Here is a 72,089-nt window from a genome sequence, read left to right on the forward strand (position 1 = left end):
TTCTTTAATTAACTAGATAGACGCGCACAATTCTCTGATATACTAATACTACATACTTCGTAATTTCAGGCTACATATGCTGAGATTACATTACATTGTCTTGTACATGTATATAGGCTTGCATTGTGTTCTTCTGTACATAGACTGTAATTACTAATTAGCATTGTTTGACTAGCCCCTTTCTTAACTCAAATTGTACAATAGTGTTATTGTTAGAGATATGAAACATCGGAAAATATATGTGTGATATATTCTCGGTATTGATCTTATTAGTAGAATAATATTTTTAGGTTTATTTATGTTAAGATATTATTTAGTGAATATATCTTTAGGATATATAGTTATGATAGTATATCTTTTAGGAAGATTGTTTACTATCTTATATTCGTAGGTTTTGTATAAATACTCTACCTATTGATGAATAATAATCGAGCAAAACAAAAGCCATTCTATTAACTCTTTCACCCAAATTTGACATGGAGTAGGGATAGATTATGATGAGACATTTGCTCCAATAGCCAAAATGACAGCGATCCGTACTTTTCTTGCTATTGCAGCTTCGAAGAATTGGGAGCTCCATCAAATGGATGTTCACAACGCATTTTTACATGGTGATCTTGATGAGGAAGTTTACATGAAGTTTCTTCCTGAGTGTGAGAGTTCGGACCCAAATTTGGTGTGCAGATTACGCAAGTCATTGTATGGTCTGAAACAAGCTCCCAGATGTTGGTTCGCAAAACTAGTTACGGCTTTGAAAAAGTATGGTTTTCTTCAATCCTACTTTGATTTTTCGTTATTTACATATACCGAGGCTAATGTTCAAATCAATGTTTTGGTTTATGTTGACGATCTCATTATTTCTGGGAATGATTGCGCTGCACTTACTGTTTTTAAATCAGGGTTATTAGGCGCAAAGCCAAGTGGGTTTCCGATAGAGCAAAACCACAAACTTGGCCTTGCCAATGGTGATCTTCTTTCGGATCCGGAGTCGTATCGTAGACTTGTGGGACGTTTGATCTATTTAGCGGTAACCCATCCTGATTTGGCCTATTCGGTTCATATCTTATCTCAGTTTATGCACGAACCCCGAAGTGAGCATTAGGATGCGGCTTTGCGAGTGGTTCGGTATTTAAAAGGACTCCAGGTCTGGAAATTTTGTTGAGTGCAGATTGTGACTTGACTTTGTAGGGTTGGTGTGACTCCGATTGGGCAGCTTGTCCTCTCACTTGTCGATCTTTGTTCGGTTGGCTCGTATGTTTGGGCAAGTCTCCTATCTCGTGGAAGACAAAGAAGCAACATATAGTGTCAAAATCTTCTGCAGAGGCCGAATACAGGTACATGGTTGCGATAACTTGTGAACTAAAGTGGCTTAAGGCTTTATTGTTAAGTTTGGGTGTACAACATCTGAAGGCGATCAAGTTGTTTTGTGATAGTAAGTCTGCATTACACATTTTCAGGAATCCAGTTTTTCATGAACGAACAAAGCACATTGAGGTTGATTGTCACTTTTTTCATGATGCGATTAATAAAGGCTTGATCTTTCCCTCTCATGTCTCGACCTCGTCTCAACTTGCAGATATTTTTACAAAAGCTCTCGGCAAGTCGTAGTTTGATTATTTGCTTTCCAAGTTGGACATTTTCGAACCTGATGCCCCAACTTGGGGGGGGGGGGGGGTATTGAGATAATATCGTATAATATATTTTTGGGAATTATCTTATGGAATATTTGTTAGGAGATATTATCTTGTATTTTAGTCAATTTCTGTCTTCCTAGAATATTATTAATTCTAGGGTTAGGAAGTTTGTAACACTATATATTCCTTTGCAAGTTAATGAGAAAGTTAAGTCGTGATTATAAGAACTCTTCAATTATTCCTCATGTTAATTAAAATATCAAGAATGACCTCTAGCAAGTAGCACACATTGTTTTTTCGGTGTTTAGAGAGCCGCAAGGGCGGGTGGTGAGAATTTGTTAGTTGAGATGAACTATTACAAGAGGGGGGTGAATTGTAGTGAGTTCCTAAGTGACTACTTTTCGCAGAATTATAAAACAGATTAAAATAGAAACTTGCACACAATATTTACAAGGAAACCTTCCAGGGCCCAACTGGAAGTAAAACCTCGACCCTCCAAGAGATTTCAAACTAAACCAATCCACTATAATAGGGAAACACACCTAGTTACAACCTATTGATTACTGACCTTTACTCACAAGTTCTAGACTGAACTTGCTACCCATAGAACCCTATTCTACCCAACTTAAGTCCCAAACCTAAGTTCACTTGGTACTCCCAGAGCACTCAAACTCATCTTCTCACTAAAAGACTACAAACTGTATGCAATGATAAATCACTCACCCAAATCCCAAAACAATACAAACGCTTGACTCTAATATGAGATTGGAGGCACTCATATGTGAAGTAGGGTTTTCGAAAAAGATAAATATTGGTATTAAAACTGCCGTTTAATTAAAACCCAATATGAAATGAATCTTTTTATGAAAATCTTTAGGAAAAACGAACACAAATAATTTTTTTAAAAAAATTATTATTTTGCAAACCAAATTTTCAAGATAAAATCACTCAAATATCTTTTCCATAAATCAAAACTTATATTTTATAAACTTTTCGATTTTACTTAGCTTGTCAAGCTTTGTCACGTTTCTAATAGATCTCATGCACAATTAACCAACGCATATTTACAGCAATCCTAATAAAAATAAACTTAACAAAAACCTTATTAAAAGTCTTTCAAGTCGATTACTGAATTGCCTCTTCAAGCTTTGCTGAGTGTATTGGAAATTGGGAACCTGGCTCTTCACAGACCAAGTTCTTTTGGAACTTACTGTCTTCAACGCAATCCAATCTAGTCTTCTTAATTAGCTTGCAGTCCAGCTCCTGTTAGGGAACTTTTCTCTGTGTTCCCGTTAAGGATCACTTATAGTTCCAATGAGGAACTCTTCTTATATTCTCTTTATCTTTCCTTTATTTCTCTTTGGATCTTCATAATCAGATTACTTTTCCACTCCCTGAGTCAACTTCACCTGTACTAATTCAACACTTAGAGAAATCGCATTAGTTGAAGTTTGTTTTTCCATCATCATCAAAACTCCTTAAGGTTCAACAAAATCGATCCCAAGATCTCTTGGAATCGGGAGGGGGGCTCTAAGCCTTTAACCACTTGAGCTATCCCTCACTCTCAAGTTGCACACATTGTGACGTTGTGTGTATATGTAATTCTTCTCTCTGTATTGTATCAGAGATTCAGGGAGCTCCAAAATTGTGGTAACAAAATGGGAGTCCCGTTATTACCCTTCCACCCAAAATTAAATTAAAAAAAAAGATCTTTGGAAAAAAAATTCTATTTTCTATTTCCTATTGTAGAAAATTAGAAATTATACACTTATATGTATAAGCTATTTTGTTCATTTGCAAACTTTAAAGGATTTTGTTTCAAATACAAAGTACTCCGTACCAGACAATCACTTTTCAAGGCATAACACTTAACAAAATTTGGTCCAGTGAAGAGATTTACGTATATTTTCTCTATTTCTTTTTAGTTTACTCAATTTTCTTTCAAAGTTTGATAGTGACAATGTGACATGCAAAAAGTATTGTTTGTGAGAATAAAAGTGGTAGTGGTTTTTTTTTTTTTTTGGTATATTTTTTTTTATCTAAAAGTAATACTCATAAGTTAAAATCGTGTTGTTGACACCTGATCGTGTCTCCCCAAACACCAAACCCAATGATGAGTGTCTTTCACGTTTTGATTGACGAGTTCGGCAAAGAGTTGAAAGGTTGCGCAAAGTTTCCCTGAATCTAGACCGTCTTTCTAATCTTACCAAATATGTTTTTAATCCAAAATACATTCATTTCATGTCCTTTAATCCAAAAACATTCATTTCGTGTCCTTAAAAACATGCATTTCGTGCCCAAATTATAAAAACACGTCCAATAATATGGTTTTGATCCATTTTTCCAGTCCAATTATTGTTTAGTTGGATGGGGTTTGAAAAGATCTTTTCAATGATATATTATAAGCCCAAATCCAACTTAAAACGAATGAGATATGGCCAAACTACTAAACCGAGCCCAAGCCAAGCCTATGCCCCCCCTTTAGTACGATCCAATGATTATATGGAGTCCAAATATTTTATTTAGGCCCCATATGATCATATTCCTAATCCTAAACCAACTAGGAACTTTTAGAATCTTCTAGAAGACTCTAATCTATCCTCCCCGAAAAGATAAAGATAAAAAATTTGAGATTAAGTAGAACTCTTATGATAATCTTAATTTTTAGAAGACGTTCGGATATGTTTTGCAAAGATAAACCATCAGAAAACAAACTCCTTTTGAACTTTTATAACTTCACAACCGTCGCGTCAATGCTGTTACGACGCGACAAACCTGTCGCGACGCGACAGAGAGTTCTGTCACAGTTCAAACTTCTTATCTTTTTTCGATCGTTCAACTCTCTTTTTTCCTTATAAATAGAGGTTGTTTTCCCCGATTCCAAATCATCAACAAACATCAACAATCATCAACGACAATCATCAATACACAACCCGAAATTCCTAAATTCCCATGTTCTTAGCCTAAACACATCCAAGATACATCCCTATCATTCACCATACTTTTTTTGCGTGATTCGAATACTCCAAACCATATTTGACATTGTCTTCGACCCCGGCATGAAAGGTTGATATTTCTGAGGGTTTGGACACAAATCTATATTTCAATTCTTAATTAATTTAGTTTATTATTTAGTTTATTGATTTTTACTTTCTTGAAATTTACTAACATGTATATTGTTTTAATAGCAAGAAGGTCGAGAGATCAAAGTAAGTAATTTAATTACTCTTTGTTAGAAATCATGTTTAGGATAACGTAATTGGTTTTATTATTAGTAACATGCTAGAATTGCTATTAATCTGTTTAGTATCATGCCTAGGATCTTACTACTAACAATATTTTCATGATGATGATTATGATGTTAATTATATGTTGCTTGATTATCCATGATTTGTTGTTATTGCTTGATCACGCCCCTTCTTGCAGGTTTAAAGCAAATTTGTAATTGAAATCACGCCTAATAAGATAATTAATAATTGGATTTAGGTTAAATATGATTTTAATTCAAGTGATCACCAATATTAGATTTAATTGTGCATTAAAAATCAACCAACATAGATTAAATAGGTTTAGGATTAATTTGATGGATGTATGTTAATCGAGAAGCGCACATGAATGTCAATAAAAATCAAGTAGAGGCCTATTTTAGGGCGGGTTTGACCTCTTTCTGGTTAAGTTCGTACCATTATCCCTGAACATCCAGTCATGGTTCCAGACCACTATGGAGTTAGCAATCTCTGTGATTGTGAATGGGGTGTAACCTTCACAATCGTGAACGGTTTACAATTTTCTAAAACTTGTTGGCGACTCTTTTTCTCTAGCTTCTTTTCCTTGGAGTGCTGGCATGTCTAAAAACATGACCCACAGTAGGGCAGAAATGAAAAATTCCCTACACGTGTAAATTAAAAAGAAACATTCAACTAAGAGAATCGAGTAAGTTTTTTTTTTGACAAAGAGAATCGAGTAAGTTAAAGAAGGGAGTAGAAGTGAGATCAAACTCAAAACATGAAAACACCAACTTTTATATGTGAATGGTTATAATATACCAACTTTTATATGCGGTGTGGCCAGTCATGATAGGGTTACCTCGTTTGTGTTGTAGATGCTCGATTAGTGTTATAGGTTACTTTTTCAGTGTTATAGGTGGAGCTAACCACACACAAAACCTTGCTCCTTATTCTTACAATCTCGGTTTAGTCAGTTAGATCATATGCCAAACTTCATTCAATTTCTGCAATGTACTACTGTACAATGAAATTGGTAACCGGTAAGATACAGAGTATATATGTTATTTGATGGAGTACATTATTGTATGCATTCCAAGTTTCCAACGTATTTTGGAATTTGATGCCAAGTTTGAAGCATGTCCAACCAATTTTATCATGATCAATTGATCATCTTGTCATCTTTTCTTAGGTAATTATTCTTTATTATTTTACTGTGAATTTTGCTTAAATTCTTGTTTCCACAAATTTAAATTTTAAATGATTAATACTACCTCCGTTAATATTTATGTGCAACTTTTATTATGTTTGTCCGCTAAACATTATGTGCAACTTTCTATTTTCTTTCTATTTTTAGTAAACAAAAACCCTGAAAATTACATATTACCCTCACTTAAAAATTCAGATTTTCATAATTTTACCCTTATCTTATCTTAATCAAATTAATCTAAAATTAATCAGATTTAGCTAATCTAATAACTCCCTCCATTTATTATCTCATTTTCCCCCAACTGCTCTCATTACTCACATTCCCAACCCCCAAAATTTAATTTCTGATAGTTGGGCTTCCTTTTATTTTCTGGAGACTTGCTCAGATGAACCCTAGTTCATCTTCTTCGTCTTTCTCTCTCCTGTTCGTCCCTAATTTTCTCCGATCTTACTCCCTAAATCTTACCTTGATACCTCAGATCTTGAAAAAAACGAGTCCCCCAAGAACATGGTTAACCTTGATCCACTTCACGAGGCTTTCATGGCCACCGACGACGTTGGTGAGGGTACTTTGATTGTGTCCCTGGTTCAATCATTCGACACCGGATCTCCTTTTCCTCGCCAATTCTACGAGTCTGGTGAGGCTGGTCGTTACTGTTCATCGACCACCTACAAGGCTTTGGGTTAAAGTTCTTGAAAGTGTTAAGGAGGAGGAGCGTCTCAAGAGGGATGAGGGTGAGGGGGACTCCCGTGGCAAGAAATTGCTTGATTTTAGTGTTGTATCTGTAGATCCAGTCTGTGATAGTGGTGATGGGAGTTCTGTGCCCACCAATAAGCCCAGATCTAAGAGGGCTAGGCTACCCACGAAGATTCGGGCTAGAAGGAAGGCGGCATTGGTGGCTCTAAGGCGGATGCGTTGGTTGCCAAATCAGGCGTTGATCGTTCTGTATTCTGATGATGAGCCTGACAATGAGGTGGTTTCATCGTCTCTTTCAAAGAAGGCTGCCCCTCCAGTTGAAGATGGTGAAGTGCAAGGCCCTCCTTTGAAGCACACTGCGAGGCGGATGAACCAAAGGTTCAACTCTCTAAGGGATTGCTTACGTAATGATTCCTAACCCTACATTATTTAATTTTTGATTTAAGTCCCTGTCCATTGATTTTTGTCGATAGTATGTTGATTTGATCTGGCTGCTTGTTGGCTTCGTTGCTCATTTCTTATTTATCTGGTTGCATGTTAGCTTCGTTGCTTATTTCTGATTGTGTTGGGTTGTGGTACCTGTTGGCTGTTTGGTTGTGTTGAGTTCAGTTGTCTGATCTTTTGGACTGTTGGTTATGTTTGCTGTTTTTGACTATGTTGGCTTCATGTATGTGTTGGTGATATTTTCTGATATGTTGGCTTGTTAGAATATGCTGGCTTGTTGGACATGATTTGCTGGCCTGGTAATTGTTGCTGAATGCTGCATGTTTTGGTTTCATTGGCTTCTATGGTTGGGTTGGTGTTGACAAAATGACATATGGTGCCTATGGGGGTTTGATTGATGAATGATGAGGCTGCTGTGTCATTTATTTTTTAAAGTTGGCATGGTTATACCTTACAGTGTTCTCAATGATCATTTGGGTAGAGAACACATGTCAGTCCCTTACTGTTTTTACACATTTTTTAAAGGAGTCCCCTTTGAATATTTGTTGTAGCCTGATTTGTATTGAGTCCCCCATTTTACTGTGTTGTTTTCCTTATCCAAATCCAAATGATGAAGGGACTCCATTGAATTTCACTACACACAAGTGTTTTGCTCCAACAATTTGTTTAATGTTGTTGTTGTTGAGGTAACCTTGTGACTTAGTGTTGTATTCTACAATGACATACAAAGCTTCTGACAGATTGAGTGCCCACATAACATCTGATTCTTTTCCATTTCTATTCCATTCAAAATGTGGGTACAAAAGGACTATACCTTCAGCAAAAGCCTTTACATAAGACTGCCTAACATGTTTGCATCAATGTACTCAACAAAATACACCTAACCACCTAATAAGTGAATAAAAAAAACAAAAAAACCCTAACAGAGCTAAGTGGTTATGTGTGGCAGTCCATGTGTTTCTCCATTGTTGTGATGAGTCCCCTAGTCTGCATCTACCTCCATATCTTCTGTTGCTTGTTCAGTCCCTTGATTTGCTGGCCTATACATAGTGTTTAGGTACTCCACAGCCTCCATAACTACTTCCTTCTGCACTTCTACTTGATTTGGCAAAATGCCAAGATTTTTAAGTTTTTTATTGTTCATGTGGGGTATTTTGTACTTGTTCCCACCTTCTGAGGATCTTTATCATGCAATTTTGCAAAGTCAGCCAAATGCACTTGTTCACTTGAGGATTGAATGTGCCATAAGAGTCCATCACTTTTGTAACTAGCTCATCTAGGTTGCTAGGAAAAGACTGATATTGCAAAGATTAAATAGACCTAAATAACCCTAAATCAAGCACATTCAAATCTGGTGACTGTGCTGGCTGAAAAACAAATTGAATGTTGAACTCATTTGCTGTTGTTGCTACCATAAACTCTGCATCCTTAGAAACTTGGTGAGGCCTTGCATCGTCCCATTGGATGACAACATTTTTGGCCAGATTCTCAGGCCACTTTGAGATAATTGTTGGTATGACATTTGTCAGCAACATATCTGTAATCACTTATCTATTTACATTCTGGATTGCCTTGGTTTCCCAAGTTCCTGCTACTCTGTTTTTGCTGGATTTCTTTGCTAGTTGTTTGACAGTGAATGGAAATATGCCATACTTCCCATCATGGAGTAGTTCCCCATTTGTGTCATACAATAGGTTCCCAATTAAGGCCATAAACATTGCCTTGAGCTTGAATCTTTTGGACTGTATATGCCCTGTATGGATCTTCCTCACTTGGTAGGAGATAAAACCTCCTCTTATCAGGGTTCAGATGGAACCATTTCTCATCCATGTGTATGACATGGTTCATATCAACAAATGTGGGGTCCTCATTACCTGTAATTGGATTAATATGTGACAAAACCCATTTGAGTCTGGCTACCTTGTGGTCTGATGACAATGTTGGCTTGTTGCTGCTTGTGTGTGTTCTTAGCCTTCCCTTTTTCTTCAAATGGTGAAGATCAGAGTAACATGAGGGATCTTCAATGCTGCTGCATAACTCCTTTCCGTCTGCCTTAAATGCAAAGGGACTGACTGTGGAATTCATCAGAAAATTCCATTGGCTTTCGACCTGCTCTGCCATACTTCTTAGTCCTGACATCAATCAAATTCCCTTGTGCCATCTGTTTTTTTTTGTGTCTGTGAATATTCTTGTGATGGTTGATTTATGAACATTGAATTGAACTGACAAAAATTTCATGTGACCCCTTGGTAAGTTCCCCTCACGCATTTTGACCAACATTGCATCAATAATTTCTCTTTTCTTTTGTATGGTGAGCTGCTTTCTTTGTGTAAGTTGAGTCCCATGTTCAATTGGTTGTTCCATTTCTGGGGAATCAACCTCAGCTTGTGTGTTTTGTTGGCCATGTTCTTCTCCTTGTGTGTCTTGCGTGTTCTCATCTTCAGATCTGTACTCCTCCAAGCCTAGATCTTGCATATCTTCTTCATGGTCATAGTACAATTCTGCAAGCTCTTCTTCTGTTAGTATTTGATCAAAATCGAAAAACAAAGCTTCAACAAATTCTGCCATGTGTTGTCTGAGCTCGATGATGTAGGGGTGGGTGCTGTTTTTTTTTGGAGGAGATGAAGGATGCAAGGAGATGCAACTTATGAACATTTATGATGTGCAACACTAATTTCAGTTTAGGGTTTTTTTTTGGGTATTTAGTGGGCTAATCATGTGTAATTAGTGCTAACTTTTGGATGAACAAATTCTTTTTTTGAGGAAACTCTAACTTTGTAACTATTGAATGTGTATGAATGGTGGAGGCTGGTATTTAAATGCCTCTTAAATGCTGAATGGAGGCTTTAAATGTATGCCTCAAAAAAATTTGAAGTTGTGCTAAATTTTTTTTTAAAAATAGGAGGGAACCCAAATTTTCACCAAAATTCAACTAATTCGATTTTTTGGTGAAAATTTGGAGGGAAATCAAATCCCTCCAAAAACTGCCAGAATTTCCTCACCAACTTTGCAAGTGGGCGGGCCTACTTTCTCTCTCCTATCACTTTAATTAACTTCGTTTACTTCCTCTAATATTTGCCCCTCAAGTTTTGCCTCGTGAACCGTAAAGCTTACCAAAGTTGCACATAAATATTAACGGAGGTATTATTTGGAATAAAATATTTCTGGGGATTAAAATATTACCAAATCATGCATATAAGATGATTATTAGGGTTTTTGTTTTTTTTATTGGAAAACTAAAACTTGTGTTAAGGTTTAAGCTTACTTCAAGGTTGGTCTAAAAAATTAATCTAATTAAATTTATGATTTTCATAGTTGGCTGCGTTGTTAAATTTTAATTTCTAAACACAATTCAACTATTGAATTAAGCAATTATCTAGAAATAAAGGTTAATTTTGACTAAATGCGGATTGGTGTGAAATTGACACAATGTTTGTTGAATTTGTTATGTGTTTAGAGAATGTAGGTTTCAGTATACAAGTAATCATTTATGGATGGATGCTCTAATTGAACCTGCTTATACCATACATGGATGCAATACCCGAGTCAAGCTCGAATTTTCCATTTGTTTTTGGTCGAGTTTGTGTGCAAATTCCTTATTAGATTACTTTTTTCGATTTATACCTTACGTTTCCGAGTATTAAAAACAGCACCTTGATTATATCTTCCGACGAAAAAAGTCAGTTTTCCGATCATAGGATCCATTTTCCCGTTAGTATTTTGCCCTTGTTATATACACTATACCAGGATACACAAAATCTCAAGAGTGTTCTCCTATCTTGCTTGTTCTTGGTTATTAGGTGCCAAATGCTAAAGTTTGCGGGAGATTTTGCTGCCATTTGACTAGGGCCGTGTATGTGAGAAAAATCAAGTTTATAAGTCCGATATACAAAAAAGGGGATAGTATGGTCATTTCTAGTAATAAACGAGGGGTAGCTCAGATTACCTATAAATGAAGAGTAGCTTTGTAATTGCATCTATTTTTTTTATTTAAAAGGTTGCATCAGCCTGATTAATTGGATGCTCTTTGTTTTTTTTTTTTTTTTTTTTTTTCTTTGACGTCAAACAACTAAAATGCATATGTTTGGTTAATAACTTTTTGTTTGAATTTAAGCCAAAATGAAAAAGCTAGTCCCGCTTAAGAGAAAAAAAAAAAAGGATATTGTTGTTCCAATGTTCGTAACTACCTCCGGTTGTCTTGTTTATTTGGGTAGTCTTTCTCTTTCTTTACCTGTTGAAATTCTTAAAGAATGTATAGTACATATAAACTAAATATGCTTTTTATAATCATCCTTTTATTTTATGGGAGAAGATTTGCAATATTTTTTTTTTTTTTTTTTTTTGAAGCAATTTGCAATATTTTATCTTTATCAAAACAATTTTACTTATTGACATGTTGTCTGATCAACTAATTCTTGATTGTTAAGTCAAAAGCAATAAAAGGGGTCATAAATGCAAGTACCTATTTTCTCTTGTATTCTTGTGTATTTATGGAGTGCAACACAATCAAACTATCCTTACTGTACTAAAAATATAAGACTAGTACACAATGGTTGACTGGCCAAATAAAATATACATTTCAACATGTGCTTTGAATCCCACTTGACAGAATCATAGCATGATAATTAATTTTCATTTATAGCCCATCCTTTTCCTCAACTACATGATCAAATCGTTTTTTTTTTTTTTTTCTGCCCCATACTTCCTCTATCTACTATTCTACTCCCATTTAAGCAGAACTTTTGAACATTCTACTGAGGATTAATTGTCATTTTCGGTGTTTAACCTCGCACTAAATTTTAACTAGTAGAGCTTCATTGGAAGTTTCACAGTAGAAAAAATGGGTCCTACACTAAGGTTGTTGGGTGACAAGTTATTTCACCTCTTTGGCTCATTCTTAATTGGCAAAATTTTCAATAATTACAAGTTCATAATGGAGTGTCAAAGTTTCTTATTAGTTTTAATTTGACTTACAAATTTTGGAATGTTGAATAAGTTAATAGAATTGACCAAATCATGGCATGTGTTTGGCATTATATCCTCTGCCTCGAAGAAGAGGCCCACATCTTACAACGATGCAAAATTGTGAAATTCTGTACAAAAATATCTGTTAAAAGGTGGCCAGCAGTGGGTCTAACATGGTTGAAAAATCTGAATTATTTGCATTTGTTATGCTGGATTTGGTAGTTGATTCACTTGATTGTGGTGGTTCATATGCGAAAATTGGGCTACAAGTTTTCATGAGTTTTACGTGCTATTTGAGTAAATATCCCCCTTTTCTTCTGAATGAATTAATTCCATTGTCTCCTGCAAACAACAGTGTGCAAGATGACAGCCCCCTCATATGGCTTTTTTCTTCTTTTCTGGCTACTCCTGAATTTGATCGTAACTGCCTCCACTGCTCAGGACACTATTACAGCAAAGCAGCCTCTCCATGATGGTAAGACCTTAGTTTCTGCAAATGGGAACTTCGAGTTAGGATTCTTCAGTCCTGGTAGTAGCACAAGCAGATATGTAGGAATCTGGTTTAAGAAAATCCCAGTTCCATCTGTTGTTTGGGTTGCAAATCGAAACTTTGCTCTTCCTGATTCCTCTGGTGTTCTTCAGTTCAACAATAAATCTGTTTTGGTACTTGTGAATGGCACGGGAGGATTTGTCTGGTCTACTAATTCATCGAGATCAGTGTTGAATCCAGTTGCACAACTTTTGGATTCAGGAAACCTTGTTGTCAGAGACCAGAAAGATGGGAATCTTGAGAATGTGTTGTGGCAAAGTTTTGATTATCCCTGCGATTCCCAGTTACCAGGAATGAAGTTGGGAAGAGACCTTGCTACTGGGTTTGACAGGTTCCTTACTTCCTGGAAAAGCAGTGATGATCCTTCCCCAGGTAGCTATACATATCGGATTGATCCTCAAGGATACCCACAACCGTTCCTTCTGAAAGACGGCGTTGTGCAGTTTCGTGATGGTCCGTGGAATGGTGTTTGGTTTTCTGGTACTGCCAGGTTGCCTACTGATTCGACTCAGGTATATAAATTTGTGTTCAATAACAGGGAGGTGTCGTATGTCTACGAGCTCATCAACATCTCAATCATCACTAACAGAATTGTAAATCCCTATGGAAATATTCAACGTCAAGAGTGGAATAATCATACACAAGGGTGGGCAACATTCTACTCAAAACCAATTGATAATTGTGATACTTATGGGGTGTGTGGTGTGTTTAGTAGTTGTAACCTTGTAAGATCTCCTCAATGTCAATGCATGAAAGGATTTGTGCCCAATTCCTCCACAGAGTGGAATGCAGGGAATTGGATTGATGGGTGTGTTCGTGGTGCTTCGTTGAATTGCAGTGTCAGTGACGGGTTCGTCAAGTATGCCAATGTTAAGCTGCCTGATACAAGATACTCCTGGCATAACCAGACAATGACTCTTGATGAGTGCAGGGTCAAATGCTTGCAAAACTGCTCTTGTGTGGCTTATGCTAATATAGATGTAACCAATGGAGGAAGTGGCTGCTTCTTGTGGATTGATACCGTGATTGACGTGAAAGTTATACCTGGTTCAGGTCAAGATCTTTATGTCAAGGTGCCATCTTCTGAGTTGGGTAAGAACCTTTTTGTGGTTTTTTATTATTAGCATACTATCATCATTTGACTGCTACTTTACTATCTCTAAGCCGACAAAATCTGTTCAATTCCTAAATGTACTAACCTTTACAAGATTAATATGGGTTTCATGAATATGAATTTTTTTGTTATTTTTCTGTGCTGACTTGAGCTGTTGAAGACTTAACTCAAACCTTTTATCATTTTATGTATGTGTAGGAGGTAATAGGAAAAAACGGGTATGGATTGCTATAATTTCCAGTTTTTTTGCTGTTATGTCTCTCTGTGGAGTTGCACTTTTTATTGTGTGGAGAAGGAGGCGGAAGAGAGCAGGTATGCTAATTTCTGTTTCATGTTTCTACTGCTATTATTCCCTTCTAAACTATGGTTTAATCATTGTTTTGGGGGTTAGAAGATAACTCTTTCTGTCTTCTGGATTGTAGTTCATTGCACCCTAAGATTAGGAGCTACTCTGTCTCTATCTTATGAACCTAAATCACGTGTTTTTTGTTTATTGATATGCTATGTTCTTGCAGAAAAATACATTGCTAGTAGAAGATTCACCATCAATAACAACCGTGAAGGAGATTCTGAGCTGCCAATATATGCTTTTGATGTGATTGCCAAAGCTACAAACCATTTTTCCTTTTCTAACAAACTTGGAGAGGGTGGCTTTGGACCGGTATACAAGGTTAATTTAATCTCTACTTATTTATTTTCTTTCAAGGCTTCCATTAACTTTCATTGATGGTGTTGTTACCATCTTTCAGAATCACATTAAAGATGCATTGGGTAAAACTTTTTGAACAGTGATGCAGATGATGTAGTAAAGAGGAAAATTCATGTGATTCTTGCTCATAGTACTTTTTTTCTTTTCTTGGAGTTAGTTGGAGGTGAATAGTTTAAAATCTGAATGTAGTTTAATATGTTGATTGGAGTTTGACTTAATACTTACAACGAGCAGTAATTTACCTGCATGTCCAGCAAGAGTAGAGGATTGGCCATCCTGTTCTTGCTTCTGGGTTTTGGCCATAAGAAAACTGATTCTGAAAGTATTTTATGGCTAGTAATTCACAGTTCCATTGTTTGAGAGAATGCTCAAGTCTAGAGACGAAGTCAATATGCTCTGACAATTTGAAAGCTGTAGTAGGGCTTTCTGTGTCTCAATTAAAGGCATACTGTCACATCATTAGCATTATAACAACAGGAACAATCACGTTCACTCTAGGAGTTTTTTTTTTTAATTGTCTCTTAATAATTGTTAGGGAGTGCTGAGCGATGGACAAGAAATAGCTGTGAAAAGGCTCTCTAAGGATTCAAGACAAGGACTGGACGAATTCAAAAATGAGGTTATATTCATTGCAAAGCTTCAGCATCGAAATCTTGTGAAACTTATGGGATGTTGCATTGAAGCAGATGAGCGGTTGCTTATCTATGAATATATGCCCAAGAAAAGTTTGGATTGCTATGTCTATGGTATGGCTTACTTTAATTATTGACCATATTTTTGAGTTTAATTTGTTTTGAGGATAATGTAATTAGTTTTGCAACAGTGATGTAAATTACTTGTATAAAAAAAATTCAAAATTTTATGCCTTGTCTAGAGTGGAGTTCTTCAATGAAAAATTTAATCCAAGTAAAATATAGTTTGGCTAGTTACACACTTGCATATCCTTAGCAACAGAAGCTTACAGTCATACTTTATGGGCAGATCCAACAAGCATTGACTTACTAGATTGGCCAAAGCGCTTAGAGATCATCATGGGAATTGCTCGTGGACTTCTATATCTTCATCAAGATTCTAGACTGAGAATTGTTCATCGAGACCTCAAAGCGAGCAATATTTTACTAGATTTTCAGATGAATCCCAAAATTTCTGATTTTGGCCTGGCTAGATCTTTCATTGGAAACGAAGATGAGGCAAAAACAAAGCGAGTAGTTGGAACATAGTAATATTCTAATCTCATTTGCTCTTTTGCCTCTCTCCTTGACAGTTTCCTGATAATTTGCTAATTTTTTTTCAGTGGTTACATGCCTCCTGAATACACTATCGACGGTTATTTTCAGTGAAGTCTGATGTCTACAGCTTTGGAGTATTAGTACTTGAGATAGTGAGTGGCAAGAAAAATAGAGGGTTTAATCATCCAGACCACCATCACAATCTCCTTGGACATGTAAGACTAATCTTCTTTCTTTCGCAAAGCTAAGTTGTATCATGATGTCATTGATATATAGGCTAATAGGGGGGTTACTTGGAAATGATTATCATTTATTGAAGGGGTCTGTTAATTACCTGACCAGTGTGTGTAAATTGTATAGGCATGGATGCTTTTCAAAGAAGATACAGCTTTGGATGTAGTTGATCCGTTGATTAGGAACTCGAGTTATGCACCCCAATTGCAGAGAATGATTCACATTGGCTTGCTATGTGCTCAGCAACACCCAGATGATAGGCCAAGCATGTCACTCGTTACTGTCATGCTAAGCGGTGACTCTATATTACCCGAACCTAAAGAACCTGGCTTCTTTGTTGGAAGGAATTTGCCACAGGAATCAGTTTCAGGCAACACCCAATCAAGCTCCAATTATGAATCTGTATCATTGCTAGTTGGGCGGTAGAGTGGTGTACTTCAATATAAAATCAAACATAGAATTGCATTTCAATCTTCAACCATGGATATTAAGAAACTACTGGCTTACTGAGATTCCAACGGCTGAAGTAAGTTCTCCGTTTCTTGAAAAAAAAATTAGAAAAACAAAAAAAAAAAAAAAAACAGAAAACCTATGTTATCATGCATTTTTTATTTTGTTGTTCTATTCGGGATAGATAGCTGTATGGAGGACTTGTTCTGAAATCATTTTTATGGAGAACGATGGCTTTTTATAAAATTCCTTTTGCATGTCTTGCAGAGAGGATGAGCTGGAGAAGAATGTGCTTACAGTTAGCTGTTTCAAGGAGAGGAAATAGGTCTTTCTGAGTTTCATTGCACAGGAATCAGGAAAGCTCTTACCCATTAGAAATTTAAGCCAATTTTGTTTATGTACAGCTAGTTTTGGTTTACGTTACTTTCACTGCTTCACTGTACAAATATCAGTTTAGTCTTCGCTAGATGTAAAAGTGATGTGATCAATGATGATGTTTAATTGTAAATAACAAGATTATTTGATCTGATGGCCCTAATTTCTCTGTCATTTATCTGTATCTGAATGAAGTTTTAATGTTTTTTCTACTATTTTTTTTCTTTTCATTTAGACCAAGCTCTAATCCAAGCTGTTTTTTTGCATATAAATATTAAAAAATAGTCCTGTAACTTTAATAATGCTTGCTTATATCAGCTTGAAATTTTGATTGTAGTGAAATAAGTCATCTATAAACATTACATGCTCTGATGAACCATCATGTTTTCACAACGCATTTCAATCGTTTTATTTTATTCAGTCATATAAATGAGGTAAAGTCTACTTGTTTTGTTACCATTTCATATTTTCGTGCACCTGTAGGATTTCATATTTTCAGTCTCATATATCTGTCATAAGTTTTGGTGTACTTTTTTCTTTGCTATTTTTATGATGATGTTGACAATCTTGACTTAGTATACATAAGAAAACTTAATGTTGGATAGGTTTATGAAGCTTATTCAAAAGAAGCGGCTCTGAAAATCTAGTCAATATTGACGCTCTGATGAATATGATATATAACGTTGGGTCAAACCGTTTTACTCATACCTAAAACCTTGTTGCCATCTACATGTATGGGAAATGTTTGGATAACCCTTTTAATTGGCAATCCTCATAGCCATAGGAAAGTTCCTCACAAATGCAGTAAACTTTATTCTGTTGCATTTTTGAAGATTTTTTATTCTCTTTATCTTTCTCACGATGCTTGACAGGTCATTTTCCAAAAACCTCTTGTCCTTTCTTCCGGGAGGGGTGGAGGGACTACTAGTGTAAACATCTAAGGGTTTGTTTGTTGGAAAATCTTGATTATGTCAAATTGTCATAATAGACTAATCTTCTTCAGAGGATTACATTATTAGCTTTAGTTCATTTGCACACTAGGATAATAGTTTCTAACAAATATGCATGTCTGATGTTCTTGAGTTAAGTGGGTTGTGCTAGCCTTCTCTGCTTGCATTAACCATTATGAAAGCAACTGCATACTTTCTTTTGTCATTACTTGTATTTGTAGTTACTACCTCTGTAGCTCGAGACACGTTAACCACAACTCAATCCATTCGGGATGGGGAGACCTTGGTGTCTTCTGGTGGTACCTTTGAGTTGGGATTTTTCACCCCAGGAAGTACTGAGAGAAAATATATTGGAATCTGGTTTAAAAATGTTCCAGATCAGACTGTTGTCTGGGTTGCAAATCGAGAAAGTCCACTTCTTAATTCTTCTGGTGTTTTCCGGGTCACCAACAATTCTCTTCTTGTAGTTGTGAACAATACTGGAAGTGTAATATGGTCTACCAATTCCTCAAGATCAGTGCTGAATCCAATTGCACAACTTCTTGACTCAGGAAACTTTGTTGTCAGAGATGAGAATGACAACAATCCAGATAACTTCTTGTGGCAAAGTTTTGATTATCCTTGTGATTCCCAGCTGCCTGGAATGAAGATAGGAAGGGACCTTGTTACTGGTTTAGATAGGTATTTAACATCCTGGAAAAGCAGTGACGATCCTTCCCCAGGGAGCTATGCCTATCGGTTTGATCCCCAAGGATATCCACAACCATTCCTGTACAGAGATTCTGTTAAGCAATTCCGAGATGGTCCATGGAATGGCTACTGGTTTTCTGGGAATAACTTGTTAGACTCAAATCCTTCAGAGTTATACCAGTTTGTTTTTAATGACAAGGAATTTTACTATGTCTATAACCTTGTCAATTTTTCATTTGTCACCAATAGACTTCTAAACCCGTATGGGACTCTGCAGCGAGTTGAGTGGAACAATCGTACACAAGGATGGGCCACATATTTATCGAAACCCATAGATGGTTGTGACACATATGCAGTTTGTGGCTCATTTGGTATTTGTAATCTAATGGATTCTCCTCAATGTCAGTATGTAAAAGGATTTGTGCCTAAATCTCCAAAAGATTGGGATGGGAGGTTTTGGTCAGATGGGTGTGTTCTGAATACCCCTTTAAATTGTAGCATCAACAATGCTTTCGTAAAGTATTCCAATGTCAAATTGCCTGACACAAGATCCTCTTGGTACAATACAACCATTAGTCTTGAGGAATGCAAGAAATAAGTGCTTGAGAAATTGCTCTTGTGTTGCTTATGCAAATTTGGATGTCACTGATGGAGGAAAGGGCTGCTTGCTTTGGTTTGATGATTTGATTGACGTGCGAGTTCTCTCGGGTGCTGGGCAAGATCTTTATGTAAGGGTGGCATCGTCTGGGTCAGGTGAGAACCTAATTACTGGTTCTTGTTAATATTTCAGTTGGAGAATGTGCTTATACTTGATTTAATTCTTCTTGTTGAAAGAAATCAACGGATAATATCTGTAATGGAGGATATTATGATATTATCTGGTTTTAATAGGAACAAAATCACCTCTTTGCAACATATTGTTATGGAGGATATTCCCTGAGAAATTGTTTGTTTTTTGCATGATAGTAGCATTCCTTTTTTTTTTTTTTTTTTTCTTTTGGGATTCAGCAATTATCCTGATAAAGTTGCTGTTATATAAGTATAAATTTTTTTTTTGTTCTTTTCACTTATGAGATGGATCTAGATGCTAATAATATATAATCTATATATTAGTAAGTGATAAGAAAAATTGTGCTAATCCAGTTGGTGTTATCTTACTCATATTGCTATGAAAGATGTCTTACAATTTCTGTTTTTTCGTTTGATGAAATTCATTTGTTTCCTAGTCAATTTGGAACTGAAGAACTTAGTTTGGTGTATCTGTGTATTGTAGGTGGTGATAAGAAATTATGGATCTGGATTGCAGTAGGCTCCAGTTTGCTCTTGATTCTGATCTTATGTTGCGCTGTGATCTTTATTCGTTGGAGGAGACAGAGGCTCAACAGTGACGGTAACTGATAGGAGTTTGAACTCTTTTCTTGTTCTGTTTTTAATCCATAGTCCCACTACCATAGTGATTATAGAGCTCAATATTTTGTGGTCTTGTAACCATTTTATCATAACTTGGGGTATTCTCCATCTCAATAGGCAGTAGAGAGTTATAAAAGAAAATGGCAGCATATGCCTTAATCGGTTTACCCCCTATGACCCAAAACAGTGGACTGTTATTTTGCGCCAGGGTCTGTTTATGCCTCTTTTCGGAGACTATGTAGTTTCTGTTTTAGGAGTTATGCTTTTAACTTCCAGCGTATATTCTGTAATTTGTATGCCTACTTCCTATTATCAAAAATCTATCTTTCCTACATGATACTCGTACATTGTTAGTGTACCAGGCCACATAAATTTGCGTTGTTCTTTCTTACTGTTCTTCTTTAACAATTCTCACATCCATTACAATTATAACTCACCCCAAAATGGATGGAGTAATATATAAGGGCTAATCAAGGCTGATCTGGTCCAACCAGGTGTAAACATAAGATAAAAAGACTAATCAGGTCTAAAGGACGCACCCTTTAATCTACTTTCGATATACTAATCATTCCTAATTCAGATTTTGGATTCCGCAACTAATTTTTTCACTAGAGGTATTACAGTTAACAAGATTTTGCATGATGTACAAGCAACTACTCATCTACAGTACTTTCAACGTTATTAAAATAAAAAATAAATAAATTAAACAGAATTAAGAAATGTGGGGTAAAATTAAAAAAAAAAAAAAAAAAAAAAAAAAAAAAAAAAAGTACTCCCTCGGTTTCATATAATTCTTTCAACATTCTTATTTCATCCGCTCTTTAAAGTTCTTCCAGCTTTTGAGCATACATATTACGGATTACAATTTCTTATTATTCAGTCTATGTTTTGAGGCTACTTTTCTTATTTAAATTTCCTTTGTCATTGAAAGATAATGACGAATACTTATGAATATACTTCGTAAGACTTTGTCTAGCTTGGTCAGTAGATGACCAGACTGAAGGTGTGAAGTGTTAAAAGGAATTTGAAAACGAAAAAAATTAAGAGAATAAAATCTCCATGCCAGATTTACACTCTCCTATAGAGATGACCAGGTTGTGCTATTTGGACTTCACATGAGCTGCTTATGCATGGTAATGTGACAGATAACTATTATTTATTTATATACTTATTTATTATATATATTATTGACTATTATTAATATTATTTTTATTATATTCATGTATTATTATTAAAACTGGTCTTACAAAGCATAAAGAATGACATAATCTAAAACATATGTGGGTCCTACTAATATGATAGTTTTGGGTCAACGATCATCCAATGACTATGCTCTATAATACTGTGTAAAAGAAGAAACTGTTGACTTTTATATGTTATGTATCTGTTGTGATGAGCATTTAAGCAATTGTGTAAAAAAAAATATTTCATGACTTATCCACAATTTAATTAGTGAATTTTAATATGTATGAGCTTATAGATAAATGTATTCAGTCAAAATCCTTTTTTTCATGAAGGGTTGAACTAAGTGGATCAATAAATTTATTGTTCTATAATGTTGTATTAGCTTTTACATAGTTGCACACCATTAAATTTTAAAAGGAGATGATAACAATATGGTATAGTTCTTATTTGGTTTCTTGTGTCTTTGATCATTACTTGTGTAGCTGTAGATACAATTACTCTTGGTCAATCCATTCGAGATGGAAATATCTCGGAAACATTAGTGTCTGCTGGTGGAAATTTCGAGCTGGGATTTATTTCAGGTACTAATGGAAGGAGATATCTCGGAATTTGGTTCAAAAAAATTCCAATTTCGAATGTTGTTTGGATTGCCAATCGAAAGGCTCCAATATCGGATTCATCTGATGTTCTTCGGCTCACCAACAACTCTGTTCTCATACTTGCCAATGGTTCAGGAGGAGGAGTCTTGTGGTCTACCAATACAACAAGATCAGTAAAGAATCCAATTGCGCAGATTTTGGATGATGGAAACTTTGTTGTAAGAGATCAAAATGATGACAACCCTGATAATTTCTTATGGCAAAGTTTTGACTATCCTTGTGATACTATGCTGCCTGGAATGAAGTTGGGAAGGGATGTTGTTACCGGGTTTGATCGGTTTCTAACAGCGTGGAAAAGTAGTGTGGATCCTTCTCCGGGTAGCTATACATATCAAATGGATCCCCATGGATACCCACAGCCATTTGTTTTTAAAGATTCTTCTATTGAGCTGTTCCGAGATGGTCCATGGAATGGTTACTGGTTCTCTGGGACTCCTTTGTTACCAGATGATACCAGGGCTGAGTTTGTCTTGAATGACAAAGAGATGTACTATACCTATGAGATGGGTGACGTCCCTAGTAGGAGGACTTTGGATATAAATGGCAATATTCTGCGTCTTAATTGGAATAATGTTACTCAAACTTGGGAAACATATCATACAAAACCAAATGATAAGTGTGACCATTATGCAGTCTGTGGCGCATTTGGTATGTGTAGTCTTGTAACTTCTGTTCAATGTCAGTGTCTAAAAGGGTTTGTGCCAAAGTCCCACACTGATTGGTATGAAAGGGAGCAGTTTAGGGATGGGTGCGTTCGCAGTGGCCCATTAAACTGCAGCATTAACAATGGGTTTGTAAAGTATTCTAATGTCAAACTGCCTGATACAAGATCGGCTTGGTATAATATAACCATGACCCTGAAGGAATGCAAGAACAAGTGCTTGCAGAACTGCTCCTGTACAGCTTATGCATCTTTAAACCTCAAAGATCAAGGAAGTGGCTGCTTGCTTTGGTTTGGTTCTTTGATGGATGTAAAAGATCTCAATGGCCCTGGACAAGATCTTTACGTAAGGGCAGCCACTGACTCTGGTAAGAACCTGTTACTAATGCTGTTTCTTAAACCTGTTTTTCTTTCTTTTTCAATTGAAACAAAACAGTACGGATTATATTTATTTTGTTTCTGATAAGAATTTTGCCTATGTTCCTGATGCCGTTTCCCTTTGCAAACATGTCATTTGGTATCATTTTGTGAATTTCATTAGTTAATCTCTTGTAAGTTTTAGAATTTTCTAAAGTGACTATGTTGTTCTTTTTGTAGGTGATGGGAAAAAAGTTATCTGGATAGCAATAGGCTCCAGTTTGTTGGCTGTCCTGCTTATATGTGGCTCAATGATCTTTGTTCTACGGAAGAAAAGGATGAAGGAGAGGAAAAGAAGTCAGTGTGAAATTTTTTCTGTTTCTTTGTATATAAACCACAACCGATTTTAGAAAGTTCATCCAATACTGCAATTTTGAACTGACAATTAATTCTTTGTCACATAACAAGCAAGCTCTGACATATTCTCTAAAAATAAGTAGATGCCACTGTAGAATATAAAAAATAAAAAACTTTTCACCCTGAAGGCTTGAACCCTTGATTATTTTTCCCTTTTATAGTTTTATTGATTTCTTATCTTTTGGTCACAGGATTCTTTAAAACAAAAAAAGTTAAATTAGACAGAAACAACAACAAAGACAAAGAGAAGTCTGAGCTGCCAATATTTGCCTTCAGTGTGGTAGAGCAAGCTACCAATTCCTTCTCACAAAAAAGCAAGCTTGGAGAAGGCGGCTTTGGGCCTGTCTACAAGGTATCAAGTTCAGTAATTTACATTGCACCATAATTCTTTAAGAAGGTGCAGGCACATACAAGTGTACAGAAAAAAATAATGTCAGACACCAATACTAACATGAGGAAAATGGATGATCAATATCTGTTTGGCAAACATCTTTATTGACTGGAATACAAATCTTCTACTAGTATAATTATTTTGTTTTCTTGAGATAGTGTGAATTAGACAGGTTTTACTTTTAATTTGGTGTACAGATTTTGATTGCCCCGTCTTGTACTTCCCAGGGATTGTTGGATACTGGAGAAGAAATAGCAGTGAAAAGGCTTTCAAAAAAATCAAGACAAGGATTGAATGAATTTAAGAATGAGGCTTTATTTATTGCTAGGCTTCAGCATCGCAATCTAGTGAGACTTATTGGATGCTGTGTTGAAGCAGAAGAAAGGATTTTAATCTATGAATACATGCCCAATAGAAGCTTGGACCACTTCATATTTGGTTTGATATTCTCTAGACTTTACATCAATGCTTTTCTTGTTACTTTCATTACAAGTTTTCATCTACTACATGTTGAATAATTTAGTTTTTTCACTAAAAACTTGCAGTGTTTTCCTGGAACTGAAGGCTTTAGATTTAAGCATTGACTTGTATTAGTAAAGAAATCTAGGCATGTTTGAAATCATCTTAGTTTACTGCAGCCATCAATGGCAACACACGATAAATAGAAAAGCTTACAGTTCTGGTATATTTGCAGGTGAAACAAGCAAATCCATATTGGATTGGACAAAGCGTTTTGAGATAATCAAGGGGATTGCTCGTGGTCTACTTTATCTTCATGAAGACTCTAGATTGAGAATTGTTCATCGAGATCTTAAGGCAAGCAATGTATTACTTGATTTTGAGATTAACCTCAAAATTTCAGATTTTGGCCTTGCTAGAAGTTTTGACGGAAATGATTGTGAGGCAATGACTACAAGTGTAGTCGGAACATAGTAATATTCTTAACTCATTTTACACTATTTCACTTTAAGCTTGTTGTGGTTTCTTGTTCATCTGTTAATACCTCCATTTGTTTGTGACAGCGGCTATATGCCTCCTGAATACGTTATAGATGGGGTATTTTCAGTGAAATCTGATGTTTACAGCTTTGGAGTTTTGGTGCTGGAGATTCTTTCTGGCAAGAGAAATAGAGGTTTTAATCATTCAGATCACCAACACAATCTTGTTGGACATGTAAGATCAGTCAACCTTTCGCTTCTATTTTCCTTGACGTTTATAATGAAAATACAGAGCACAGTCTTTCAAGCTTTTTGTCATACAAAATGTGCATTCTTTCTCAGTTGCATTTTCAGGATCAAGACGGGACTGTAGACTTTATGCAACTTTTTTGAAATATTATTTTACACAGGCATCTATTAAAACAAGTTTATCATATGCATCATGCATGTACATTCAATTATAACAAGTCTTTGAAGCTCTTCACAATGAAATTTTATTTATTTCTATAACAATCAGTACTGAACTTTATTCATGGTTTTACAGCCTAAAAAAAATCTGCTTAAATTTTCATCTTCTTCACTGTGGTCCAGCCTTAGCAAAACAATGTTGTTTTTACTGAATTAAACTGGTTTTTACTTAAATGAACTGATTGATGGAACATTTTTTTGTAAGTTCAGAACCACTCTTAACTTGATTTTGCCTATGTTATGTAGACTTGGATGCTTTCCAGAGACATCAAGACTTTGGACATTGTGGAACCATTAATTCGGAACCCAAAATACGAATATGAAATGCAACGATCAATACACTTAGGCTTGTTGTGCGTTCAACAGCATCCAGAAGACAGGCCGAGCATGTCTTTCGTGACAGCCATGTTAAGTGGAGATGGCAAATTGCCAGAACCTAAAGAACCTGGCTTTTACTTTGAAAGGAATATGCCGCAATATTCTGTTTCAAGCACCCCCCATCCAAGCACCCATAATGAAATTACTGTGACTTTGTTTTCTGGAAGGTAGAGTTAATCTTAATCATAATCATATTGTTAAGCTGGAGTGACCCTGCTAAATACTTGGTTTTTTACTGGTTATTTAAGCTTCGAGAAATTAATTATGTATAAATGTGGTGATACTAATGACTAATGATTAATGATTACAGTTGATTGCTCAAGAGCTAAGACAGGACATAAAATGTAAAGATTTCTACCATAATACTTAGAATTACAAGATGGCTCATGCACAACCTCCAATCGACAAAAGGCTTGTTGCGACCATAGTGGTAAGATAGGAAGGAGAGAATAATCATTGTTTTATCAACACAAACTTCATGAAAGACATTTGAAGGGTGGTTTGGTATGTAAATTGGAATTGAAATCGAAAACCCCTAAAACCCTAATTGGTTCCTTCTAACAAAGAATTTCAATCAAACCTTTATGGGGTCAAGACTTCAAGTCAGTCCCAGTAGATTCAAACACTTCCAAATATATTAGAATAAAAGAAATTTTAAAAGAGAACAAAGGATAAAAATACATTTTTTTTTCCTAAAAGGAAACACAATGGAATTAGAGCAGACTTCTCCCGATACTATACCCTAGTATAATGTATACATGACAAGCACTGCAGCAAATTTATCATGTTCTCTCTGTATTTTACAGCTTTTTGTCAATAGCTAAAAATTTTAATTCAACACAAATAGAAGTAATTCTCCTGTAACAGCTGTGGTCGCTATGATTCCTCAGTAATATGCTTTGCGCGGGTTATTCTACAAAGATGAAAACGGACAACATGAGCTACAATATTAACAAAAATAATCTTCGACACAGTAATACTATAATAAAAGACATTGTTAAAAGGAAATGGATAAATGAAGTGTCGCCAGAACATAAGAGAGGGCTATACCAGGGGATTTGGTCTGTGACGATATCCCAGCATCATGCGCTTCTTGTACTGCTCGTATATATCATCTTCAGGAGTCACCTCACCAGGTTGCTGGGCACCAACACCTAGATGGTCTTTCTTTACATTACCTGCTGAAATAGGATCAGCAATGCCTTTCCTTGAACTGCCCAGGCCCTCACCTGCAAAATAAAAATCAAGGTAAGAACACTAATTACCAAATTATTTAATAGTTTTCTGTTGGTAAACCAAGTCCAAAACCAATCGTCAGGTATCTACAACAGCAAGACAGCTTTTAAGGAAAATAACAGTCGGTTAGGATCTTGTTAGATTCGTCTCTATTACTTAGAGGCATAGGGCGCACCTTTCACAAGGAGAGAGTGTCTACTTTACAAATCCAAATAGGTTTTATCCCAAAACCATACGGCGATAAGAAGAGTAACCCCTGAGTCTTATAAAGATCAACTATCTCATCTTTTAACAATGTGGGACACATGGTTGGAAAGGCTATACATCAACATTTCCCCTCACATATAAGGTATAAGGTCCATTTATTTCCGTAATTCCGTCACATGTGATGCTTCATGGGCCACTAGCTGCCCAGGATTTATAATTCAAGAAAACTCTACTACTACTGGAAAAAAGTCCAACTTTTGAATAACATGCACGAATGTTAGTTATGCTTCAGCAACAAAATGCACAGAAAAAAGACGTTCAGCATAAGTGAAATTACGACATGCATATGACCATATAAGCTTCAAGCTGGTCAGCACAACAGATGAATCATGTCCAGACAATAAATACCACTCAGAGTGAATTCAAGTGTAAGGCAAAAGCTCTGGAATGGTCCAGATGTACACTGACTCGCCCATAACCACTAACCAGTCACTTTAATTTGGCCATATGAGACATTCCATTTCAAATCAATACATTAATCAAATTATGTAAATCAATACATTAATCAAATTATATACAATATAAATGTAAGCAAAATAATCCTCAGGACTTCATATTGCAAGTGAGAGTAGAAAACACACCTTCTTTCCATCCCATTTTTGACAAAAGCTTATGCCCAACATTATCTGCTTGAATTTTTGCCTTGTCAGCAGCCTCCTTGGCTGCTTTTTGTGCAGCTGCATCATTACATTTAGCCAAAAATCCCTCTAGCTCTTCTGGTGGTATGTAGTCTCCCATGTGATGCCCTCTCTTTCCAGCAGCTGCCATGGCAAATTCAAAGGTAAGCAACAGAATTTAACTGAACCTGTTGGAAGTGTTGCTGCTATTGATTCTTCAAATCCTCGATTTCATTGCAGGTTCTAACATGCATCCTAAAATTGCTTAAGCCTAACATATCACAGAAACAATTTTGCAAGTTTCCACACCCCAAACCAGGCTGAAGCTAGAAAGGAGGGAGAGATTTCAAGCATCAAACTATCAAAGTGAAACTTAAGATTAAGAACAGCCCCACCCACAAAAACAAGTATTGAAGCTACCATAAGCAAGTCTAGAAAAACACCAATATGATCATCGTTGAGACTTGAGATTGAGGCTATTTCAAAAAAATTTAAAAAAAAAAAAAAAACCCAAAAATAATTTCTAGAAGATTAGTGAAAGAAAAAAGTAGTAATCAGACTAATTTTCTAAACCCATATATATATTATATTTTTTTTGGTTAAAAATCCATATTATATTTACTCCCTCTATTTTATTTTATTCATTTTTTGGGAAGGGAGGGGAGGATCTGTCCACTTACTTAAGGTAAGTGGGTGTAAGAAAAGTTGGATATATAGGGCGGAGTATAGAAAGTATGTAAAAATAATAAAATATGTAGTATATATTAAAAATAAATATTTAAATAAAAAATAAAAAAGGCGAATGCTTATTTTCTTCAAGACAGCCAAAAATTTACCTTGAACTTGAAGGGAAGCTGGAGGAGGCATCTCATCTCGTGATTGTTTAGGTGGTCTTTTCTTCTCTTCAGCTGCTGCTTTCTTCATGTAATACTCCATCATAGCTATAGGATCTGATCCAGAAAATGATGAGCTTGATTCCCCTGCATAATAGAATCTTATAAATACTATAATCCTCAACCAAGAAGAAGCAGAAATGAAGAATTCATAGACATAAGCAAATTGCATTCATTCCATGTATAAAAATTCACACATCAGGATACAGCAGAAGACAAGGCACATAACAATGCCAATTTCTAACACTGAGAAAAATCATATCATAGGAATTGCTAGGATACAAGCCCTTGTACATCCTAGGACCCTTCACTAGTTGCATGCTTCAAGAAACAAGGAAGAAAAATCAGCACTATCAGCAAATTGATGGAAGATAGGCCAACAGAGTTTGATCAATACATCCATAAAAAGACATTACTTAACGGGAATATTAATTGGCACTAAAAAAACCACAACACAAGAAAAAGGCATGATGATTAGAAAAATTAAATGCCACAAAAAGGAGGGTATATTGGAAAGATAAATTCCAGAAAAAGCATCACAGAAAGGCTAGTATATCATGTAGCTCCATGTAAAGTAGTTTGCTATTGCTTGATATTGCAACGAACCAAGGAGTTGGCATGCCACGTAGGCTGATCACATATACAAGGAGGGGAAGAATGAACCAAACAGCAGTAGCACATCACAGCCCACCAAATTACCACACATAGGACAGGGGAGTTGTTGGGATCCTCTGTCAGCTTTGTACATATAAAAAGGGGAGAAGGGGCAATGGGATAGGTAGCTAATTTCTTGTGTAATTCAGTAATCCTTGAAGTTTGTGACCTAAAGTCACAGCCCTAGAGACTGGTGGCCTGAAGTCTAAGAGCCATTTTTGCTTGAATGAAACCCATCCCTTCTTCCTCAGTTTTCTTGTGTCTTTAAAGTTTGCATCTTTATTGATTGCTGTCTTATTTTCCGGTGAGTAAGAATCCAGTTCATTACAGATATAAAGTAAATTTCCACAATTGGAGACAATATACTGCAATAATCATTCAAACTTTCTATAAAGACATAGTAAACATAGAGAAAAACATGATGGACCAAGTATTTTCTCACCGCTTCTTGCAGATGTAGCCTCAAATGAACTGGCTTCATTTACGTCATACAAAGCAGAAGCAGGTGTATGATAATTTAACTGCGGATTACTTTCCATTCGAGGAACAATGCTTGCTGAAGCAGTCTTATCACCTGTAGATGCAATTTTCATGGGATAAATACTAGCTCCATGGAGAATTCAAAATCTTCTCATAATTACAAATAATGCAACATCATGGCAAAAAACCTTCCATAGGTAGTGAACAAAGAAATGATTTGGTCATTAAATTAGCAAAGAAAAACAAAATATTTTTTTTTACTGGATGTTACAGCCAGGAAAGCTGGGAGAAAAAAAAAAAAAAAAAAAAAAAAAAAAAAAAAAAAAAAAAACCCACCTATTTCAATATAATAGAGAAGCTTAGATAAGAATGTAACATAAATCTACAGTGACCCCATGGAGCATTTTAATTTTATATCCAAGTCCAAAATTCCACACAATAGTGGCAATCACACATACCCAACATTAAATTAAAGCATACCTATCATCAAATGTCTAAGAATGAAATTCTTCAATGTAATATAAGGTTCTCAAATTCATCTCCTTCAGTTATGAGTTCTTCAAGGTGTAGTTCAAACAATAAAGAGAAAAAGAATAGCAGGTGTGTGACAATAAAAGTAGAAGTACTAAAAGCTTTCACAATAGTCAATGAGAAGATTAGAGGAAAAGCATACTACGCACATGCCACCTTATAACCTACACTGAAATTGTAGAGGATATTTATTTTAAATATTGTAAATATAAAGTAAATAGGACACTACAGGGATGTGAAAATTGGACCCACATCACGATCCCTCTCCCCAGCAAAACCACAAGCATTCGTTATGAAATCATACCTAATCTTATCCAGGAAAACTAGATTTAAAAAATAAAAAAAAATCATATTCAAGTTAGTGCTGCTTTGCATGACTAAGCTTTCCCTTCAAAATATATCATACCCTATCCCTCCATCAGGCCAACCCACCAAACAGCCTGAAGAACTAGCTTCCATATTTTCAGTATGCACTTCTCTTTCCAACTCCTCTTCTAGACTACCAGATCATACTTCGAGTTACTCTGTTGACTAAGCTTATTCCAAACAAATATACTCAAGTGCCCCAAAGAAAGTACTGAAAGTTCCAAAGTCAGACTAACATAAGAGCATAGGCTGAAGAAAACATCTATGCAACACAGACAGAAATGGAGTACTGGAGCCTATTATTCCCTCACCAAACTGTGCAGCTCACATTCACATATCACTAGTTAAGGTAAAGGCCTTCAAGTTCATAACAGTACAGAACGATCATAGGAAATTAGGTACAGATGACTAGATGAAAACTAAAATGAAAACAATAGTAATTTATCCTACTTGATCAGAAAGAGAAATGTTATGTTTCCAATTCCAAATAGTATTTAGTTTAAACACTCAACAAAACATTCTAGGATGATGTTAATTATCCAAAAAAAAGAATTGGGAACCAACCACTATGTGTAGTCTGTAATTCCTTGCTCAGAGCTAGTGCTTTCTCCTCTTCCTGAATACGATACTCATAGTACTTGAATTCAGTACAGGCTTCATCAAAGAGAAATCTGAAGAACAAACATGATTAGGGATGGTATGAGCCAGACAACCAATAACTCACATATCTCAATGCAGGAAAGTATACACAGCTTCCCATAAAAGATCTAAATCCAGCAAAAGAAACTAACATTCGGAAATTAGACATCAACAGGCCCCATAATGCAAATCAAGAAAGCAAAAATCTTAACAAGTTATGCAAAACATCAAAAATAAATCAAAGGCCTAAAAATATCCTTCCTAATGTATAAAGGTAACTATATTATCCTTTATAAAACTTCTCTTATAATTACCACTTAATGTACACTAAAAATTATAACAGGTTAGAAGTTACCCTTCAGAAGCTAAAAAGTTACTAAAAATGGCCGATGAAAAGTAAATTCCAGGTGTACCTAAAAGTGGCTTATAGTTATATTGCCATACTGATTATAGAAAAAATCCAATATAAAATATTTAAGCACCCAGGAGGCAAATTATAGCTAATATAGTGGTAATAGCTTTTATTTAATAAGATTACTCATGAATCACGATCCTTCTCCTTTTAAAAAAATACCAATATGCATACATAACATGTACACATACCCGTAATGCCTTAAAACATAAATGTTACTATGGCAAGATAAATGTCTCAAAAATTGTGTTTACATCTACTAAAATTAATATTGTACCTGATTTTACAATATCATCCATTACCCAAGGAGAACAGCCCAGATTTAATACTTATTTTGAGAGGAGTGTGCAATCAACTGCCTAGGTCCACTACACATAAATGGGCCCAGTGTAGCATAACTTTCTAGTGTCTAAGATGGGAAACAGTAAGAAAGACTACACTCAAGAAGGGTTCCCTTAAGTTCGTTATATTAAAGACTTGAATGGCTTGAGTGGCTTCAACCAGATAGGAGTTGACAGACTACGTACCTAAAAGGAGTATTTCCGGGATTTTTCTGACGAGTGATATCCTCAATTTGCCTTCCTTTCTTAGCCACAAAACTTGCTAGCCTGTCTGCAGCTTTCTTCACTGCAGGATCACTTGGGGAAGGAGGTGCTGCATGTCACTTAAAGAACTGATTAATACCAAGGGCATGAACAACGCAATGCAAATTACTCTTGTAGCAGGCCTGCCACATTTCCAAATCGTTCATTGAACATCTCTTTCCCCATGGTTGAAAGAGACATAAGAGGTAAGCTGCATTCATGAGACAACACACTTGATAATGAATAGTCCTATGTATTGGCTATACAAACAGAGAAGCTTGTCCACGACTTCCTTAGGAACAACACATCAAAAAAAAAGGGGGGAAAAGTCATAGACCTGAAAGCAATATTAAAGTTGGAAAAAATGGTTGAAACAATATATTTATCTGAATGCACCCTCTCAATTCCTATACCTTCCACCAGTCATGTTAAAGCATGAAAACCTTTGAACTTCTAAGTTAAATTAGTTCCCAAAACAAAACATGGCGAACCTTACGTCACCTCTTCTTTCAAACCAATAATAGATAAGTATTTATTTGGTAACAATACATAGATGTTAACTAACTCTTGTACAACCTGAACCCTATGAGGAAAACCACAAAAATATTGAAAAAAATCTCAACTGGACAGTACTATAATATAATGTTTTTAATGGATGAGAACTATTACCATCAAGGACAAACATTCCCCAAGGTATTATGTGCATATATAATAGTACATAGACAACTTGCCAGAAATTATTGGTTCTCCTTTAATGCCAACTGCTGATTATATGTCATGCCAACTACAGAAGATTAAAAGAATGCCCATGCAGCAATGCAAACAATATAAGGAACTACACTTACTTGGCATGTAAGGGTCGATAAAGCCATAAGAGTAAATACTAGCAAAGACACACATAAACATCACATACAGAAATGAAAAATAATATAGAAGAAAGGCACCCACTTATTGAATCAAGTATAAACTAAAATTGAGATATGTGTATACAGACAGGCATTACCAACATCAAATTTTCTGGATGACACAACAGAAGCTTCTGATTGACCCAATTTCTGCCGTTTTGCATAAACTCCATCTGATCCATTATCTGTCCCAGCATCATCTTCATCATCATCTTCACTTAACTTTACAGAAGGAACCACAAGTTTTGATTTTTGTTTCAAGCTAAACGCAAGCTTGCCACCTGAAGCAGCTGAAGTAGTTTTCCTCTGATTATTATGCTTAGTTTCCGATCCAATTTTAATACTACCGGTATTTGGAGTTGAGTCCCTAGGTAAATTTGTTTTTGGTCCACGGTCCTCAACTACAGCACCCTTTTCCTTGTCTTGATGAAGCTGTTTAAACTTCTCCATAAATGAGCCATCATTAACAAATAAGGTAGGAGGCACACCTTTATCCATTAGAAAACCCACTTCCTCTTGATCTGATAAAAGGACTACAACCATTCGTTAAGTTCACTCAGCTCAATCAACACTTAAGCCGATTCAGGGATATATACTTAGAAATGTACAGAGAGCATCAATTTTTAACTAAATAAAATAAATTTGTGCTACTACGATTTGCCTGTCATTCTGTCAATAACCAAACAAGCCGATTCAAGAACATTCATATCAAAATAAAAATATATCGCCCTTCTCACTTCCTCAATAAAAATATAACCATGTAATCATAAAGATTACAAAAAGCAGCCAAAGTCGGGGCAAAAGCTTAAACAGTCAGCCAAACACAATCATGATTATAAAGTAGTACCAAGTATATACGAACAAATCAATTGCTTTTATAATCATCAATCCTTTGATCTTTTCAATGAAACCATTATTTCATTAAGATAACTACTTCCCAGAACATAATTGTTCGCAAATCTCACCACACAAGATTGAAAGCACGAAATGGGCAAAAATAAAATTAAAAAACAATCCAAAAACTTGAATTACTAATAAAAATCAATCAATCAATTATTGCTAAAAAAGACAAAACCCTAGAATTAAACTCCCCCCCCCCCCAACAAAAACGAAAAGTAAAATCAAATACATAATCAAACAATAAGGAATAACATCAAATCGATCCAAAAATAATGATTCAATTGAGCTGTTTGAAGAATTGAATCGCAAAATAAAAAGTGGTTCGATTTTAGCCCCAATCTTAACCGCCGTGATATGAAGAATTCATCGTCAAAATCGAAAATTGAAGCGAATTTAAATCTGATTAGAATCGAAAAGAAATACCTAATTGTTTGATAAGGGGATGATCGCCAAAATTGCAGGTAGCGAGCGATTAGAGAGCAGGACTCCGAGAGGGAGAATGAATGAGGATCAGTGAAATCCAAGGTGGGTCGTTTTTATTTTTCTTTGCTGTTAGAATACGGAGTAATGGAGTATAAAAAGTACTCTCTCCGTAATAAAAAATTATAAAAAAGAAAAATAGTTGAAAGAATTAGAGGAGAGTAAATATGAAATTAATAAAATATAATTTATATTGGGTCAATTAGTTGAGAGAAATTAATTAAATATTGTAAAAGCTTTTTAAATAAGGAAATGGAGCAAGTATTTAAAAACAGCCGGAAATATAAAGTGGAGCAAGTATTTAAGGAGGGAGTAATAGAGTATAAAAATACAAAGTGAAAAATATACGTAGTATTCGGTAGTTAAGTTTAATTAACAAGAAATATAGGAAAAAATTGACACTAGCCGTCCCGATTATGATCGGTGTTAAAAGGTTTTACATATCGATTTACTCATGGTGGTCCAAAATTTAGGAGATTCATTTTCAAAATGGTGTCTTACATATTTTTTACTGAATGGCTAAACGCCCTGTTTGTTGGACTGTTTTAAGAGGAACCTCCGAAGTTGAAACTGCTATGAGCTTGGACCTTTTAAAGAAGAATGTCCATAATTAAGACTGGTAGCGTCAATTTTTCCAAAATATAACAAGTATTATTTAAATTGGGTCTCATTAGAACTGACTCGATTTATATTTTCCTAATCAATCTTTTTAAAAAAATTTCAATCACACTACTATTAAATATATTTTATAATTGTGCGTAGCAAACATGTACAACTTGTTAAACAACTAAAAAGCAAAGGAAGTAATATCATTTTGCATTTGCTTTTGGAGCTATTAAAACGTTGCCCAAATTTTGCGTACATAATGCCCACATCTATTAACTATTACTAAAATAAAACATTGCTGACATCATTAACTCTCAAATTATCCTACGTGACATTCTCACATTAAAAATATTCCCTCCAATTTAATTTCTCTCTTAAATTATAGTTTCACATACCTAATTTGTTTGATCTATGATTGTGGTTTCAATTTTATTTACTTTCCTTAAATGTAAATCATTTATAAATTCTAATTTTCATATACAATAATGTGATGCAACTGAACATACATTAGAACATTACAAGATATATTAATTCTAACCGTGCATCGTACGGGAATAACCTAGTTTTATATTAAAAGGAAAAACCTACCCTCACATATACTACTCCATTATTTTCACCCCTTTAAATCACTGAAAACAATCTTACTCCTCCCAAAAAAACCACCACTAGCTTGTTTGCATATTGGTGGTCTTTAGAGTTATACTAGAATACTCGTAGACTCGTAGTGGAAGCAAGGTGAACAAATACCTTAGCTTAAAAAAAAAAAAAAATCTTAACAGAATCTTGTTATTATTCAACAGCAACCAGATGAAATTAAATAACGTTAACAAGTCCAATGAAGGGAGGAAGCTCGCTAAAGTCTAATGAAAACAAAACTTATACTGATTACTCATAGAATCACCGCATCAACGCCTCCTCGAATTTGCTTGGCAAGCAGCTCCGCCTGTCCTCTCGCATAAGGTATTTTATCAATGTATTCAATGTCATACCATTTATGTATATTCGTCATTGACCAAGGACAATGAGGGTCACAAATAATCTTGTTAAGCATGGTGCATTTTTGATGCATATCCAAGGCATCAATATTATCATTTTATTATTTTTATTTATTTTTATTGAGTCGTCTATTAATCGTGAGGTTGAGTGGCGTCAATCCTAAAGTTACGCGTGATTAATCGAATTAGAGTTGGAGTAGAATTAGGGGCCATTTGGTTGGGGGTATTCAACAAAGGGAATGGGAATCGGCGGAAATCATTCCCTTTGTTGTTGTTTGTTAGGCCACTTTTCCAATCCCCTTTACCCCCTTCATTCCCTCAAATCCCTCTAAGTTCATTTCCCACCCCCCTAGCCTTTTCCATTCCCTTTCCTTAGCCAGCATTACACCACTGTGCCTACACTGCCACCACCCTTCTACCCTACCCCCACCGCTCAACCACCACCCAGCCACCTCACCGCTTTTCCCCCTGCCATCGTCGTCCCTTCTCCGCCACTCGCTGACCTCCGGTAAGCTCACACTTCACTCGAAAATCTTCCCCAACCCCTCGTCGGAACTCACTGCCCGTGTTTGCACCTCCCTCACCCCTTGCCGGAGGTTGTCACACCTCCCCCATCCCTCAAAAATCACCCAACAACACCGGAAATGCCAACTCTTACCCAGAAACCCCACCCAGCCCCTCCTCCGATCACCCATCCGGCCACCTTCCTTGTTCTTGAAACCCCAATTCGAAACCTAGAGAAAGCCCTAACCCAGAAATGAGAGATGAAGATCCATGGAAACCAATTTGGGCTAGATGATTTAGGGTTTGCGAAAACGAATCTCAGGGACTCACAAATCGATTTCAGGGAAAACGATTGAAGAACGAAATTTTCAGGGAGAACGAATCGAAGAACGATTTTCAGATGAATTTAGGGGGAACGAAATTTCAAGGACTAAGAAAATCGATTGAAGAACGACATTTGTGTGTGGTGGTGTTGGTGGTGGTGCTATATTTTTAAAACTAACAACACACTACATGGAATGGTTTTTCATTCCATTCTCTTTCATTCCCTTTGTTCATTCCATTCTGATTCCCCTGCGCGAACCAAACGGCCCCTTAGTAGTTTGATAAGATATTATTTTTTAATATTATTAAAAGATAAATTTTGTTATTAAGGATTAGAATTTAGTATTTATATTTTATATATTTTATTTTATCTTTTAGTTATCCTAACGGCATGTGATGTTTGCCTCTAAATTTCTTTATTTTCATTAATGAAGGCAGAGAAGTTTTGAATTATAATTGATCAATTCGTATGAATTGTTTTAGCAAGAGAATTGTATATGATATTTTGCTGAGAAAGCTACCAATTTAGTTGTTATTTAGTCTTGGTTAGATTAAATAGCTTCATATCCCCGAATTTCCTTAAGTGCCCATAAAAATACGCATCAATTTTCGGTGAGACAAAATGCAAGGTCAGCAAGACGTGCACTTCCATCGAATCCAACAAGCTCCAACACCTTAAGTTGGTTATGTTGTTGCATTGCGTGATTAATCGGAACATCCCTTCGAGCTGCCATTGGCACTGCTTGTCGTCTACAAGGCCACAACTGCAAAACCAGCTTAAATTTGTAAGTATAATTTTAGGGAATTTAAATAAAAAGTGTGCATTAACGAGACCATAACCGTACCTCCAACTTGAAGGTGTGCAACAAGGAGCATGCCTCATTGAAAGAGGTCAAATCGAGAAAGTTGTCTTCAGCAGGGGAATTTGAATATGCACCTGGAGTAATACAACTTATTTCCTGTAAACAAAATTAGAAGACAAACACAAAGATAGTTAAGTTCAATTGTTGCAATATACAAGAAGGATGAAATAATAATGAGAGGCCGTTTGGTTGGGGGTATTCAACAAAGGGAATGGGAATCGACGGGAATCATTCCCTTTTTTGTTGTTTGTTAGGCCATTTTTCCAATCCCCTTTACCCCCTTCATTCCCTCAAATCCCTCTAAGTTCATTCCCCACCCCCCTAGCCTTTTCCATTCCCTTTCCTTAGCGAGAATTACACCACCGTGCCTACACCAGCCACCACCCTTCTACCCTACCCCCACCGCTCAACCACCACCCAGCCACCTCACCGCTTTTCCCCCGGCCATAGCCGTCCCTTTTCCGCCTCTCGCCGACCTCTGGTAAGCTTGCACCACACTCGAAAATATTCCCCAACCCCTCGTCGGAACTCACTGCCCCTGTTTGCACCTCCCTCACCCCCTTGCCGGAGGTTGTCACACCTCCCCCGTCCTTCAAAAACCTTCCCCGACCACTCGTCGGCCATCGGCGCTGTTTCGATTGAGCAAAGTTCGAATAGAAGAAAAACGAGAATTTGTTGGATTTCTTAATTGGGTTTTTCTGGGATTTGGAGGGTATTGATGATGAATAGTTGACGGCAATGGCTGGTTCAGAGGAGAGGGAAGGGTGAAATGGATTAGGGGAAGGTTTTCCGGGGAGGGGGAGATATTTTCGGGGGAGGAGAGGTGCGACGGGCTCCAGGGGATTCCGACAAGGTGATGGCTAGGCGGTGGGGTGGCTGGAGAAGTGAAGGAAAAAGGCGTGTGTGGTGGTGTTGGTGGTGGCGCTGTGGTGAGGGTGATTCCCTTTATATTTTTAAAACAAACAACACACTATACATGGAATGGTTTTTCATTTCATTCTCTTTCATTCCCTTTGTTCATTCCATTCCGATTCCATTGCGCGAACCAAACGGCCCCTGAAAGTAAAATAATTATTAATTAAAGCAAGTAACCCGATTCCAATGAATTGAGAGGTGATTGCAATATGAAACTCCAAAGATGAAATTAACAAGTGATGGAACACTAGTATACTTCACTTCAATGTTCTTCCATCTCGGGAAAAATATAAAAGTAGTAAGTTTCGGAGCAAGTATTTCCAAAGATTCAATGGGTTTGCAATAATGTAACTCCAAGTGTTTCAACTTGAGGGAGGAAATTACAAGTCTTTGATGTGGAGGACTATTATGAAGAGGAGTAAATGTAGACATATTGGAGTAAAACGAGCACGACCTCACTTTGAGGCGCTCAAGGTTGAGACAATAGGCTAGAACATTTTCAATCCACAACTAATTCTTGCTAGTGAAGGGATCTGAGGGTAGTAAGATGATCATTATAAACTGGGTGAATAAGGAGAAAATCCCGACGGATTATGTATTTAGTTCCAAAATGATTATTGCCATAAAAATTTGATAAGTTCAACTCTAAGTCACGAACCTTTTTGTTCAAGGCAAATTTTATCCAATTATCAATTTGAGCAACATATGATCCATAGAGGGACAGTTAATAAATCTGTCTACATGATTATTGATATCTATTCTCTTCGACAAGAATAAATCTGGGTCGAAATTCAAATAAGTTAGGTGAGTCCAAACAAACCTCCACCTTTTCGAAAGAAGGCTACTTCTTCAATTCCTGCTGTTTTCATATCCGCAAAAGATAACAAGTGAACCAAAATGTCATCTGGTAAATTGCTAATTCGATCCACTTTCTTACTCTTTTGGCCGCCTTCACTAACATTGTTTATTCTCTGTCAACAAAATAAAAACCTTAAAATCCATTCAAATGTAACTTATATTAAGAGCTACACAACAAAGAAATATACTTTCTCCATGTTTTTTTTAAAGGAAATTCAATACAGAATAGCAAAACTAAATATAAAGGACATATACATGTTGATGGGATATAACTATGCTAATTTATTCTAGAATAAACACATAACGCACACCAGTTAATAAACACATCAAAGACATCATCTTATATCCGTCACATATAACAACATTTTATATGGCATCAATTAATACAGATAAAAAAAATAATTAAAAAAAAAAGGTGATGACTCAAGTAAATTTAGGGCATTTGTGTGTGAACAAAAACAAGAGGTAAATAAAGCAAAAAGATGATTAATATGAAAAAGGGTGCAATTTAAAATTAGAGAAAGTAATTGTTGGTTTTAACGACTTCTATTATACTTCGTAGTTCGTATATGGCATAATATACATGAGAATGATTCGGATGCTTGCACAAAACTACGACGCTAGCACTAGTGTACATAAAAAATTTCAAATAAAATTAATTTAAATTCTATCAAATTAATAGATAAATAAATAAATAAATAATAAGTAAAGATCGAACGCTCACTATTCTCTTAGGGTTGCAGCTGCATCTGCTTCTTTGCCTCTTTTCAACGGTGAAGAAGGAGGTGATGAGGTTAAATATATAACTTCAACAATATGATCAACAAGTTGGGTTAGTGTCGGATTATCAAAGGTTTTGGCTAGCACATCCCATAGTTCATAAGTAGTTTTGGCTTGCGAAACAAGAGGAAAGAGACTAGATGATATGGTACCAATAAGTGCACCAAAAATTATCTTGGTGAAACCAAGTATGATAAGCAGGGTTTGGAAGTGTGGTGTCTTTGGCTATGGCGATGGTTCTAGCGAGATGTGAAAGAAGATAATTCCTTGAATATTATGAGCCTATCAATAGGCAATATATACATTGTAATCAACGTATACTAAGAGTAAAGTATGACCCAACTTCCTACAATTAGGGGAAGATAATATACAATCATATACAATGAGCATAATTAACTAATATACACTAATAGAATATATTGATGCTTATCAATATATTCTAACACCCGTAGTCTAAGCAGGAGACGATTGAACGCTAAGACTGTCCCTAAAATCCTCAAAAAATACTAAAGGAAGACCCTTAGTAAAAATATCTGCAATCTGATGTCAGGAGGGAACATGTAGCACTCGAACCTGTCCACGAGCAACCTTTTCGCGAACAAAATGTATATCCATATCTAGATGTTTAGTGCGTTTATGTTGAATTGGATTCCCGACAAGATAAATCGCACTAACATTATCACAATACACCAATGTAGCCTTTTTGATAGGACAATGAAGCTCCAAGAGTAGATTTCGCAACCAACAAGATTCAAAAACCACATTGGCCACCCCTCGATACTCAGCCACTACACTAGATATTGACAAGGTTGGTTGGCGTTTGGCTGACCACGAGACCAAATTATCACCAAGAAACACACAATACCCAGAAGTAGACCTTCTGGAATCTGGACGTCCACCCCAATCTGCATCTGTATATGAAATCAGAGTAGAAATAGAAGAAGGATAAAGATGAAGTCCATGATCCAGAATACCCTGCATGTAGCGCAGAATGCACTTGAGAGCGTGCATATGCTCAACTTTCGGATCATGCATGAATAGGCATACTTGTTGCACGGCATATGTAATGTCAGATCTTGTGAATATGAAATACGACTGAAAGAGCCCCAGCCAGGCTCCGATAGAGTGAAGGGTCCTCGAAAGAAGCGTCAGAAGAGGCACTAAGTTTCGGCTTTGTGTCAACTGGGGTCAGTGATGGCTTACATGAAGACATACCGGCTCGATCAATAATCTATGTGGCATATTTCTTCAGTGATAAAAATATACCACCTGCATGACGTGTGACAGCTATCCCCAAAAAATAGTTGAGCACACCTAAGTCCTTCATAGCAAACTTGGAGCTAAGAAGGGTAATGATAGACTTACGAAGCTCATCGGATGAGGCAGTCAAAATAATATCATCCACATATAATAAAATATAATCCATAGATGTACCTTTCCGAAAAACAAAGAGTGAATTATCGGACTTAGACTGAGAAAACCCAAGAGTATGAACATAATCAGCAAATCTCCTGTACCAAGCTTGTGGAGCTTGTTTCAGTCCGTAAAGTGATTTCCTCAACAAACACACATGATTGGGTTTTTCAGGATCCCAGAACCCCATAGGTTGATGCATGTAGACGGTCTCCTTAAGTTCACCATGTAAGAAAGCATTGTTGACGTCAAGTTGATGAATTTGCCAAGCTTTAGATAAAGACAGGCTAAGAACTGTGCGGATAGTATCTGGTTTGACCACCGGGCTATAAGTGTCACCACAATCCACTCCAACCTGTTGAGTTTTTCCATCACCTATAAGACGAGCTTTATGCCTCTCAAAAGAATCATCAAACTTTTCTTTATGAGCAAAAATCCACATAGACCGAATTAAATTAACATCAGGAGGACGGGGCACCAACTCCCACGTCTTATTTTTAATAAGAGCATCATACTCATCATCCATGGCCTTTTTCCAATTTGGATCACGAAAGCCGACACGGGGTTACGGGGTAGTGAGGATTTTGAAACCTTAGAGAGAAAAGAATATTTTGTGTTAGGCTTGAATATCCCATTTTGACTACGAGTAACTACCCGAGAAGGTAAGACTGGATTGATATGAGGAGTAGGAAGGGGGGGTTGGGCTCGAATGGGAAGGTGGCCCAGTAGGCTGTGTGCTAGAAGGAGGAGAGGAGCATGATGTTGCTGGGCTCAGTTAGAGTAAAGGCTCAGCAGGCTGTGTAGTGGAAGGTTGAGCTTGTGAGAACTGCTCACCGTCTAGGCCGGCAAAAGAGGGAGGGGAGATAGGCTCAAGAATTGGGCCTGTAGGTTGGACGGTATGGGCAGGCGAGTTTGAGGAAAAAAAAAATAGTGGAGCATGTATGGAGACAAACCATCATCTAGGAAATCATATGTGTGTTTTTTAGGGGTATGTAATTTAGAAAAAGGAAATGTATTCTCATCAAAAATTACATGTCGGCATATAATAATCTTTCTAGATGATAAATCATAGCACTTATATCCCCTATGATTAGATGGATAACCCAAAAACACACTAGGAGTAGAGCGGGGTTGGAGTTTGTTGATAGTAGTGGAAGGAAATAGGGGATAACACAAACACCCAAAAACCCAAAGATGAGAATAGGTTGGAGTTCAATGATATATAATTTGAAGAGGAGATTGATAGTCTAGCCCTTTATGTGGATAAGACAATCTAAAGGAAAGACCATGCTTTTTACAGAATTCCGAAAATGGCCCATTATCAAATTCTCTACCATTATCACATTGTATGTTCTTTATTTCCCGTTCAAACTAAGTACGGATGAAAGTTCTTAACTTTAATATAGTGGAATAGGCATCGGATTTATTTGACACAGGAAATGTCAACAAAAATTTAGAAAAATCATCCAACAACAATATATAATATCCATGACCAGATGAACTCAAAACAGGAGAAGTAAAAAGATCAGTGTGAATAATATCGAAAGGCATAATAGTATTAGAATTTGAAGATTGAAACGACAACTTGATATGTTTTCCAAGAGGACATGAATGACAAAAACCAGAATTTCTAGAATTTTTACATTTAATAAATTTATTCTTCCTAAGAGAACTTAAAACATTATCTCCCGGGTGACCCAACCGAGCATGCCATAAAGAAGGAGCTATAACAGCATAAGTGGATGGAGAAGAGACATGTGGCTTGGTGATGGGATAGAGCTCGCCCCGACTCTCACATCTCATTAGTCACCTCCCCGTCTGAAAATCCTTCACAGAAAACCCAAATGGATCAAATTCAATAGAGACAGAATTATCAGTTGTAAACTTCCTAACTGACACAAAGGTTTTTGATGAGTTGTGGAGCATGGAGGACATTTTTAAGATTTAAGGGAGGATGTGGAGATTTTAATTGAGTATGACCATAGCCAAGAATTGGAATTGACTGACCATTACCAACAGTTATGCCATGTTTATTGCTCAAATTAAAATAAGACGTGAGATTACCTTGTCCGGAGGTCATGTGAGACGTTGCACCGGTGTCCATGTACTAGTTCGGATCTGGAGGGGTAATGCCGAGAGTGTGCATTGCAGCTTCTATGTCAGTTGGGGTATGTCCATTGGCAGAATAGGATTGTTGAGGTCTGGGCCCATGAATCCCTTGTTGCTGGCGCTGACCCTGCTGAAAATTAGGCCTAGCCCATGAGCCAATGGGAAAAGGACAAGGTGGTATAGCCTACTGCATCCATGGCCAAGGCCACTGCTGTCCTGGTGCCCAGTGATTCGGTGCCTGCTGCTGACCACCAGAGCCACCTGAGCGGTTGTTGCCGCCACCACTTTTGCCTCCACCGCCGGATCTGCTACTAGATCCTCCTTTGCCACCGCCACGGCCACCAGACGAGTGGCGATTCTTTCTCGAATTTCCTCTCGGTTCTGAGATCGTTTACCACCCGAATTGGTGCGTTGTGAAGAAGGTTGATCTGATACCTTTGACGAATCATCAGGCTCACAGGCCACCATAGCAGAATTGGTGGTTTGTGCCGCCTTTTTAAGTCCGACCTCCTCTAAAACGAGCATAGACCGTGCTTGGTAAAATTGAGGCAGGGGATCACTCTGTCGAATGAGCGTGGAAACCCCTTTGTAAGTCTCAGTGAGGCCCGTCACTAATTGGAGAACCAGTCGACTGTTGTCCACCAGGGAGCCGACATTCTTGAGTTGGTCCGACAACGTTTTGAGATGTTGACAATAAGCGGAGACGTTGGGAAAATTCTCCATTTCTGTGTGAGTTAAATCATACTCAAGGGTTACGGCTCGGGAATGTTTGATGTCTGGAAATATGTCACGCAACCCATTCCAAGCTTCCATAGTCGTAGTGTCGAGTTCAAGAATTATGTTTAACAAATCATTAGAAATAGTGGCATAAATCCACTGTAGAACTGTAGCGTCGAGGGTCGACCAGAGTTCCATTTCTTCCTCGGTCGTAGGAGGCTTCTCCTTGCCTTTCGTCGGAGGAATGATATGATCTAGTACTCTATGAGACTTTGCGTGAATTTTGAAGAGTTCCGCCCATGTTGCATAGTGAACGTTCTCCATCTCAAGAGTGAAGGGAACAAGGCTCTTAATGTTATGGACTGCAAGAGCAGGGTGAAAGGTTGATTTTGACTCACCCATGAAGAAGAAAGAAGAGAAGAGAAAGGAGTAGAGGCAACAAGAATGGCGCTAGAGTGCGGAAGAGAAAGGTCAAGAGCTTTCCCTGGAAACTGATACCACGAAAGAAGATAATTCCTAAGAATATTATGAGCCTATCAATAGGCAATATATACACTATAATCAACGTATACTAAGGCTATAAAGTAGGACCTAACTTCCTACAATTAAGGGAAGATAATATACAATCATATACAATGAGCATAATTAACTAATATACACTAACAGAATATATTGATGCTTATCAATATATTCTAACAAGATGTTTGTCGTATAAGCCGTAGCCAATGAGCACGGCTTCGACTTGAGTCTTCCATGAATGATAGTTGCTCGATGTCAGCGTGATCGAGTTAGGGATTGAAACCTTGATAAGAGGTTTTGAGGGCTCATTCATGTTTGGGATTAGAATGGGGTTGTTATCGTCGTCGTTGGAAATAGTCATGGATTATTGATTGTAGAAAACTAACTAACCCTAACTCCCTAAGATATATACGTTAAGCACTCGATTTTTTTTTTCTTTTTAACCATCTTTTTTTTGTTAACCATCTAAAACATAAGTATATAGGATCTAAAAGATAAGCACTCTGTTTGTTTGTTTTTTTTTTTTAAATGTAGTCATGTTTTTATGTGGTCAAAATAATGTCTTCTTTTAAAAAAAAAAAAATCCACAAATGGAAACTAATCAATAAGACTTGTGTAAGGCAGACTTACATTAATTTTAATGTAAGACGGTCAATTTAAGGGTAACTTTGACAATTTTTATGGTAACTTTAAGCTTGTTAAGGGTAACTTTTAATTTTTATAATATTGATTATATTTTAATGTGTAACTTCTAAATAAATACGGAGTACATGTTTTGAAAGCTAATTTGATTAATATAATATATTATAATTTCTTTATTTTTAAGGGTTAAATTTTTATTATAAAAATAGTAACTTTTGTAATATAAAAGGGTAACTTTAAATATTTTTAGGATGACTTTAAATATTTAAGGTAATTTTAAATATTTAAGCCTTAATTAAATATTTTAGGGTAACTTTAAATATTTTTAAGTAACTTTAAAATTTAAACCTTAATTAAGAATTCGTGGAAACTAATCAAGCCACATTCGTTGACCACATTCCTTGTTCCTCGATGCTTGAACCACATACGTTGACCACTACCTTCCGCACACCCAAACTTGCTGCCAGCCTTAACCCCACACTACGTCTAACAAAAATAAATAAATAAATAAATGATGGAATATGATTTGTTACAGAAAACAAAAAAAAAAAAAAAAAAAGTTCCCTTTAATTGTTTTCTTTGCCTTTCCTCTACTATTCAAGTAAACAATTACTCGGTATTTACGGAATGAGAGAGCTCGGTAAAAACAAGACAAACACCAGAGACTAGACCAAACAATGGTGATGCTCCCATAATATTAAATATTGTACTTCAAAATTGCTTACCAATAAGTCAATAACTAAGGGTAAAGAAAGCAGAGAAATCTGAGTTTTGCTAACACATACAGCGAAAATTTTATGAATCGAAATTAAACGTATATTAAGAAGCAGAAGATTGCAAAACAATGACAATCCATGTACACTTACCTGCTAAGTTATCAAGCTACCAAAAAGCCCTCGAAAAATTCACAGTGAGGGGAATTTTCTCAAAAAAAAAAAAAAGTTTCTTTTTCAATTTTTCCCTCTCTACCCCTCCATTTTGTTCATCATGTGGGGAGAAAGGGACATATCATGCCCGACGTACACTAATCCAGACTCTATACATCCCAGCCATCCTTTCTCTGGTTAAACTTAGACTTTCTGTTAGACAAACTTCCATACCACTCTGAAAACATTGAGAGGCAGTCACTCCTTTTCTGGTAATGCACATCAGTGTTTCGACTAATGGCAGCACCGGAAAACTTAGAAGTATCAATTGCCCAAGCGGGCTTGACATATTCAACAGTTGCAGATGAGCTCGCATTAGCATACAAGTAATTCAACAGAACATCTTCGCAATTAAAAAATTTATCCACCACTCGCCTTCCTGCCTTGGCGGCTTCACTCCAATACCTACCAAAAGCAAGCTGGGTGTCCATGAAAGCTGCTCCTGTTAAAATCATGTTATATCCTTTCTGCTTTCTAGCATACTTCTCGGCCCGATATTTAAGAGGGTTCCCATCAGCAAGCCGTGGATAGAATCCTACAATCCGATCTGGATGCTCTCGCCATACTTTAAAACCACGCTCTATGTCATTACAAGTCATCATGATGTCATCATCAAGCTCGAGAATAGCACGAGTCTTGATCAAAGGATCAATATTAAACCGATTGTTGAGTGAGTTCAATTTTTCTACCCTAATTCTGACAGGTACAGCAGAATCAAATTCACTTGGTTCAGGAGCTTTACCTTTGTTCCAGACCACAACAATTTCCCTTACTGAAGAACACCTTGAGTAGTGTTTTACGTACATCTTCAAATTCCAGAGCCGAGCCTCATATGTCATTGTCAACATAGTGAATTGTGAATAATGACCATTTAATAGGTAAGGCTCCTCTGCACCGTTTCCACCATAAATGTATGTGACCCCATTGCACATCAACACCACCCCTGTTATAAAAGCTAGGAGAAGAACCAGTTTTCCAGTGAAGGTGTTGGGTCTTATCCAGACCCGTAGAAATGTATGTACTCTATTCAAGCGAAAAGAAAATTGTCTAAATTTGGAAGACAAAGTGTTTGGTCTTTCCCAGCCTGACAAAGCATCACTTCTCTTCCTCAAGTTATTTGGGCACCAATTCAGAGGGACGAAGCACTTTACTGCTCCCATAAGCACACCTAACAGCAAAACAAGTGCAGCAACAGCCAAAACAGATGTACAGCCAACAATAAACCGATCAACTGAGTCACCTGAAGGCACACGGTCCCCATCCATAACTGCAATCCACTCCCCAGAACCAAGCTGCTGTGCATCAAGGTGGTGGTGTCGAACCCCATTCCAGGCATTGCGGCCCTTTTTGGACTCCTTAAAGCCTGAAGGTACTTCAACCTCTTTGTAGTCATCCTCAGTAAGTATTTCCACCTTAAAAGTACGAATTCGCTTCCCATATGTTTCTCCACAATCTTGGCCAACACGATAGAGAAAACCATCATATACAAAAGGTCTACCTCCATTTCGAGCTCCAGAGCTCTTTTCTTGGTTGTGGATAGGGTTTTTCTTGTGGGGCTTCCATGGCCCGAGAGGTGAATTACTATACCATATTTCGAGCCGCCCATTCTTTACAGCACCGAAACCACTATGATCTGAACCAAAAATCCAATACTTGGAACCATGTTTGATAAGAAAGGAATCAACAAGTGGTTTCTTCAGAAGGACTTTCTCCAAATTCCACTGCAGAGGGAAGCTAATAGCTCGGTAAAGTCGAAGTTCTCCATTCTCACTACTCTCCGGCATCATGTATATCTGAGAAACAAAGATACAGTGTGTTAAAGAGTTATACTATTGCCAAAAGAACTATATTTGAATTGCTATTATATCTTTCCTAGGTAAGTTCTTATTTAAATACTATGTATATAGAATCTCCTTATAACTACCATCAAAGTAACAAGAAATAAAATCAGAAACACGAGCATAATTATATATCTAAAATCAGATGGCTCACTTTCTCTATACAAGCAATATGCTCATATGCTAGTTAAGTACAGCTCACCAAGACAGTGGTTCCCAAAAAAATTACACCAACATTTTCGAAAATACCATTCTTAACAACATACGATACGACTATGTTCAAACTCAAAAGAAAACATTAGTTAGATAGCTAGGATTAAGATAACCAATGAGAAGCAATAAAGCAGAAATTTCAAATTAAAGATGACTGTTGTCCAGGCAATCTAGTAAAATATACTTCGTATATTAAATGAATTAAACCAAACACAAAAAGAAACAGAAAGCTTTCTAATAGATTATGCAACTGAAACAGAAAGAAGTTGAAAGGAACCAGTTGAAAATAGTTAAACACGATTTGGATAGTAGAATATGAAACGTTCTACAAATTAAAAAAATAAATAAAATAAAATAAACAAAAAAATGCTCCAGGAATAAGATCAGAACTAGGGTGGGAACATGGTACCGAGGTGAATAAAGTTGCTAGGAAAGTGAGGTTTAACAATGTTAGTATCGATATTATGTGAGACAAGTAGGTGTTTTTACCAATCTTTTTACTTGGAAGACAAGTATTAATCATGTTGTATCAATTTTATTGTTCATTTCCTCAATGTAGTAGGATCTAACAACCCTAGCCCCCTCACCGATCCAAAGTCGGATCTTGATCCCAACAACCTTGAATTAGATTAATGTACATGAGCTATTATCCTTCCTATCAGTAGAGTCATTACTTCTACTCTAAATTACTTCTCAAATTCACTACCAACATAACGTTCCTTCATATATACACCATATGGGAGGGGGAGGTGAGGGTGTAATGGAAATGAAGATAAAGAAAGATCTAAGAGCTACTCTAAAAGTAAAATGAGATACAGAGTACCAGCTAACAAATTAAATAAATGGGATGAAAAGAAAACACTTACTTGACCATTGTGATCAAAAACATATGGATAAGAAAGATGCCAATTTTCATCCAATGCTGTACCCAACTGTTCCCATGTCACTCCCTTATCAGTGCTTCTTGAAACACCAATGTCTCCTTGCATTGTTACTGAATTTTTGGTTTCATAGAACATGTATAACACATCTTCCTGCATTTAAAATTTAAAAGATGTTAGAAATGTCATTCAAGCTCTTTCATCAAAATGCTTGTGCATATGCGGATAGGAACTTGCAACATATTAATGATATCATTGGGAGTAAATAATATAACAAAACACATAGTTATTCAAATGAATCAAATCGTAGGAAAAGAAAAGCCAGCCTCAGAAATTAGACATTGAAGATTTATATCGAAATAAATTTTAAAAGATAAGCTGCTTTCATTACTTACATTACTTATGTTACACACAGCAAATACAATTCACAATTCCATTAATAACAACTGCCTCATCTCTTCTATAACTCACACAGGAGCAAGATCAAGAGCGAGAGAAAGAGGCAGCATCTTTGAAAAAAATGAAATCACGGTTATAGGAAACGGTAAATGACTAAATGGTAGAAAGTCTGAGGGGACTCAAGGGTTTAAAGCTATTCTAGCCAGAAATTCAAAGAAACTTCCAGACAAAGAAAGATGAAATCAGATTCAGGTATAACTGTCAAAGTTAGATAGTAAGAAAACTGGAGCCCTTTATAGGCCCGTATATTTCCATCTAATTGATAGAAAAACTTTTATTGTCACTGACAAGCAACTGTGTACATAGTCTTTTCTTTAAGGTCTAGCCTCCTCTTTTAGTAAAATGATGGAAGAATATGCATTCATGCATCATATTTACCGTATACTACCAGAACCTCAATATCATACATAATAGCCACATTTTGGACACATATAATGGATTTCATCATTCAATGTTGTATGCACATCACTTTAGAATTCACAGGCTCATGTGTTTAGGGTAACTGATACTCTATAAATTTATATCAGGACTGTAAGGTGCTAAGCATAAATCTTAGAGGGAAGAGGGGGGCACTTTAAGTAGTACTAGAAGCATTACAATTTAGTTACTTTAGTTATTAGTGGTTTGAAGAACAAGATAGCTAGTTACTTAGAGGAAAAACTCTGTAAATAGGGGAAATTAGTGAGCATTAGGATACATCGATAAATATGAGGCCATGAGGGTTTTCTTTAGCTTTGAAATTGTCAGGTGAGAGAAAATCAAACCCCTTGAAAGCATGAATATCCTTTACTTTCTGTTATTTTGGTTTATTAATCAAACTGCCATCTTCTTCCCTTATATGCCAATAAATTGTGCTCTAGCTATTTAGTCTCATAGCTGAAATGATCACCAGTTTTTTCTTTTTTTGGTTAATCAACGTGATAATTACTTATATTTCGGTACCATATATAGATGACAGTCATTATCAGATAACTTATCAGCTTTAAAACATCATAAAATTAATCAGGTGTCTTACTAATTTTCAATAAAGGCTTGAACAGTTGAAACCCCCCCCCCCCACCCCGGGAACAATTCCCCAAAGAGAGAGAGAGAGAGAAAGTAAATGGCTTGCTTACAGCTTACTATGGCAAATATTTATGTGCGAGTCAGAATATGTTGTACATATTAATAACAAATGAGAATCACCAGTTACTCATCTTCTCATGATTTTTCAGGCCTTCCCACAGAGCAACTGTTGTGGTTACCATTCCCAACAATTCATTCTCAAGTATAAGATTAATCCTCAAAGCATCTAAATCAAATTAGAAAAAGGCATTTATCAGGTTTATAACTATGTGGTATCTACTTCATCATTACAAGCTTAAGATTGAAAGTACAAATATTCAGAACAGATTATCTCATTTAATCCAGCAGGCAATCATCAACCAATGAGGCTAGAAAAATAAAGATGAGGGGTGGCAAACCATAAAAAGCTCGACAAATTGACAAGGATTGGATAGTTGTGAAAGAAGTTTTCTGACACAATGCAAAAGTACAAAACAAGAGCTCAGCCACTTTTCAAAAGCAATTCGGGCTTCTAGCATGATTCTATATGCACTTCCAATATCCATAAAATAGACACTGTAAAATGAATTGAGCAATATATATATATCCTTTGTTCCATCATTAAGTTGACTTTATTTAAACTCCACAACTACAAGCGCAAATTATACACTAAACCAACCCATAGCCTAAACTTTCTCAGTTTTACAAAAAAAATGCTGATTGCTGATCAATAACCTTAACCTTAACCTTAACCAGACGTTAAAAGGTCTCCACGCACCTCAATCTAGATAAGAGTTTACTAAAAGTATGATTTAATATCAAAACAAAGTATCGTAGAATCATATCAATCAAAAAACATCAATGTCGATAGAAATTAATCACATGCAAAGTCGCCAAAGGTGTGAAAGGCTAAAATAAGGGCATAGCTCACAAGAGCCAAAACCATCAGTCCATCACTGACAACATAACAAATGTACAACAAAATATCATTCTTTGCGAATAAGAGTTTACCAACAAAAGTCTCTAATACCCAAATGAAAGGAAAAAATAAAAACTTTGAACGACACATCGAAATCACCTTGAACAATAATCAAATTAAAAAATGCATGGTGTAGCTTTGTAAAACACAAAGATTTTGTATAACGGTCAAGAGCACTCTACTTTAAGTTTCAATCAAAATAAAATGACAAAATATAAAATAAGCGGATGCGTAAGGTGTTGAGCTGCACGCACACCACAACTCCACATTAATATGATATTGTTCGCTTTGGACCTAGCCTACACGGATTTTTTTTTGGGCTCATGCCCATAAGACCTCATACTAATGGAGTGTGCTCATACTTATAAGCATATAAGGATGTCAACCTCACAATATGGATGATTGCGAGTCCCGTGGGTGATGGCAGCGGTGCAAGATGATTTCGCTTGTGGGGAGCCTAGGAGGCCATGAGTTATGTAGTTATTGGCTTGAGGGGACGATTGTTGGGGTAGATAATCCAAGTCCCACGTGAAAGAATAAGGAAAAGAAGACATCCTTATAACTGTAAGCACACTCCATTAGAGTATGAGACCTTTAGGGAAGGAGTCCAAAAACAAATCTGTACGAGCTAGGCTCTAAGCGAACAATATCATACTAATGTGGAGTTGTGGTGTGCGTACAGCCCAACAAGATAGATAATTCGGGACCAACATAAGGTGACCCTAAAATGATCAAAAACACAATATAAAATAAGAGTCACCTATATTTTAATGATATAGTTGTTCGCTTCACAAAAAAATTTACCTTGTAAAAATCAATCCTAGTGTATAAAGGTAACCTATTATCCTTTATAACACTAACCCCTTAAAAATCAACACAAATCAAAAATTAACTTAAATCAAGTTAAAGTTACCCCAAATGTGGTAAAAAGTAACTCTAAAATGGGCATTGTAGATATAGTGCACCCAAAATTTTTGAAAAAAATATACAATGGTGTACTTTTTAGGCTTCTTAGGCCATGTTTGGTCATTAGTGACTAGTTAGTAAGAGTTAGTTGCATTCGCTGGTTTGACTAGGTAGTTGTATTAAATATTTTGACTAGCTAGTGCCTAGTTATATAATTATATTAGCTATTTGTACAAAAGTGCTTAGTAAGTTTAAATGATAACTTGTAGGTTATAGCTATATTGTAACTTGAGCATGTGCAATGAAAAATAAGCACTAGAATAGGGCAATAAATTAAGATGGTAAGGATGTAAATTTCATAACTTTAGAACAAAGTTGTCATTTTGATAAAATTTCACAACCAACCAGCCTAAAATTTTCCTGTTTCCACCTTTCTAGAAATCAGAGGGTTGGGCACAGCTCACTCATTGAATTAACTCTTTACCAAACATTCAAAATAGTGAATTTATGGAGTGAGCCCTTTAAATAGGTCAATTCAGCTCACCTTTGGTCATAACACTCTTTACTAAATAAGGCCTTAATCTTATTCAATACATTTACTAAAGGATTTCAACTAACTAAAATTCAATTTATTTGTTCATTACTTCATTACATCCAAGAAGCACCATTTCAACAATACACTATCTTGCGGACTCCACCTTTACCCCTCTCCTGGCCTCTTCACCTCTACCACACCTATTCCAATCAATGGAGTAACCATCTTGAAAAGTAATGATTATATATTGGGGGAATTTAAAAATAAAGTCTCAGAGCATAAGAGCAGTGAACAGTGGATCACAAATCATATAGAAAGGTGATTAAAGAGGTATAATCTTGCCCATGGATCTGCTCCAACAAATAGTTCACGTGCTGAATCTAACTTTACAGTTTACACATTATGATTTGGTGAAACGACAAATTATTGTAATTAAGTCAAAGCAAAATCTATTAGAGCTATAAATTTTTTCAAAGGAAACGGCTTTAAGAATATAAGAACAGACCCAAAAACAAAATTCCGAAAATATCAGGATTCTTAATGCTACTGCTTACTTGGATATAGAGAAAAGGATCCGCAACAAAGTTACTGGGATAGCCAGACTCAGAAGCTGATGCGCAGGTAATCACTGGATTGGCCAGAGGCCAAGCTGCACTCTCATTCTTCCACACATTTTTCTGAACACAGAAGGCCAACAATCAATATGCATCCAAGAAAAATAAAAATAAAAATAAAAATATTACAAGAATACTAACATCTTCAATAGGTTGGAGAGAGAAAGGGGAGGCGCCATAGAAAACACCAATAGACCAAGAACCCTCATTGTCTACTTGGCAGCCAAGGGAGGGCACTAGATAAGGAGTTCGGACAAAAGGGCTGAACACAAGCCAGGCATAGAGTGATGCAATTGCACCAAAGAGCAAGAAAGCACTAACGAAGAACACGAATGCTGGTGAGAAAACCCAGTTTTGTTGTTTCTGTTCAAATTTCATTTCTCAAGTATCAACCTCCTTCCTCAAATTTCTCAAAACCCCACTTCTTTTCAGGAAGAAACACATGTGCTACGCTTTACTAGTCTGCAATTAAAAAGCGCATTCGAGATCATTCACATTAAAATATTCAACCCCCCACTTCACAAAATATGAATCATGCAACCTTTAAATGTCACAGCTACATCATAAAGAGTATCATGAGCAAAAGACGAACATCGGGGAAGAATTAGACAATCAGCTAAACTCTAGTGTATTAGGTGAACAACCCAATCACCCATTTTGTCACTAAAACCAATCATATTCTCATAGAACAATATTCAAATCAAATAGGTAAAAAAAAAAAAACTACACAAATTGTTAATACCATAAAATGGCAATCAAATCACTTCCCACAAAACTTGAAACTTACAAAACATAATCGAAAGCTCAATTCGATACAATGACATAAAAACACAAGCTGATAAACTACATCACCCCAATTTTTCAATCTCAGAAAAAATGAGCAAATACTATCAAAAAACACTGTAATAAAGCAGAAACCTAACAGAGCTAACAAATCAAGAACTAAAACAGATTCAATCTACAAAAACACAATCAATTCCAAAAAATAACCTAGAATTGAACTTCCACCGAAAAATGCCAACAAAATCAGTAACACAAAATCAAAAACAACAAATCGATCTGCATAAAAAGAAATCAAAAGAATAAGGACGAGAAAACGAGAAAAATACCTGAAAAAGTTAGTTAGAAGACGAAAAAGGCATAAAAATGGCGGCTGAAGAGAAGAGAAGAAGGAAGAAAAGTGGAGGAGTGGTGGAATACAGCGTTAAAGAGTAGGAGTCTGAATTATAAGTTATTTGTCCAAAAGACAAACTCAGGAAATTTACGAGTAGCATCATTACGCCGGCGCGTTCGGAATGGACTAATATTATCAAATACAACATTGAAATCTTGAATTTTGAAAATTGAATATTATAATATACACATTTGTTGAAAATTGGAAAATTATTGAGGTTAAGAAAATTAAACAATAGGGAAGTTTTGGAGTGGAAGCAATAAGGGGGTTGGAAAGGGAGAGGATTGGAATTATGCGAATGAAAGAATTAGTTTGTGGCTGTTATGGAGTATTTTTGGTGATTAAAACGAATTTGTTAGTGAATTAGAGAGGATCTTGAGAATTAAGGTTTGTAAGATTCCATTTTATATTTCTTAGGGTTTGTTTGTTTCATTTTTTTTTAACTTAATTAAAAAAAAATAATTCAGAAAGTTTCATAAATAAAATAATTTCAGAAATATAGTCAAATAAGTTCACTTTATATGATTTTAGACAAAATAAGTTCAGAAAATTCAATGAAATAAATTCAAACAAAATAAAATAAGTTTGAATACGTTTGATAAAATAAAATAAGTTCAAGTAAATTGTGATATAATGAAATAAGTTCATTTAAGTTCAAACACAATAAAATAAGTTCATATATAATTAAATAAGTTGAGATTACATAAATTCAAACAAAATTAGATGACCTTAGATTCTTTAAACATTTACTTATATTATCTCTAGTGCAACAAAATCAACAAACTTAGCTATCTTCCTAAAACATCATTATTAGTTTATAATGTAACTAAGTGTAATAAGTTGACTCAAAGAAAATATGATGTAGATCTTAACCTATAAACACTCCTTCTCCTATGTTTACATCAAATATTAATCTATTCTTAAAGTTATATTGACTCTTAAAATGCCTACCTAGCATAATCTTAATTTTCCTCCAAATCTAAAGCCTAGATCTGACCCGTACTTCCCGAGTCTCAAAATATTAAACCCAAATCGTTAAAAATAGGTTGAGTATGGTTGGATTTGGGTGTGGCATTAAACTTATGCATAGCAATGATAACAAGATCAAGCTAATGGAATTTCATTCTTCGTATGCACCAAATTTAAGCTAGGATGACAAGCAATGGGGCGTGGACTTAAATCTAGACACAATCAAACACCCCCCCTATTTATAGTCTTGACTCTCTTGAATCCAAAAATCTATAATATTATTAACACTCAAAGGGGTAACATGTTGATGACATGTGTCACTCTTATGTCATAATAAGATTTATAAAATGGCGCTACCTCGGTAATGACATGACGCTACATATAAATATTTTGACCAAATTCAAACCCTGGCAGCTGGCACTTCTTGGAATTTTCAAATTTTAATACCACTGTTTTATACTTCTATCAAGTAGACAATTATTCCACATTGATTCCTTTTTTACTCTATTTTAGGGGTGTTCAAAAATTGGTTCGGGTCAAATAAATGGATCGGACCGGTCCGGACTGACCCGGACCAAATTAATCGGTCTGGTCTCCAGGGCGAGAAATTTATTTTTCCAGTCCGGTCCAAACCCCTATAAAAATAGTTTTAGACCGAACCGGTTTTTTGCTTAAAATTATACATAAAATCTTTAATAATGATTAAGATTATCCTTAACAAGCTTGAAAAGCTTTAGTCGTATGAGCTTTTTTGTATTAAACTTACAAAAAAAGGACGTTAAAATATTATTTTTCCTTTATTTTTTTCCGAGTTATCTATAAATTATTTAAAATTTAGAAAAAAAATTTATAAAAATTCTAAAATAGTTCCAAACCGGTCTGGTCCGGGTTTTGGATCAATTTTTTCGGTCAGGTCCGGGTTCGGTCCTAGCTTAATCGGTTCGATTTTTAGTTCTTGAAATTCAAATTTTCGGCCTTCGGTCCGGTCTGGTCTTGGACCGATGAAAAACCCTACTCTATTGTATTTGTTGTTTTTATTCCACGATTACTATCACTTTATTATTTAATTAACATTCATGAGTTGGACTTACTTGCAATTTTAAATGTTTCCTAATTAACAGCTTGACCACTAGAGCTAGAATATGCAATTAGGTTGGCCAAGCTGATCAGCTTTCCAAGCTAATTTGCTTAAAAAAAAATAAAAAAATAAAAAAAAAGGCTTGCCAAAAAGAAAATGCTAAAAGTAAATTAATAATTTAAATTATTATTTTCCTTGAGTTGCTTACAATGACTTCTTCACCTCTAATTGATCATTATTATTAATTATTAGTAATTTTGATTAAAAGTGGGACAAACAAAAAGGAATAAAAAAACTACTACTAGTAACTAATAACTACAGAGTAGTAATTATTATTCTTTTTTTTTTAAAAAAAAAAGTAGCTAATAAATATTAATGGTAGGTCCTTCCACCCCCCAATGGCGGCGGTTCAATCCGCATCCCCCTCTTGTGATAAGAGGGGCCTCCCCGTATCTTACCGTTAAAAAATATTAGTTTTTATCTATAATTTAACTATATACTAAATGCGAAATCAGGAATGACACATGTCATCTTCTTATTGAAAAAAATTCCTCTAAAAGGTTTTTTTTTTTTTTTTTTTGGCCAAGGCTTCTTAGAGAAGTATTTAATACTTACTATACAATAATGCTTCTCATCCTATTTGATAAGTACGTATATTCCATTTATACACATTCAACAAAAATATTTTTTCTTTTATATAATACTATGCAATTATAACTTTATGATGTAATCCATGGTTATTTTTAATAATCGTGTATGTATTTCTCCCTCTATTTTCCAATCTATTACTTTGTGATGTAATCCATAGATATAAATTTTTATAATTAAATAATAGTGTTAAACTGTTGAAACCCATTGTAACCCACTCGTGAGTGTCCCACGTTGGAGAAAGAGGAGATATAGTTTCACTTTATAAGATAGAGGAGTTACTCCTACTATTGCCAAATGGTTTTAGTATGGAAGCTCCTAAGTCTTGTTTGTGGACCAAACTCTCCTTCTCTTTGTTCGGGTTGCCCAAGTCCATTTCATATTGTCTCGAAATTTAACATAAACTAATGATAAATATTGAAAATTATCGTGTATGTCACGGGACATAACCTAGTTAATTGATAAAATTAAATCATATATTAATAACATAATACTAAAACAGACACCAAGAATGACACATGTCAATTCCTGGTGTAGTTCTTTTCCCCTTAAAAAATACCTCTTTCCTTTTTTGCTAAAATCTTCATTGAGAATTTTAGTATAATGTATATAGCTATCATAATATTATTCCAAATATTTTATACATACCTTCTATTTTATTATAATAGGACAATACATCCTAATACATATTACTCTATATGCCATATCTTAATATATCATAAATTATTCATTCAAATGATTAATTTATTTTAAATAAGGTAATTTTACTACAGTATTTAAAATGATTCGTACTACACAAATCATTATTATTATTATTACTAGCATTGTGCCCGTGAAATACATGGTTTATAAATCAAATCAGGGTTGTCTCCGGCAATTTGGTGGCCCTAACTATAAAAATTGGGCCCTTAAATTTTTGAAGGACTATTTTTAAAAGGTTAAAAATATTATTATTATAAAATGACTTTTTTACAGTAAAGTACAACAAATTATAGAGCCAAAATTATGAGTGCTTCCAATAACATATTTTCCACCTTTCGAAATGAGTTAAAATTGAAAAAAAAAGGTGAGGATTGTAATTTTTTTGTAGGTATTGCTTGATCTTGAAATTGATATAAATAAATAAAAATTTAGCCGTTGATATCAATTGAATCGACATCAGAATTGATTCCGATAGAGAATAAATTGTACCTTCAATTTTGCCTAAAAATAGTAGAAGAATTAAGTGAATTGGAGATAGTTAGGCAAATTAGCCGTTTAGGAGAGATAATTATTGAGGGAATTTAATTTTGTTTTGGAAATTAAAAGGCAAAAATCAAAGATTTAGGAAGAACTTTTGGGTTTTAGTTTGAAAATGGTGGTTTTTACGGGGAAGAAGGTGAATACGTAAGGTTATGATTTTATTTTATTTTTTTATGAGTCAGCGTTTTTTTACAAAAATTATGGACCCCTGATTTTTGGGGGCCCTGTTCTGTGGGTGAGAAAAATCCGGTCCAAAGCTGGGCCTGAATCAAACTATTCATTCCGCAGGAAAAAAAAAACAAAGATAATTCAATTAGTAATAAGTTGTGAAAAAAGATATACTTGTAAAAAAATTGTTGAAATTAAATAAACAATAATAACACATTCATAAATATATAAACTATGAAAAATATTTATCATATTGGAAATATAATCAATTATTTGGAATCAATCAAAGTCAACAAAATACATTTTAAAATCAATGCAATTATATGATATATTGATTACACATGAAATAATATGGATATAAATAACAATTTATACAATAAAAGATATGGAAAATATGTGAATTACAAATAAATATTTTTTTTAGGAAAGTGAATCACAAGTATATGATTTGATGAATATATATATATAAAGAATAATTTAAAATAAGTAGTTAAGGTTATAAAAAATAAAAATAAAAAAAACGATTTTGGATGGAAAAAACAGCACCAGAAAATGACACGTGTTATTCCTGGTGTCTGTTTTAGTACTATGTTATTGATCATTGATGATAATAATAATAACAATAATAATAATAATAATAATAATAATCCGGCAGCTTTCCGACGGCTTTAGGTGCGGTTAGGTCAGGGACAGGGCTCTTGGTTGGTGTGCAATCAAATCAGGCGAAATTCAGGTCCTCTCAACGCTATTTCGGTGCAGTGTTTGGGTGAATATCAGGAGGGTTCGGGCTACACTTTTGCAGTCTTGTAGTCGGTTTTCAGGCGGCTTTAAGCCAGCTTCTCCAGCGACGTTTCCATTTTCCGACGACTTTGAGGGTGGTTTTTCGGGCGATTTTGGGGCTATTTCCGGGCAGGTTTTCGGGGCTGTTTTCAGGCGAATTCTGGTCTTTTTGAGGCGATTTTGAGGCTGTTTTTGAGCGTGTTTTAGGCTGCGTTTTATTGCGGCAATTTCTGGTGCAGTTTCGAGTGCTTTTGGGTGCTATTTTTGGTCTGTTTTCGGCAATTTCTGGCGTAATTTAGGTCAGTTTGCTTGCGTTTTGGCTATGGTTTAGGTTTGGTTGCGGGCTGGTGTTTCTGGTCTATTTGTGGCCAGTTGTTCTAGTGCATTTTGGGTGTTTTTTTTTGTTGTTAAAGGTTGTGGTGAGGCTGTTGTTGCAGGCAGTGGTGAGGCTGTGGTTTATTTGAGCTATTTCTCGACGATTTCGGGTGTATTTTTGGTGCAGTTTTGCGTGTTTTTTTGGTTTCTTACGGCTGTTTTATGCTGTAGTTTTTGGGTGTGGCTGTGTATAGATATGTCGGCTGCCCGTTTGAAGTTTCATTGCCCTTTTGTGGGTCTTAGTGGTTGTCAAGATGGACGTGGCAATGGCCTTAGTAGAAGTTCTCTTATCAAACATCTTTGTGATCGTCATTTTTGTATTGGTGCGCGGGATGTCACACAAAATACTCTTACTTCTAATTTGGTGGTTTATACTGAGGCTGAAGTTACTTTTTCGCGTATGGGGATTTGGTTATGTGGGGTTTGCTACAAAACGCATACGCATCAGGCTAAGTGTCGTCATGGTCCGAGTGAGATTGTATCACCCCCGGATGAAGGAGATGGTGTTGTTCGATTTGTGCTTCATTGTTTCTCCAAGCCGCAAGCTCCCTCTTCTTCGGCTTAGCTCGGGCGCATCAGTTGTTTAGTGCAAGATCAACATTTCGGTTTTGATGTGGCTCTTCTTGATCGTTTTTTCTCCAAGGGGTTTCGTATTGTCAAGTCTATACCTCCTAAGTGTCGTTTGGGGTTTTCTCGGGTTCTAAAAGGTGCTCTTGATTAGGTGATTTCTAGGCCTGATGATATTTCTAGTTGGGTCTCTTTGTTGGTGTTACCTCTTTGCACCCTTAAAACCTTTTGCCCGCGGAGCAGCTCTTAGTCTAAGTCTTCTGTAAAACGTCAGCATCAAGAAGATAGTATTTCCCGTGCTATTTGTTCTTGGAGTGCACCAGGTGGTAATTTAATTTGCAGCTTGTGAGGGATACTTTGGCAGAGGATTCTCCTACTTTTTCAGTGGTGGGTGATGAGGACCTTGATTTGGAGGACTGTAATATCAAGCAATGTCGTAGGAAGATTTGTGATGGCCATTACACTGCTACAATCCGGGTTCTTTCTTCTTCAGGCGTTGCTCCTTATAATGACGCCACTCTCGCGGATTTACAATCTAAACACCCTACTTCTCCAGCTCCATCGTTGCCTGATATACCTGTTGACGGCCTTCATCTCGTTACTACTTCTGCTTTTGTTTTGGACCGGATTAAGAGTTTTCCACGTGGCACATCATGTGGTAGGGACGGTTTACGTGCTCAGCACCTTCAAGATTGCTTGAGTGGTGCTGCTGTGGCTGTATCAGATGAGTTAGTTAACTTTATTTCCGCGGTGGTTAATCTCTTTCTAGCTGGAAAGTGTCCTATGGAACTAGGAGAGTATATTGCTAGTGCTCCTCTTACCCCGCTTGTCAAGCTCGGTGGTGGTATTCGTCCTATAGTTGTGGGTACTATTTGGCGGCGTCTGGTTTCGAAGGTGGGTGCTGTTATGGTTGGCCAATCTTTAGGAAGTTACTTTGCTGGTCTTCAATTTGGCTTTGGGGTTTCTTCAGGTGGCGAGGCAATTCTTCATGCTGTGAATCGATTGATTGAGGACCGTGGTTCTGATGTTGGTCTTTCTATGTTGTTGGTGGATCTCCAAAATGCCTTCAATCTTGTTGATCGTACGGTCATGTTGCGTGAAGTTTGTCGTCATTGTCCCAGCATTTCGCGATGGGTTGAATTCAGCTATTCTAATCCAGCCAAGTTGTATTATGGGGACCAATCCTTATGGTCGTGTCAAGGAGTGCAGCAGGGTGATCCCCTTGGTCCTCTACTTTTTGCTTTAGTTTACAGCCCCTAGTTTGTAAAATCAGAGATGCTTTTGACTTATGTCTTCATGCGTGGTATTTGGATGACGGCGCTATTATTGGTGACACTTTGGTGGTGGGGAAGGTTCTGCAGTTGATTATGGAGGAAGGGCCTCGTTTTGGGTTACTTCTTAATGTGGAAAAAACTGAAATTTTCTGGCCTACAGAAGACCCTCGAAGTAAGCTTGTGGGTGTTTTTCCGCCCAATATTGCTCGACCTTTGCGAGGTGTTAAGTTGCTTGGTGGTCCTGCTAGTTCCGATTCCAGTTTTGGTGGAGAGCTTGTGATGCAGAGGGTGACCAAGACCATTGCGCTTATGGATAAGGTTGCTCTGCTTGATGATCCTCAGTGTGAGCTATTGTTACTTAGGGCATGTACCGGAGTTTCTAAACTCTACTTTACATTGCGTACTTGTCCTCCTAGTACTTTTGAGACGGCTCAACGCACATTCGACGGGGCTCTTCGATCTTCCTTGGAGCATATTGTTACTACTTCGGGGCCTGGGTTTGGCGATTGGCAATGGCGACTTGCCACCTTACCATTTGCGTTTGGAGGGCTTGGGGTCTATTCTGCAGGTGATGTTCGTCATTATGCTTTTCTTGCTTCTCGGTTACAGTCTGCTGGGTTGCAGACACAGCTTTTACGGCATGCTGGCATTGTTGGTCTTGGACGAGCCTTTGGAGATGCGTTGTGTCTGTTTAATGGAATAGTGGAGTCTGACATTATGAGTAATCCTAGTGAGGTCGCTGCCCCTAAACTCATGAAGAAATTGGCAGATATATATTTCACGAAGATTACCGCTTCTGCAGAATCCGCCTATTCTTTGTCTCCTCGGCAATCAGCATTGTGGAAATCGCAGCAGGGTGATCACACCTCTGCTTGGCTTCGGGAAGTCCCTATTTCTGGGTTGGGTCAGACGATGAACCCAAAGACCTACCGATGTGTGTTGTGCTACAGGATGGGTGTTCCATTGTTCTCTATCTCGACGCCGTGCTCTACTTGTTCTCGGGTTTTTACTGGGGATAATTTCGGTGATCAAGCGGTGTCGTGTGCTGGTATTGTGGGTATTAAACATCGACATAATGTTGCCCGGGATACCCTTGTTGATATTTGCTACAGATCTGGGATTTCGGCAAGAAAGGAGGTTGACATAGGGTTGTCTGGAGGGAATGACGGGGCCCTTAGACCAGCTGATGTCTTACTTTTTTTCTGGGATCATGGTCGCGATGTTAGTGTGGACTTAACAGGGTCTTCTCCTTTGACACAAACAGGGCTATCTGACTTTGTCCCTGGGTGGGTTGTGGCAGATGCGGCTCATCGGAAGCGGGTGAAGTATGAAGCTAGTTGTCGGCTGATTGGTTATGGTTTCATTCCCTTCTCCTTTTATTCGCTTGGGGAATTAGAGAAGGAGGTTGTTGCGTTGCTGAAGCGGGTTCAAAGGTTCTCGACGACGCAAGACATTGGGGCTCGTGCTGCAGCTTATATCTTCACTAGGGTAGGCTTTGCTATAGCTAGAGGAGTGGGGGCCCATATTGTATCTCGGCTTCCCACTAATTTATTGTAGGTTGTATAACTTTGTCTGTTTTTGAGATAATAATAATAATAATAATAATAATAATAATAATGATAATAATAATAATAATGATAATAATAATAATAATAATAATAATAATAATATAGAAACTTTGATTTTTTATTTTAATACTTTAATTGGTTTCTCGCCTAACATAACAAAATGAAGAGAGTATAATAACATATATATCGTAATATTATAAAAACTTTAGCTATGCATGTAATCATGTAAGAAAATTTAATTAAAATTTAATTCCTTTTTATTTGTATCTCCGATACTTTCATTTATAATCATATTTTAGGAAAGAAAAAATTGACCAAATATCATTAGATTAGGGTTATTATTCCTAGCCATTAGGTGTAATACATAATTTTAAATACTTATTTGTTTAATAAAAAGAATATTGATACTAATTTATCATTGAATTTTTAAAAAATTCATCATATGGTCTAACATGTAGTTTTAATATACTCATTTGTCTAATCAACTCGATCTTTCGTTATTTCATGTTTCATTTTATATACACAAAATAAGAAGATAATGAATATGTTATAGTTGTATTTATCTATGATTTTTTTTTTGAACGGGTGTAATAATATCAGTAAATAATAGCCATACGACATCTACAATAATAAATATATGTAAACCACAAATTTAGAGAAAATACCATGACTTTTACAATCAAAATCATAAAAGTTAGATAAGAATCTTGCTAACGAATGTCCCCATGGTGTTAGATAAGCATTTAAAATATTTCCTAAAGTGGTATCAATTTGGGAAATCATGCCAAAATCACGTATCGATCGGTGTAATTAATGTTCATTTTAATTTAATATTTCTACTTTTATTCAGCTTATCCAACGCACGCGGAGCGTTTGTTAGCTTTTGCCATTTAATAATTCATCCTTCATAGTTAGCGTCCTCGAAGATCATTTTGCATGCTTTCAGCAAAGAGCCAATAATTAATTCACTAAACATCTTTAATTATGTATAAACAACCAATAGCCAATACTCAACATACATCATGGATATAAGTGTCCTCGAAGATCATTTTGCATGCTAAGAGCCAATAATTGATTCACTAGACATCTTTAATTCTTTATAATAAACAACCAATAGCCAATACCCAACATATATCATCGATACAACATAATCTGATAAAAGGTTATGAGAAACTTAATTATATTGATAAGTATACAAGAGTATATATGTATAAGATTAGAGCATTGATCATCACTAAACTATGACTACTAGGTACAATAGTGATATCCCTTATTATTAGCTAATGTACCTAGTCACATATTGTACCTAATCACAATCTTTGACTATTGATCTAAATGAGTAAATCGGAAAATTACACAAATTATTAACAGTATACTATCGCAAATCTCGTTTAATGTAGGAATAAAAGTGTAGGTGAGAAGGGTTGCATTGCATTGTAATTCTCCGATAAGGTTTGGAGAGAGTTGAGTATTGGAATGTTTTTATTTTATTTTTTTAAACTGTAAGATGAAAAGATGAAATATATATAGATAATAAGGAGTTGCATAATGAGTAATTTTTACAGTTTTTGTGACACATGAACCATTGATTGCAAAATTAAAATGAAGAATTTTGCTAGTGTGTGCCTTGCAACATAACATATGGGAGAAAGAAAATATAGGGTCGGGGTTTCTTTACCACCATTATTGAAGGTGAGGTAGAAAAATGTAATGGTGGTGATGGTAGTTTAGAACGAAATGTAGAAAGAACATGAATGTAAGGTTGACAAACGTTAGATAAATTCCATGTTATCTCTAAGAGAATATTTTTCCACAAAGGGTTTGGAGAATTTTTTTTTGACAATTGACATTTCTTGGTAGATGAGTTACGAGGTATTGAAAAGCTGTGAGCGGAAATTTGAATTGGGTTTGAAGCTTTCTCAAGAGTTACCCCAATGGTGAAGATATTCTTCACATGAATTTTTTTTTTTACTGATAAATATTTCCCAATGGTGAAAGTTCACCAATATCCTCACAAATATCTGAGAAAAACTTCTTAGCGTGAGGAAGTTCACACAAATGTTCACGCGGGCCCCACAGCAAAAAAGTTTGACAAGTGTTCACTTTTCACAATTTTTTTTAATGTTTTAAATAAGAAAGAGAAATGTGTTGGGATAGTGGGAATAGTAGGATAGAGATTGGTGAGAAAATTTTTGGTTTATTCATTGATAGGATAAAAAAAAATCCCCTCACAAAAAAGCTAATGTAAAGGAGAGGGAAATGTAGAGAGAGTGGTGAGGGATTTTTTTTTTTCCTCACCATTGTGCATGCTCCAAGTGATCGAAGAGATTGACTTGTTTGGTGGTGAGTATATCACAACCGTGTCATTGATAAAGATGAGAGGAAAGAGGAAAGGTGATCAATAGGGACATCATCTTTTGTCAGCATAGGCAATGGATCTTGATGGTGTAACCATGAAAGTGATATGTGGGATAGCAAAAGCATAAAAATAGATCTAAAGCTCATGATACCATGAGTCCATGATAGAGTTATGAGAAAGCATAATTATATTGATGAGTATACAAGTATATATATATATATATATATATATATATATATATATATATATATATATATATATATATATATATATATATATATATACATGGGGTGGTTCCGCTGAAAACAAGATTTATGCTGAAAACAAGGCTTATACTGAAAACAACAAATCTCAACCATTCATTATTAGCACAAAAGACCAGACGGTTTAAAAGTCGCTATATTAAAAAATGAAGTAACTATATCAATTTTGATAACATATACATTGAGGTCACTATATACAAAAATAAGGTAACTATATCAATTTTTACAATATTTACTAAGAGGTCACTATATACAAAAATAGGGTAATTATATCAATTTTGACCACATTTACATATAGGTCACTATATACAAAAATAAGGTAACTATATCAATTTTGATCACATTTATACAAAGGCCACTATACATAAAAATAACGAATGTCACTATAGATAAAAGGAAGGTAATTATATCAATTTTGACAACATTGATCACATTTATATAGAAGTTACTATTTACAAAATAAGGTAACTATCAATTTTGACCACATTTACATAAAGGTCACTATGTAAGTATGTATAAATAAAGGTCACTCTAAAAAAAAAAGTTATTTGATTAATTTTGAATACATTTTATAAATATCACTACATGTAAACCTATGTAGGATTCGAACCCACGTCATGTGTGTAATACAAGTACACATTGCTCAACCAATTAAGCTAATAGGTTTCTAACACGCAAACAATAAAGCTTATAACCAATCAAGTTTAGAGTTTCGATTTTTTGTCGAATGTTCTTTTGCATCATAAGGCGGCTGCTGCCCCCCCCCCCCCCCCTCCTTCCTTTGCTCCTGCCCCTAAGCAGCCTAAACCTTCACCCCACCATCAGCTAACCTACACAACATCAACAAGTAGCAATAACAACCTTGTAACTCCCCTGCTGCAACTTGCAAGTATCCACGCCACTCTCCTACTTCAGCACAACCCACGCAACCCAAAAACAACACATAGTAGCTACGCATTCCCACAATAACCACCAGCTACCTTAATTCGCCTAGCCAGCCATGTAGTTCATCCAACACGCACCCTCTAAATCCACAACCAACCTCCGCCAATTCACATGACCAGCTATCGCAATAGCCACCACAGCAGTCCAGCCGCAACAGCAGCAGCCGCATCTCTATCGGACGCCCACACAACAACCACCAATTGCTCCACCATTCGCCACCATAGCCCGACTCCAACATCATCAATTCAACTTCCAACAATCAACAATTCAGCCAATTAGAAAATACAAAATTAAACAAAAATACAATTGCATTCAGAACCAGAAGAAAGTCGAGCAAAAATTACACATAAAATACAATTGAAGCGCAAGAATGCCAAACGAAGAAATTAAGTTGAATTATAACATAATTACACTCATTTATTGGTACTAGACAGTAGACAGTAGACACTAGCCAAATATTGATTCATAAAATAAATACAAGCAGACCTTGCTTTTCTAATTTACTCAAACATAATTTACTAAGATCATAAACACAAAAAATTGTGTTACAAATAGGTGAAGAACAACAACAAGAACAGAGTTTCGAGCAAAAATACACATTAAAACCTGATTTACTAAAACCAAGAAAAATTGAACAAAATACAGTTCAAAACAACAATTCGTCTTTGGCCTCCCTACCAAGTAAATACGGAAAAGATTATTAACATTCACCATGAAAAATCTATTGGGATCTAATAATAATAATAATAATAATAATAATAATAATAATAATAATAATAATAATAATAATAATAATAATAATAATAATAATAATTTGATGATTAAAATTAGTAAATTCTACCACTCAAAGCATTTGATAGTAGCTTTCCACACACTAGTCAAACACTAGGCTCTACCTAAGAACTCCACCAAACACCAAAATCTAGAAGTAAATTAGTGGCTAAAAGATAGAAATTGAAAAGCAGTGGATCTATCTTGATATGTTTGAAATCGTAAGACCATATCATCTGAATTAGCATTAGCTGCAGAAATAATTGTAGTTTCAGAAACATTAACAACTAGCTAATTAATATTGACTAATTATATGCAGATCAGAACATACTATTATTGTAATACATGCAGCTAGAAATCGCAGAAATCGCATTTACAGAAAGCTCGAAAAAATATAATCTTATTGATATTATACACAATAATCACTGAAATCGCATCAGATTCGCAACTATTGAAAATGCAATTATCTCACAATTTAAAAAGCCTAACCACACAATTTCTCCATTTTGATTAAAAGTCAACAAATTATGGCAGAATCGATACCTTAAACCTACAATTTCAATGACTTTGAGCAATGTTTTGAAGATTGGCATTGAACTCGAGTAGCAATTTGTGATATTCAGCGACAAAATTTAGCAACGCTTAAGTTAACAAAAAATTAGAGTTCATCAGTTTTTGCTGAAGAAAAATAGGAGAAATACCTTTGATAGGGAGAAGAATAGAGAGAAAAACAGAGAGAAAAGAGAGGAGAGAGAAAATTACGTGTGCATATGAAGGAGGAGAGAGAAACTAAATGCTTTAGTCTGAAATTGTGGGAAAAAAAAACCCCAACCATTAGATTTAATGAGTCAGTGGTTGATTATAATATACGGTTTGATGTTTTCAATTTTCAACTTAAGCCTTGTTTTCACATGATCCACTCCCTATATATATATATATATATATATATATATATATATATATATAAGGTCAGGATCCGGTGAGAACCATCCTTTATGTGAGAACTCACACCTTATGTGAGAACAAACCTCAGCCGCTAGATTAGATCAAATCCAACAGCTGAGATTTTCTCTCTCTTCCTCCAGGTTCTCTTATTCTACGCTCTTCCATTTTTTCGATCTTCAATTTCTTTGCTTTTGCTCATCAATTTCTCGCGATAATCTGTTAAGGTATGTAAATTTCAGTTTAATTTTGAATTTGATCGATTTTGAAACATGTTTTTGCGATTTTGATTTCGAATGAGTTCAAGTTGATTTTTGATTTTCTGATTTGATTTTCAATATTTTTATTCTTCTTGTTGGGGAAAGCTTGACAAACGAACCATGATTTGAAAGTCCGAGTTACAAGTTTCAAGCCTATATTTGAGATTATGATAACAGATTTCTAAACGGTTTAGCTTGTTCTCGAATTCAATCAAGGAATATTTTAGTTTAGAAGCTTATAGAATAGGTTCATCGGCCCTAAAAACAAGCAATCACCACTGGCCGCAAATTAGGGTTCTTGTTCTTCGAATTGTTTGGATTTTGAGGATTATTCTAATTCTTACTTGCGGTAACTCCAACTTCTTCATTTAAACAATTTCTGAGTTCCTCTTCTAATCCATTGAAACAATTCATGAGGTAAGATAATCTCTCGACCTTTTATTTTTAGTTTTTTTCCCCTTTTCTACTACTACATGTCGCTATGTTGCTGCGGCCCTGCTACTTCCCTGTTGTTTCATCCCTTCCTATATTTTGTGGTGTTGAGCGGTTATGTGATTCTGTGCTTGTTGTACTTAGATTAAATTATAGAGATGATGATTCTTATAAGGTTAATAGAATTATTAGTCAAGCAAATATTGTTTCTAGTTATATTGAATCCTGAGCTTTAGTGCGATTAAAATTATGGATGACTACTGATATATGTGTAATTGAGATTCCGAATGGCATAAATAGTTGATTTTTTGTACAACTTTAGAGAATTTAGTTATAAAACTATATCTGAATTTGATTACTGAAGGTTCCCAACAATTTTCTATACCCGGTGAGCCACCGAGGTTTGTACTTTTTCAAATTAACTATATCTGCCATTATTGAGATGTTCTTGTTTGAGATTCTTTCTTCTTGACATACTTTGCTAAGTGGTCGCTCAGTTTTGGCCACCACACTCTTGACATGCTTGAAACATGGGTGCTTGGTTTTCACTTACTTATTTTTCTTCTTCTTAATACTCGGGGTATCAAGTTTGAAATATGCTGCTGAGGATATTTCATATCTTACTTTGGAATTGGAGTATTATCTTTAATTACACTTTGAGTATTAGCTTGGTACATCATGATGATGGATATATATATATATATATATATATATATATATATATATATGCATCCTTGTAATTACAAGACTTACTGGGATGAGTTTGTGTGGAACAGATTATCAGTGCCTAAGCACAGATTTTGTTTTTGGTTAGCAATGTGTATGAGACTCAAGACTCGGGTCAGATTGTAGAAATTGGTTACGTGTGATGATGACAGGTGTGTTTTTGGTTAGCAATGCCTTTTTTGAAGCAGATTTATAATTGACTTATTAACTTTGCTCCTATTGGGAGCTATTGTAGCATTCTGAGATATATTCAAAGAGCCCAGGATTTGACTAAATTTCAGAAACAGGTTGTCTTTGTGGCTTTAGCTGTCTAGCTGAAGCCCAATATTACATTTGTCGTTTGAGGAACGATATCACATGGAATTGAACAAGGGACTATTAATGCTAATCAAATGATTACTCGGTTGAAGGAGAATGTAGTTGGTAGAATTAGATGTTTGCCATGTAAAATGAGTGCTAAAAACAGAAGTTGGTTTGATAATATGTGTTGTATAAGTTTCTTTCGCTGCTTGTTTTGATAATATGTGATGAGCAACGATTCTTTGCTCATGTATCAAATGAGCAACAATTATTTGTTCATTTATCAAATGAGCAAACAATTTCTTGCTCTTTTATCAAATGAGCAAACAATTCTTTACTCATTTATCAAATGAGCAAACAATTCTTTAGCAACAATTCTTTGTTCATTTATCAAATGAGTAAACAATTCATTGCTCATTTATCAAATGAGCAACAATTCTTTTTAATTTATCAATTAGGCAACATAAGGTGAAAAAAATTTAGAACAGAAAAATAATTTAAGACATATATTTAGAGCTTAGGTAGAAAATTCTAGAGCATAAGCGAAAAATTTCAGAATAGTTGCTGTAAATTTTGGAACATATTCAGTAAATTTTAGAACATATGCAAAAACTATTTATAACATATGATAAAACCTATTAGCTCAACTGGTAGAGAACTATGCAAATTCATAGGATGTAGGTTCAATTCCTACATTGGTTATAACTATAAATAACTAAAAATATAAAATAAAAATAAAGAAAATCAAATTAGCAAAAAATTATATGAGCAAAAAATTGGCTTGAAATGATTAATAACTATAGAAACTTTATTACAACTAAACTCTCATATAAACGATTTGTCTTCTCATTACACAAATGAACCTATGTGAGATTCTCGAACCCACATCTTTTGTGCATTTTTACAATGCTCTACCTGTTGAGCTAGTAGGTTAATGCAAACTAAATTCAAATGAGAAAACAGACATAAAATGAGCAAACTATATTCAAATGAGTTTACCTTATACCTTATACCAACCCGCCTCAGGCTTCTCCCATTTCTACAAAACAGTAGCAGTACCCAGATTAACAGTGGCTTTCTCATACTCTCCAATTATGCCCATAGCTTTTTTTTGAATCCAGCTAGATCAACCATCTTCCCTTCAAAAACCCAGGAATTTCTTCGCAACCATATACCCCAAAGCAGACTCCAAAACATGCTCCACCATTCAATATCAGTGTGCACCATCTCTAGCTCTAAGCACCACTCAAAAAAAGATCCAACCTCAAAAGTGCTAAGGTCGAGACTTAGTGGAGAAGATACCAAA

The 72,089-nt window shown here is 35.7% G+C and overlaps 3 protein-coding genes and 1 long non-coding RNA gene across 6 annotated transcripts; 1 reads left to right on the forward strand and 3 right to left on the reverse strand.

Moving 5' to 3' along the window:
* Positions 1–12,277: 12,277 nt before the first annotated feature.
* LOC110729958 lies at positions 12,278–25,774 on the forward strand. The gene is given in 19 exon segments (XM_021909749.1): positions 12,278–13,815; positions 14,036–14,149; positions 14,353–14,507; positions 15,082–15,292; positions 15,528–15,765; positions 15,841–15,872; positions 15,875–15,990; positions 16,136–16,431; positions 16,727–16,757; positions 17,936–18,942; positions 18,992–19,227; positions 19,748–19,864; positions 21,552–22,757; positions 22,987–23,103; positions 23,355–23,515; positions 23,782–23,992; positions 24,249–24,486; positions 24,577–24,727; positions 25,207–25,774. Coding segments are annotated over 19 exon segments (6,219 nt in total). The 5' UTR covers positions 12,278–12,536; the 3' UTR covers positions 25,510–25,774.
* A 179-nt stretch (positions 25,775–25,953) lies between these two features.
* On the reverse strand, positions 25,954–34,393 carry LOC110729908 (SURP and G-patch domain-containing protein 1-like protein). 3 transcript variants are annotated; one of them, XM_021909699.1, is made up of 9 exons: positions 34,246–34,393; positions 33,021–33,455; positions 31,961–32,087; positions 30,947–31,053; positions 29,448–29,579; positions 28,295–28,438; positions 27,423–27,602; positions 26,389–26,567; positions 26,225–26,251 (listed from the first exon to the last, which is right to left on the reverse strand). In XM_021909699.1, exons 2-9 carry the CDS (start codon positions 33,418–33,420, stop codon positions 26,225–26,227), a joined length of 1,296 nt encoding a protein of 431 aa, XP_021765391.1. In that variant the 5' UTR covers positions 33,421–33,455; positions 34,246–34,393. The 3 variants fall into 3 exon arrangements, with proteins under 3 accessions (XP_021765390.1, XP_021765391.1, XP_021765392.1); XM_021909700.1 differs by having other exon boundaries at positions 33,021–33,443; positions 34,246–34,390; XM_021909698.1 differs by lacking the exon at positions 34,246–34,393 and having other exon boundaries at positions 25,954–26,251; positions 33,021–33,420.
* Positions 34,394–46,213: 11,820 nt separating this feature from the next.
* On the reverse strand, positions 46,214–55,548 carry LOC110729910 (glycosyltransferase family protein 64 protein C5-like). Its single transcript, XM_021909702.1, has 5 exons — positions 55,052–55,548; positions 54,084–54,404; positions 53,883–54,005; positions 49,391–49,558; positions 46,214–48,266 (listed from the first exon to the last, which is right to left on the reverse strand). The coding sequence occupies exons 2-5, from the start codon at positions 54,318–54,320 to the stop codon at positions 46,584–46,586; spliced, it is 2,211 nt and encodes a 736-aa protein (XP_021765394.1). The 5' UTR covers positions 54,321–54,404; positions 55,052–55,548; the 3' UTR covers positions 46,214–46,583.
* Positions 55,549–66,772: 11,224 nt separating this feature from the next.
* Positions 66,773–68,962, reverse strand: LOC110729911. Its single transcript, XR_002512972.1, has 2 exons — positions 68,667–68,962; positions 66,773–67,601 (listed from the first exon to the last, which is right to left on the reverse strand). It is a non-coding gene; the product is annotated as an uncharacterized LOC110729911 (long non-coding RNA).
* Positions 68,963–72,089: the final 3,127 nt, after the last annotated feature.

Source organism: Chenopodium quinoa, unplaced genomic scaffold (assembly GCF_001683475.1).
Source record: "Chenopodium quinoa cultivar QQ74 unplaced genomic scaffold, ASM168347v1, whole genome shotgun sequence".
In the NCBI taxonomy this organism is placed as follows: Eukaryota; Viridiplantae; Streptophyta; class Magnoliopsida; order Caryophyllales; family Amaranthaceae; genus Chenopodium; species Chenopodium quinoa.

What these genes read in the sequence shown, in the direction of transcription:
- LOC110729908 (XM_021909698.1), bottom strand. Translation starts at nt 33,420, where the DNA reads ATGGATAAAGGTGTGCCTCCTACCTTATTTGTTAATGATGGCTCATTT. An exon ending in ATTACAGACTACACATAGTG is followed by an intron (nt 29,580 to 30,946) that starts GTTGGTTCCCAA and finishes TTGCATCTACAG; the next exon opens with GTGATAAGACTGCTTCAGCA. An exon ending in AGCTTCCCTTCAAGTTCAAG is followed by an intron (nt 27,603 to 28,294) that starts GTAAATTTTTGG and finishes TTGCCATGGCAG; the next exon opens with CTGCTGGAAAGAGAGGGCAT.
- LOC110729910 (XM_021909702.1), bottom strand. Translation starts at nt 54,320, where the DNA reads ATGAAATTTGAACAGAAACAACAAAACTGGGTTTTCTCACCAGCATTC. An exon ending in CTCTCCAACCTATTGAAGAT is followed by an intron (nt 54,006 to 54,083) that starts GTTAGTATTCTT and finishes TTCTGTGTTCAG; the next exon opens with AAAAATGTGTGGAAGAATGA. An exon ending in TTTTTGATCACAATGGTCAA is followed by an intron (nt 48,267 to 49,390) that starts GTAAGTGTTTTC and finishes TTTGTTTCTCAG; the next exon opens with ATATACATGATGCCGGAGAG.